General features: G+C 37.9%; 4 protein-coding genes and 1 pseudogene across 4 annotated transcripts; 4 read left to right on the forward strand and 1 right to left on the reverse strand.

Moving 5' to 3' along the window:
- Nucleotides 1-7,705: 7,705 nt before the first annotated feature.
- Nucleotides 7,706-10,135, forward strand: LOC106327507 (actin-12-like). The gene is made up of 5 exons (XM_013765670.1): nucleotides 7,706-7,895; nucleotides 8,323-8,398; nucleotides 8,480-8,873; nucleotides 9,185-9,798; nucleotides 9,895-10,135. The coding sequence occupies exons 2-5, from the start codon at nucleotides 8,339-8,341 to the stop codon at nucleotides 9,958-9,960; spliced, it is 1,134 nt and encodes a 377-aa protein (XP_013621124.1). The 5' UTR covers nucleotides 7,706-7,895; nucleotides 8,323-8,338; the 3' UTR covers nucleotides 9,961-10,135.
- Nucleotides 10,136-15,453: 5,318 nt separating this feature from the next.
- LOC106296533 lies at nucleotides 15,454-17,313 on the reverse strand (annotated as a pseudogene).
- Nucleotides 17,314-24,436: 7,123 nt separating this feature from the next.
- LOC106334574 lies at nucleotides 24,437-25,310 on the forward strand. The gene is made up of 3 exons (XM_013772876.1): nucleotides 24,437-24,600; nucleotides 24,731-24,884; nucleotides 24,966-25,310. The coding sequence occupies exons 1-3, from the start codon at nucleotides 24,437-24,439 to the stop codon at nucleotides 25,308-25,310; spliced, it is 663 nt and encodes a 220-aa protein (XP_013628330.1).
- An 801-nt stretch (nucleotides 25,311-26,111) lies between these two features.
- LOC106334583 lies at nucleotides 26,112-28,001 on the forward strand. Its single transcript, XM_013772886.1, has 4 exons — nucleotides 26,112-26,293; nucleotides 26,567-27,148; nucleotides 27,215-27,698; nucleotides 27,804-28,001. Exons 1-4 carry the CDS (start codon nucleotides 26,112-26,114, stop codon nucleotides 27,999-28,001), a joined length of 1,446 nt encoding a protein of 481 aa, XP_013628340.1.
- Nucleotides 28,002-35,098: 7,097 nt separating this feature from the next.
- Nucleotides 35,099-36,408, forward strand: LOC106343787 (methyl-CpG-binding domain-containing protein 5). The gene is made up of 3 exons (XM_013783095.1): nucleotides 35,099-35,373; nucleotides 35,691-35,816; nucleotides 35,902-36,408. Exons 1-3 carry the CDS (start codon nucleotides 35,203-35,205, stop codon nucleotides 36,166-36,168), a joined length of 564 nt encoding a protein of 187 aa, XP_013638549.1. The 5' UTR covers nucleotides 35,099-35,202; the 3' UTR covers nucleotides 36,169-36,408.
- Nucleotides 36,409-54,140: the final 17,732 nt, after the last annotated feature.

Consider the following 54,140-nt stretch of genomic DNA (forward strand, 5'->3'; position numbering starts at 1 on the left):
TTTTTATTTGTGAAAGTTGAAAACCAACCCAATTTATTTTTGTACTTTATAAAATTATGATATTATTTACAATAAATATTTTTTTACAAACTATTATGTAAACAAAAAATATAATTTAATTTATATAAATATTATATTTCACTAAAAAAATATTTTCGGTTATAATTGTTTAAGTAAAAAGTAAAAGGATCATTTTGTAAAAACAAATAGAGGAGGTGACATGACAAAAATATAGTTTCTCATTGGTCACCTATGTGTACACTCTATCTAAGGCTTATATCCTTTTTTTATTACTTGTTTGATATTTAATATTTAATTTTTAATATATTTTTGAACCATCGCGATAAATAAAAAACTTTTGAATTCTTAACTGGTTTCAAGATCCAATGATAATTAAATAACTCTATATACATAAATGATTTTATTTGGTAACAATCGCACAAAGAACAACAACTCCAAGCTTGTAAGACTTTGACATTACAGAATGTTAATAAAGCAGATTAACCGAGACCTCAGGTTTCATCTTGGAGAGGAGCGTCGTCTTTGATGCGCGGTGGTCTAACAATGATAGGTCCGTACTCTATAGCTTCTTCTGAGTTGAACCTTTTCAATCTGCTCAAATCTTTGAAGATCTGTATCATCATCATTGTTTAATTATTTTCATCATCAGCAGCATATGCACTCAGAGGTGTCAATTGTTATTATGACAACAAAACTAACCCTTTTCCGCAGGCTGTCCTGTATTTTTTGCTAGTTAGTTGAAGAGGTAATCTCTTATCCTTGAAAGCTCCTTTGCTTCATTTTGAATATCATCAGCCTGAAGGAATTTTGCAAGTGTATATATATAGCTTTACCATGTTACTATAAGAGAGGAAAAATATTTTTTATAGTCCATAGAGATAAGCGGCTTATAGCTGCACCAGCTGACCACGAGCTGCACCAGCAGGTGACTGGAGAGCGATCCTTAACAATGGCATCGCAAACCGTTGACCCTTTCACAGAAAACAATAATTCAACTTCAAGTTCCGCAGAGTCTAGCTAGCATATAAGATCAATTTGGTTTTCACATGCTTCAAAAGAAAGTGAAATTAAGAGTACCTTTTCAGCGGCAGCAGGAAGAAAACCTGCAAGGTTTTAGGCAAGCCCATTATGTAGGTGTACCTATAGGCACCATCTTCACCTGTGACCAACTCGCTTTCTCTGTACTGCAATAACACAAACCACAAAGTTAATGAACCCAGCACATTCAAAGGCAAGCCTATTCCAAAAGAAGAACATTGAGAAATACCTGGATTGCAAACTCTTGTGGATCCTGCCACAGAACTCCTATTCAAATTCTGATGCCCATTTGTCAAAAAGCCTGAACACAATTCCGACAAACAGTTGTAGTAACATTAAATAAATCACTTCACTCGTAAGGGACTAACCATATTCGATATAAAGACAGAAACTTTCAAAAAGATTCAGAAGAAAAAGGAAAATACTTGCAGATTGAGGCTTCGATTTAAAGACAGAAACTTTCGAAAAGATTCAGAAGAAAAAGAAACATACTTGCAGCTTGAGGCTTCAAGCCAGAGTAAAGCTTGATGCTACAGCTATAAAAAAACATATAAACAATCAGAATCATGTTATTTGCAGAGAGAGAGAAAGTGATTCCCATGAATTCACTACACTTCTTGATGTTTTTGGAGTCCAAAAACGTAGCAGGCGAGCAACAATGAACTGTGAAGATCTACCCAGTCAGAGAACATCGAAGGCGGATTGCGCAACAACATCAGAGGAAGACATTTTCGAAGGATCAATTAATTGAGAGTGATTGTGAAGATTCATCCCACTCGCAATCCTCTCCAATCATATATAAAAGGAAGGAAACGGAGAGGTCGAGAATGTTATTGGGTTGAATGAGAATCACATTAATTAAGAGAATTTAGTAGGATACGTTGAGCCTCGTTGAGCATTAAGGAAGGTAAAGAGTTTGAAAGAAAAAACTTCGGACTAAGTAGAGAGACAGTGAGGTTGAAGAACAGTCGAAGAACAGAGAAAAAAAAAACGTAAACGGTATGAGTGGTTTATTGATTACGTTTTGTAAATTATTATAACTTTTGGTGAAATCTTTTAATAACAAAAAAACTTGTTGGAGGAGAAAGAAGCGTTATCGGAGAAGGTAACTATTAGTGAATATACTGGGCCATTGTCCATTGACATCAACATTTGGACTCACAAAAAAAACGAAGCCCACCTTTTTTCAGACAATAGTGACGTGTGAAAATAAAATGTTCTGATTGGACGATTTTTTGTGCATACGTAGACATTCTAAGAGGAGCTTATATCTCCCTTTTAGTATAGTATATTCTAATATTTTATGAAAGTTTAAATTATATAGAGAAAAAGGAAGGTTACATAATCATGTGTTTAATTTTTGTTCATATAAACAAAGTATTTGATGTTAAAAAAAAATATTTGAAATGGCCCAAACGAAAATATTGTGGAAATATAACAAATATTATTGTTAGCCCCAATGCCCCAAAGAAATAGATTTGTACCGACGCAATATGTGTGTTCTATGACCAACCATTAAAAAAATCAGAAAAGGAAGAAAAATTATGTTCCGATGTTTCTTTTTCAAATGACAATTTCCATGGCAATTTGAAGCTCAAAAATCAAAAACTAAACCACTGCATTTGTTAGGAAAGTGGGCTTATTTTTCAGCCCAAATATTAACTTGTTACTGGAGCCAAATTAATTAAGAGCCGCGAAAATAGGGGAGAAATCGTGTGTTTAATAATTTATGGAAATAACCTTGATGAAAGAGAAAATCTTTGAAAAATCAGTGGCATATATAGTAAATAAAAGGGTACTGCGGGGGTTAAAAATAGGTGGGATTCTGCTTTAATAGTATAGATCTAACTGATTTATCTGTTTTCTGATTACAAAGGTAACGTGGTTTTTATTTACATTGGATCAAAATTTACAAAATCCATTTTTAATTGCATGAAAAATTATTATGTGTAATATTATGTGTAATAATAACATTATTATCATTATATATGAAATCAAATCATGAAAATTTAATGAAAAACATATAGCTTTATCAATTTAATTACTATTTGATCACTATACAAAATTGTAATTATACTCTGTTATTGAAAAAAATAACTGTTTAGGAATAAAGTACAAAATTAATGTGTGAAATGGCTATAACACAAGTGTATAGTTATGCAACATCACAAATTCAATACAATTAACAAAAATTTCTTACTAACCATTTAAAAAAAATATTTTACGCAAATATGATTACAAAAAAAATCACAAATATGATTACAAAAAAAACATAAATATGAAAAACTAAATTTATAAAAAAATGTAAAACAAAAAATATACTCACCCTTTGAAGGGGAGGTCGAAATCTAATCTAATCTATTAAAATTGAAGTACAAATTGGAATTGACTCTTACTTCACCTTAAATATTACAAGTCTATGCCACTGATCTAAACCATGTTAACACTTAAATCAAACCATCTAATTTTAATTTAAATTGCACTTCAACTAAACTACCGGCAATTTTAATTTAAATTGCACTTCAATAGTTCGGTCAATTTAAATTAATTTACCAAACAAATATATGATGTTTAACCTATACCATAAAATAATCATTAAGCAAGACAACTCACCTTTCACAAATAGATTTGTCCCATTCTCCTCTGGTTAAACAGTCCGTTAATTTTCAAAAGTCTTATATATATATATGATATACTAGGGCTGGCCCGCCCTACGGGCGGGATGATAATTTAAAAATAATGTAAGCCAGATTTTGATCCGCGTTTTGCAAGCGCTGAATATTTTATGATTACAAATTCTACATCTTAATAAATATTTTATTAATTTTTAAGAATTTTTTGTATTTAAAATATTTTTGCATTTAAATCAGTGTTTTTAAATTTGATCCGAACCCATGGTCAAACCGATTAATCCGGTGGTTCGATAATTCAATTTAGGTTTTTAAAATATCCATATATAAAAAATCACGAAAACCCGAAACTAAATCGATTGAACCGATAGATGGCCAATATGTAATATAATTTGATTTAAATTGTTATAGTTTCATAATTTGTCATCTTTTAATCCAAAAGATTATATGTATTTTCGTTATTTATAGGTTATGCTTTGACGTTTACTTTAATTTCTTTTAATATATTGTTTCTTTTCTTTCATTGATCATACATCCTTTGCTTTTAAATCCAATAGTTGCATTAACTTATGAGATCTTTGACTTCTTTTCTTCCCAACACACTCATTTTCTTGTCTTGGCCTTTTTTCTATCCTTGAGTTATTTTTTCCTTTTCATTTGCATGTTTCAGATCTGACTTCTTAGAGAAGAACGTAGAGAACCATTTACACATCACCACCGACGCTGTTTACATTTACCATATTTGCAACTGAGCACTGTCATTTATTCCGGACACCACCGTTGTCATTTCTTCCACCATCGCCATTATTGTCATATCTTCTTCTACCGACATAAGTATTCTATATTTAGATTTATTATAATTTCTGTTTATTTTCGTCTGTAATATTTTAATGATTTAAAATCATTTTATATTTTCTACTTTATTATTTTGTTAAGATTAGAATTTGGCCCAATTTAACAAAGTAGCTCAATTTATATTTGGAGTTAATTCTTAGTGGACTGGACTTTATAAAATAAAATAATGACAACAGAAAAAACGAAAACCCAGACAGAACACAAACAAAAATAAATGAAACGCATCATTTTTGTGAAAGGGGACAGGTGTAGCTTCTAGGATGCACGACTTTCCACGTGGCATCACAGGAGGGTCACTAACATCTTTATATATATGATATATTTTTAAGATTATATATACTGACATGATAACTAACATGGAACTCTTGATTTGTATAAAAAGTTTTTATATGTATACAACCAATCAATTGTCATATCGGTATGCATAGATTAGATAAGTGGAATATGAATCATATTTTCTGTATAAAAATAGCAGAACAAACTACACAATTAAACTTGGTTTGCCATTAAATCACGAATATAATGAAATTAACCAAAGTGATCTCACAAATATTTTTATTTATAACCTTAGCAAAATCTTGCGGAAAGATGAAATTTTGAATGTTATACTAAACAGGTATTCTTATACCTACATTCAAGGACATTCGAAATTCAATTCCTATTAACCAAAATAATATCATATTTACTAACACAATCTCCATATTCCTTTAGTATATTCCATATAACTTAACTAATATTCGATTAAGTAATCATATATAATTATTGCATGCTATTTTTTATTTAAAAAAAAATTGTCATCTTTTTAGTAACAAATCTAAATATTTTATCTTAAATAACCATATATTATCTATTCAAAACACAAAGAATAATAATTTTATGTTTTTAAAATAGTACTAGGTGTTTTCTTGCACCATGTGCAAGAAGGAATTTTTTAAATTTAACTTATATTTAAAAATACATTTTATTAAATATTATAGATTTTACTATTTTCTTACGAATATTTAATATAGATTTGATATATATTCAATTTGTATCAAACTAATAAAAATGATATAAAATTGTATAATTATCAAAAATGTAACCTACACAATATTTATAAAATTTGTAGATATATAAGAAACTAATAATCTTACGATTAGATATTTAATTTTTTTTTAAATTGTATAAATTTTGAAAGCTTTAGTAATACAAATTTTATAATTATACAAAAATAATAATATTTCGAAATTTGAAATTTTATTTATGAATATATATGTTTTATAGATGATGTATGAGCTATTACCATATTTAAAAAAAAAGTTTAACAAAAAGAAATATCAATATTAAATGTAATATATGAATAATTACCAAATTTTAATAAGTTTTCCAAAAATATTAATCAACATTAAATGAAATTATCCATGTCATATTTTTCTGGAAGCCATGTCATCAATTTCAGTAGCCATGTCATATTTGTTTTGTGAAATTGATTGTGAAAAGGACATGTGGCAAAATCATTTCGTAAATATAGTCTAGGGGATATTCTCGGTATAGAACGTGTAACTCAAGTTTTATATTCTCAATTAATCTTTGAAATTATAACTCTTTATCACGATTATCTAAATCACTCAATTCAATAGCTTAAAATATTAGCTAATTAAAATTTTCAAAAAGCTATACTTATTTTTTAATGTTTCTTTCAAAACATGTAGTTGTTTAAAAAAAATTCCAATATCAAAATTTTGCTGAATTAAATAATTTTAAATCAAAATATAATTTAATTTAATAAAAACCATAAGTATTCTTATTACTCTGATGTTACGTTTTAATTTTGTTAAAATAAAATGAATAAACATTGTAACACAAACTCTTCACTTATAAAAAATGTTTTGAAAACCGAACCGGACATTGATTCGGAATTGTAGTTGGGTCAATGGTCGGACGGGTCCAACCGAGTTTTAAATTTTAATTTAATTTTAAATTAGAACTATATATATATATATATATATAAGTATAATTATAAAATTATTTTGATAAAACTTATATCAATGTTATAATCTAAAAATGATAAGAAAATAAAATGAAACTTCAAAATAATATAAAAATATGATAAAACTAATTTATTTAGATATGTATTAAAATATGTGCATTTTATGATATCTTTTTTAAAGTTGAATTTTCTTAAACTTGAATTTGAAAAAAATGGATTTTAAAATCAAACTGAGTCACTAGTTTTAGCGAGTTTAACCAGTTTTTGACTAGATGTACCGATTAAACTCAAATATGGTTTTAACACAACCTAGAATCAGTTAGAATAGCGAATCATGGTCCGATCGGCCAGTTCGATTTTCAAAACACTGCTTATAAAGCTCAAAACGCTAAAAACACATCGAACAAGAAAAACAAATGTCAGAACTGAATAGCATATAAATCTATAAAATGAACTTAAACAATTAGATTGATTAATACGAAAAGGCTAAAAATATATTATAAAAACAAACACCCGTGCGTCCGCACGGATCAAAATCTAGTAATAGTTTTAAAACTTGATCCTGGTTAATTCACCGCATAATAAGAAAGCTCACGCATTACGCCTAGCATGGTTCCAAACAAGAAAATAAAGAAGGGTTGAGTGACAACTAGGGAAGTTTATATAATAAAATTTCATGCTTTCATTATTTTAGCTCCACCCATATCCCCATCATAATTACCACAGTTCTCCAGTGCGGCAGCGCCTACATCAGTACTCTCATTCACTCCTAGCCTTTTCAGTAATTTACTGTATCTTTTTTTTTTGACAACATTTACTGTATCTTGTCCCCTAATATCTTTCATTTGGATCGCTATCTTTATACAAACACTTGAATTTTGAAAAAAAAAAATATATATATATATATATATATATATTTCATTAAAAATATAAAGAAAATGAAATATAACATTTTCAGTATATCATTTTCTTTATATTAGCTTTAAAAGATAATCATGAAAAGAACATAAGGGAAAAAAAAGTTAATAATTAGGTTGAAGAATGACAAATTTCAAAGCGATGGTTTTTATTTAGTGAATGGCCTAAAATTATAAAAGGCCCAAAGCTTTCCTCTGACCCTATTCTTCCGGTAAACAGAGCCTGGAACCGTATTTTTCGGTCAGACGGGCGTTTCTCGACCCAAAAATAGGTGAGACGTGGCATTACAGGCTGAGATATCGTGCTCAGGTACAAAACTAACGGCTTAGGTCCGTTTTTTGTCAAACGATATTAAGGGCCAAAAGTTCCTTCCGTTTTCTAGACATTTTGAAAAACCCAATTCATAGGCACCCTTTTCAGAGAGCCTCTTTGTCCTCTTCTTCGTCTATACGTAAATTCATCAGGTAAATGTTATTTTTTATTTTGTTTATTAGTTTGGAAAATATATGTATTGTGAGAGAATTCGAAAATTCTTTTCGTGGATCATTTGGATTCGATGACCGGTCGAAGAATTTTTTTTTTTTCCAGTAATCGTAATGTTAGTGTGTTGATTATTAGAGAACTTTGGCGAACATGTTGGTATCTTTCTCTTTTTGCATCTCAAAAATCGAAGAAGTTTAAATATTTATATATGTAACTGGGCATAACTCTGGTCTGTAGATTTGGGCCAATGTGTTTGATTTTTTAATAGTGTTGGTTATGCGAATTAGGCTTTAACCCATTGGTGCTTTTTTAGAAAAAAAATCTGACCCCTTTTCTTGATTACGCGATGTTTAATATTTTCATATTTTAGATGTATAATTCTTTTTTCTCTTCTGCTCATGCGATCAGCTAAATATATTTGAAAATGGCGGATGGTGAAGATATTCAGCCCCTCGTTTGCGATAACGGGACCGGAATGGTCAAGGTAACTAAAACAAGATTTAAATGTTTTACCATATGTGATTAAGTTGAAAGTGAATCAATTAAACTTTCAACTTGCGTGTAGGCCGGTTTTGCTGGTGATGATGCTCCAAGAGCTGTATTCCCAAGTATCGTTGGCCGTCCACGTCACACGGGAGTGATGGTTGGAATGGGACAAAAGGATGCTTACGTTGGAGACGAGGCTCAGTCCAAACGTGGTATCTTAACTCTCAAATATCCAATCGAGCATGGTATTGTCAACAACTGGGATGACATGGAGAAGATTTGGCATCACACTTTCTACAATGAGCTCCGTGTCGCTCCTGAAGAACACCCGGTTCTGCTTACCGAAGCCCCGCTTAATCCAAAGGCAAATCGTGAGAAGATGACTCAGATCATGTTTGAGACGTTCAACGCTCCTGCTATGTATGTTGCGATTCAAGCCGTTCTATCCCTCTATGCCAGTGGCCGTACTACTGGTTAGTACACTCATAAGTCATAAACTCTTATGTTTCTTTCTTGAACAAGACTCTGTCTAAGTTGTTTTGCGTACAACACATCACAAATATTTTGCGTTGTTCTCAATGATACATCAAGAGATAGCTTGCTGGTTTGCGATAACTAGGCCTCGTGCATTCTGTTTTCTGTGAGTTCGGTTCGGTTTATTGAGTACAGAAAGATTGTTATAGTTTGGATTTAAATAAATCTCTATTTGGTTAGATTTATTATTTCTATAACTAGCTATAATTCTTCTATTGACTGGTCCTCTTTTGCATTTTCTTTTGCTTAGGTATTGTTTTGGACTCTGGAGATGGTGTGAGCCACACGGTTCCAATCTACGAGGGTTATGCTCTGCCACATGCAATCCTGCGTCTGGACCTTGCGGGTCGTGATCTGACTGACTACCTCATGAAAATTCTGACAGAGCGTGGTTACTCCTTCACCACAACTGCTGAGCGTGAAATCGTTAGAGACATGAAGGAGAAGCTCTCTTACATTGCCTTGGACTACGAGCAAGAGCTCGAAACTTCCAACACCAGTTCCTCGGTCGAGAAGAGCTTTGAGCTGCCAGACGGTCAAGTGATAACCATTGGGGCAGAGCGTTTCCGGTGCCCTGAAGTCCTGTTCCAGCCATCGATGATCGGAATGGAAAATCCGGGAATCCATGAAACTACTTACAACTCAATCATGAAATGTGATGTGGATATCAGGAAGGATCTTTACGGTAACATTGTGCTTAGTGGTGGAACCACAATGTTCGGTGGGATTGGTGATAGGATGAGTAAAGAGATCACCGCCTTGGCTCCGAGTAGTATGAAGATCAAAGTGGTGGCTCCACCTGAAAGGAAGTACAGTGTCTGGATTGGTGGCTCTATCTTGGCTTCACTCAGCACTTTCCAGCAGGTAATTCACATACAAATCTTACATCATAGTCCATTGTTTGTGTTTATGTGTATAATTTGTGATAAATTGTTACACAAATATGTTTTAAATTTGCAGATGTGGATTGCAAAGGCTGAGTATGACGAATCTGGACCGTCCATTGTCCACAGAAAGTGCTTCTGATCACAGCCACCAAGTGATACAAATGCGATAAAAAGTTTGATATCATTCTTTTCACGCTGAAGCCAGTTGTCATCATTCCTAACCTCTGAGTTTTTGTTATTCTTCTTCCTCATTGTTTATTACTATATAATCTTGCTTTTGAAGTAAATAAAGTCAAAAACAGATCAGCCATTCACAGAGTGTTTATTATTATTTATATTTTATACATATTGGTATACACACATTATCATCTTCTCAGTTTTCTCTCTCTCAGCTGTGTTATACCGACCGCGACTTCATATCAAGTGTATTTAGTTTGTGCTCTCACCAAGCAATGAGACGTTATGCTTACTTTTGCCTCTCATCTTCTTTTTTGCTAGATCTTGACCCTTCCTTTTATCACAACACAAAGGTGGGTTTATATCTGTGTTCTCATCATCTTCAGGACCTATATTTTCTTTCATACGACTCCCAGATTCCTCGTTTGAGTCGATCTTTAACGGCTGAGGAAAGTGGCCAGTTTCATTAGAAGGAAACCAGTGTTTTGATCTCTTTCTTATTCTCAATGTACTTGGTGAAGCTGGAATTGGATTTCCTATAGACTGAGGATTCATTCTCTGACTTAGAAAGAGATAGAGACTTGCGTCTAAAGCTACCGAAACCTCATATTTTCAATGTGGCACATTAATTTTTTTTTTTCATTTTATGCTTTATAACCACTTTGTAACTCCATTTTTATTCAATCGGATTTTAACACATGAAAACACTATCTCATAGTGCTCATGTTGGAACTCGTTTTTGACAAAGTGGTGTGGACCATTTTTCCGATGGGTTTTTCGACAGAGACGTCTGTCGGAAGAACCGGAATTTGGGCACGATGTAATCGTCACCGTGAACACTATGAGTTAGTGTATTTGTTGGTCAAAATCGGAGTTGTTTTGAATGAGAAATAGAGATCCAAAGTAGATGATTTACAAAGCTTGTAAAGCTTTAGAGTTGGCTAAGTATAAAAATTAACAAATGTTTCACTTTGAGTATTTGAATTTTGATTTGAGCTTGGATTTGTTAATGAGACATTGTCTATTAACATATCATTATAAACTTTATTTAAGATGATCTTTTGTGTTTGTTTAGACACAAGAAAGCAAATTCATTTAAATAAATATATTATTGTTTCTAAACAAAATATATTTATATTGCCGTTAGTTGCTATCAAAAGAGTCAATGGAGAATCATATCTTCATTATGACATTGATATCTGAATTAACTCTCCATAAAAATAACTCACAAAACTAATTTATACATCATGAGTTTCTTTTGTTTTTTTTTTTTGATAATCCAGGGTTCCCCGCTTCGCGGATCATTCCTCTGGGCCCGGTTAGACAGCGGTCCACTTCACCCGGGAGGGCTTAAACCTGGGCTGGGGACAAGACCCAACACCCAGTACCGCATTTGATGACAGGATGGGCAGTTCCCTTCCGTCTGGCATCGAACCCGGGAGCATGACAATTGGCCTCCAAGGCCCTTACAAAACGAGCTACCACATCACGAACGTCAGTTTCTTTTGTTGAAACTATAAAGGTGACAATGTTAATACTCATTCAGTACAGGTTCATAGAACAAGTATAGTAAAAAGAATTCTCCCACTTGAATATTTGATTCTTTATTTATTTATTTCTTTTTTGTGTCTTCTCTTCATTTTTTGTGTCTTCTCTTAATTTCTTTTTTCGAGTATGAGAGTATACACAAAACTAGTTTCGCCAGGTTTCTGATAGAGTGACGCAAATCTGAAGATTTTTTGCAGTTGTATCTTGGGACTCATTAAGTTATCGAACCGTCGCACTACATGACATATTTTGAGTTAAAGAAAGATATAATATCTCGCCTCTGCAGTTGAATCATCTTTTTCTTAATTTTTGGTATAATTTTATCAAATTTATTATTTACAATATTCAGTTCTCCGTAGTTTATATAATACGGTCCCATCAGTCTTAACTCAAAATACCTGTTTATTGTTTTGCACTGACCGGACTGATTATTGTAAAAGTTTTTTTTTTAAGAACAGGTTGATTGATATTTTCTAAAAAGGTGTTGGAATCGGATTGGGCCTCGATTGCTCTCGGTGTCAGCGTTAAAGTCATATTCTTGCTCTTACGTTTTTATTTTGCAGGATCTATTGGTTTATTTTTATATATTTCTGCAATTTACGTTTCTGTATTGATATTTCTAAACGGGATTTCAATCAGATTCGGTTAAAAGTCTTTAAAAATATATAAATCGTTTTCTTTAACCTCGTCGTTTTCTTTTGTTTAACGTCAAGCGTAAAAAGAAATTTTTTTTTTACTGCTGTCTTTTATTTGTCAAAGGTTGATTTGCGTAGTGGTTCAATTATTTGGTTTACCCGGTTTACGTTCCTGGTTTAATTTAATTTCCAACCAGCAATCAATCGTTTCTTTGTTATTGATATTATCATTTGCATATCGTTACTAGTGGTAAAGTAAGTAATATTATTTTATAAGTTGACCTTTTAATATCTTGTGTCTGTGTGTTTGATTTGACGTTCAATCGATTTGTTATTACGTAAAATTTGATCGTTTGCGTAACGTTACGGTCTCAGAATTTATTTTTCTGATTTTTTTATTGAATTAATCGGATATTTTTTAAAAAAAATTGTTGAACTTATTTGTGAGTGTTATTGAAATAAACTAATTTGTATCTTAGTCTTTGTGAGCAGATTTGAAAATCAACGATGAGTTACAACACAAATATATTGATCATTGATAGATCAAGTGGTGTGATCATCAATGGATTAAATGAGTCGACGCCTCAAATTAAGTTTGAGAGTGGTCTGCCATTTATGATTTCATTTGCTATGAAAACTGAGATGTCTGCTGAAAATAATCAGAGCATTCAGATTGAAAATGACATGTGTGCTATGGTCACAGAAGTTAATACGATTGAGAATAATTTAAAAGACTGGTGGTATGACACAGGTGCCACCACTCACATATGCATTGATAAGAACATGTTTAGTACCTATCAAAAATGCAATGATGAGGAGCGGTTGTTAATGAGTAACACCGGCTCGTCCGTTATTGAAGGTTGTGGCAAAGTGAAACTTGCGCTAACTTTTGGACAAGAGATAATTCTCAAAAATGTGAAATATGTCCCAGATATGCGAAAGAATCTTATTTCCGGTTCGCTACTAAGCAAAGCTGGATTTGTAGTAACTTTCGAGTCTGATAAACTTGTGCTAAAGAAAAATGATATTTTCTTGGGCAAAGGATTTGTTGAGGATGGACTGGTCAAAATGTGTATTAAGACAGTCTTATTCACAAATGAACCAAATGCTTATTTGGTTGAACCGTTCAAAGTTTGGCATGAAAGATTAGGGCATGTAAATTATAAATCAAGCTTTGCTTATCATATAAAGTTGTTGGCAAGAAGCCAAATGTATTTAGTGATAGTTATCACAATGTGATTTTTTTTAACTAAAAAAAAAAAAACCTAGTGTCATACACTTATTTTTTTTTGTACAATGATTAATTGTATGTTGAATAAAGATGACAAAAATCATTAGACAATTGATCTCGACTAATCTCAAGAGATTATGTTTATTATGATGACAACCTAGGATCCTTATATTAAAGGTGTGTCATGAGATCATATTGTATATCATCAAGAGGAATGAGTTAGCCTGTGAATTAAGATAAGGTTTGGCGGTAACTCTACCTAACTGACTGGAGATCCCAAGAAATAGGTTCAAGGAGACAACTAAGTCAAACTAAATCTGCCCAAAGCACTGTAAGACTTCGGTCTATACCCAGTTCCCAGAATGAGTAAACAATGCTACATGTAAGGAACAGAGGATAAGCATTTGCTTTTAATGATTTGTCCATAGCTTTGACATATGAATGGAGTAGTACATGATATTCCTCTAAACAAAGCAATGGCAAATCATCTTGTGAGTGTGAAATGGGGCCGTTTCTAGGAGAATGAAGGAAATGCTATATTCTCCAAGTTCACTCATGATTACCAAGAATGTTCAGGGCCAAAATGAACACAATAGAGAAATTAGTTTTGTGAGAGAATGAAGCTGTGTTATAGCTATTGTCTCGGTTTACACCAAAGTTCGGGGGGTTCAAGACATCATGGCCACCTCCTGAGACACAAGAAAGCAAATTCATTTAAATAAATATATTATTGTTTCTAAACAAAATATATTTATATTGCCGTTAGTTGCTATCAAAAGAGTCAATGGAGAATCATATCTTCATTATGACATTGATATCTGAATTAACTCTCCATAAAAACACCACGTCGGTTTCTTTTGTTGAAACTATAAATGTGACAATGTTAATACTCATTCAGTACAGGTTCATAGAACAAGTATAGTAAAAAGAATTCTCCCACTTGAATATTTGATTCTTTATTTATTTATTTCTTTTTTGTGTCTTCTCTTCATTTTTTTTCAAGTAGAGTATACGCAAAACTAGTTTCGCCTGGCTTCTGATATAGTGACGCAAATCAGAAGATTTTTTGCAGTTGTATCTTGGGACTCATTAAGTTATCGAACCGTCGCACTACATGACATATTTTGAGTTAAAGAAAGATATAATATCTCGCCTCTGCAGTTGAATCATCTTTTTCTCAATCTTTGATATAATTTTATCAAATTTATTATTTACAATATTCAGTTCTCCGTAATTTATATAATACGGTCCCATCAGCTCACACTAAGGAATCTATTGTTTCCAAAATCATTCATTCCCACAATCGACTTACCCGGAAAAGACACTGAAATATTGGCCATAGTCATTTATCCAAACAATTCCAACGGTTGTGAGACGAATAGTATGAACGTTTTATTTGTGCTTGATTTACATGATTAGTTTTATATCTAACGTTGGCAATGATCAAATGGTTTCTTAATGTAACTTACTGTAATCAAAAGTATATTAAAACAGATTCATAGACAAAGAGCTATGCGGTAAATCACTAGAAGACGATTCTTGAATGGAGCAAGCAAGCCATCTGTTTCCTCAATAATTTTCATTAGATTCAATATAACTTTTTCTACTCAAAGAAGTTAATAAGAGAAGAAGAGAAAATGAGATTCTCACGAATCAAAAATAATATAGAATCAAGAATAATATAGACATCTCATTTGCTAGTGTTAATCACTTGTTTGATCGTTGATTACACAACTTGCTTAAATAATAAATTTTTTGAGGACTAACAACAGATTATCTGACGTGTTTTCGGATTTTAGATCAATGTTAGTTTAACTTCAAAGTTCTTCCACCTTCTATAAACATATTGAAGAGTCTGCTATTATTATACTAGTAACTGGAAACCAAACTATATTCACCATTTTAGTGATAAATGGTTATTGCAAACCAGAGAGTGAAAAAAATATTATGTTTCGACAGAACCATGATAAATTCCAATAGCCTCTGTTTCTAGTTATAGTCTTTGAGAGTCACTTAGAATAATTAAACAAACTTTTTATTTAATAAAAAGTTATTGACTTATTAATCAATTATGTGAAAAGTAAAGATGGAGATAATAATCGAAGCAAAAAACAACAATTGCGGATTCAAATGGCCATAAGTAACAAGAGCCATGCTTTAAAAGAGAATTTTCAGATTTTTGGAATCTTCGATGTTGACTGAGCTGCTTCTTGTGGCTTCATCTTTGAGAGGAAGTTGGAGAGACCATTGGTTAATGCAGAAGTTGTGATCAAGGAAGCTCTCAGCAAACCAACTGCCTGCAACAAAGGTATATTCAATAGAAGAACCAAAAATAAAATTATTAAGTAAAGAAAATAGGATATAAAAAGAAGATGTAAAAGCATACCTCTGCCTTGCTAATGTTAATCACTTGCTCATCGATATCACTGATGTTCATCTGCAACTTGCTTGGTAATGAGATTGTTGATGATGTGCTCATCGGTGTGATAAACAGATCATCTGACACTATGAAATTTGTTTCTCCCTTAACAAATCCAACCCCAGCGTAACTACTTGTGTTTGAATGCATTGGGGTGAACTTCACAATCCGTTCACCATTAAAAAGCACATCTTTCTTAATCTCTCTGGAGAACTTGCAATTTGAACTCGGATATCCGTTGCGGGGGACCAAACATTCATATTCTGAATCTTCTTCCTGAATGACAATATCAAGCAGTTGAGCCCTGAACTTATAATAGTAAGGAAGCACACATTCGGAAACTGTGGCTTCTTTCTGCTTCTCAAAGCTCAAATTATTCACGCTTCTGCTCAGATTTCCAACGCAGCCGATATTCACAATGCCAACAGAAAGGTCCCAGGCAAACTCAAGCGGTACAGCAAGAAAAGTGAATAGAAGATCAATGAAATCTTCTCTGCACTCCGCATAAAGAATCATCTTGTCGGTCTTTCTTATATAAACTTTAATAGCTACAAATTTGTCTGCATCTCCTGCAACAGCATTTTCTTGCACCAGTGGTGTCAGCGCTTTACGTTTCCTTGTCGTACAATGTTTCCTAAGGAATGTGTCAGTCAAAGGAGCTTCTGAAGTGAATAAACAACCCAGCAAAGTTAGCACCTGCATTCAGATAAATAAACAGGTTAGAAAAAAGACATACAGAAACGGTAAAATTAAAGATATTCAAGTACCTCTTCAGAACCAACATCAATGACCATTTCTTGCAGCTTATCAAAACAAGCATAACCAAGATCGTTGAGGATATTCAGGACAAGACCAATCGAGTTCAATGACACTTTCAGATCATCGGTGATAATAAATGACGTTCTGCAACTAGGGAATACTCTATCAGCTTGCACTCCTTCTTGAACCGGAATGGAACGATTCATCGAGGTTCCACAATAACGACAACTTGAGGTACTAATGTTGCTGTATACCTTACAGCAAGAATCATTGGACATAAAATACGGGCAGATAAAGAACCCTGTCGCCGCGGTGTCATCTATGTTCAGCTTTAGATTTCCGCCATAACTCTCCCTGACACTCCGTGGATACAGCAACTGATTCTTGCAAGCCTGTGTCTCGAAATGATCAACGCTCATGTCTGAAACACTTTTGTAAAGCTTGTGGAAACAGCCAACAATGGGAGATTGAGGAGTTTGATGCTTCTCCAGCAACCTAACAATGGTAACCATAGGAAGTGTAAGAATACTACAAAGTACATCGACAAAATCTTTCCCAACTTCAGCAATACAACTTTGTTTTTCTCCTCGACAATGAGAAGTCTCAGACTAAACTTGGGTTTCGCAGCAGAATTTGCCATCAGAAGAAAAGTGAAAGTTAAAAGAGAAATAAAAGGGAAAAGTAGACTAGTAGTTGTGTATATTAAGTATCAAATTTGAATGTTACAGGAACTTAGGGTTACACCTCTATGTATATAACCATGAAGAGTCAGTGAAACCACACAACGGTAGAAACGTTTGCGTGTTCCCATGAATGTATGAATGTGAATACATGTCCCAAGGACAAGTGTGTGTATATTTCCTAGAAAAGGTCAAATCCCTGTTCGAAAACGCGGCCGCCTAGGCGTTGCTCGGAGTCCAACCGCCGCGATTATGACCTGATCGGTCACACTAGGCGCTGGACCGCGTTAACACGCTTTGACCGCGTATTATCTGCGTTGACCGCGTAATATTACCAGTCTTAAACGCTTAAAACTTAAAAAAAATTGAAACAACAGGTTTATGGAAACCCAATTGCAAGTTATAATGATGGCAACTCTAAATGAGTATTTATAGGCGTCTTTAGCATCACCCCCTCCTTGTGTTTAACCGATGTGGGACTTTGTTTCATAGGTGTTTTTTTTAAAAAAAAATTTAATTAAAAACACTTTATTGGTGGATCGATCCCTGTACCTCATAAGAGGTTGACAGCATCAAACACCAATAGACCACAACGTCTTTTGACATATGTACATATACTGACACATATATAAACATTATTGTAATAAAAATATGACATTAACAATAACTTTTGTTAAACCAATAAATTAAAACTTCAATAATATACAAAAAACTATTACATTCTAATATATTTATATTATATATTTAATTTAAATATTATTATAAATATAATAATAATAATAAAAACTAGTCCCCGCGTATACCCCGATTAATCCCCGATTTTTCGATAACTCGCTAGGCCCGGGGTCACCGCCCGACTAGCGCCTAGCGTAGTTTCGAACAGGGGGTCAAATGTATATATAGTTACAGATTCCCGAGAAAATGCACCTCGTTTCGAAGAGTGGTGTTGTGATTGATAGAATTAAATTAAGTATTGTCCAGCGAAAATTCTGTGAATCAATACTTAATTTAATTTTATCAATCACAACAAACCTCTTCCAAAAAATATTCAAGCTTAAAGAAATGTAATGTAAGCTATAAAATAATTTCGAAGGTCTTATGCCAGAGATTAAAGAAAGTGCTACCAGGCTTGATTTCAGAGATCCAGTCAGCCTTTGTTGCTGGAAGACAGATTTCAGACAATATTATGATTGCCCAAGAAATGTTTCACGCGCTGCGGACTAAACCAAGTGGTCGCAGTAAAAGGATGGCTATTAAGACGGACATGAGCAAAGCATATGACAGAATGGAGTGGTCATTCATTGAAGCCGTCATGCGCAAAATGGGATTCTCAGAGACGTGGATAACCTGGATAATGCGATGCATTACGTCGGTAAAATATAAGGTGCTTATGAATGGTCAACCAAGAGGAAATATCGTTCCTGGTAGAGGCTTAAGACAAGGAGATCCTTTGTCTCCTTTCATTTTTATTCTATGCACGGAAGCGCTCGCTAGCCTTCTTAATCATGCAGAGAATCAAGGGAAGATAACGGGGATGCGTGTCACACGCGCGTGCCCCTCGGTATCTCACCTTCTCTTTGCTGATGATAGCCTTTTCTTCTGTAAGGCGGAGCCCCGTGAATGTGAAGAAGTAATGAAAGTAGTCAGGAAATATGGTAAAGCTTCTGGCCAATGTATCAACTTCGAGAAGTCGTCCTTACTCTTTGGTAAGCGGATTAATTTTCCCTGGATAATTTGGTATATCTGGAAAGCTAGGAATGATAAACTATTCAAGGGGATAGATAGAGATCCTTTGGAGTTAGTCCGCTATGAAGAGAGTGAATGTCAGGCTTGGTTTGCTGCGAACGATCACAACCTATGGTACAAGAGACTAATATAGGGAACCCTCAAGTCATAAGCTTGGGTAATATTTGCTTGCTGGATGGATCTTGGACAACATCTGCCAACTTCAGTGGACTTGGATGGGTTTGGATGGACAATACGGGAAATACTCAGCTCATGGGGATGAAGAATCTTCCTCGACGTGAATCAGCCTTGCATTCGGAAGTAGAAGCGCTACGGTGGGCAATGGAGAATATGCTACAGCACTCAACATGCCAGCGCTTTGGGACGGATTGTAAGGAGCTGATCGCAATGTTAGATGATCCTCATGCGTGGCCTAGCTTTGCGACGGAATTGGAGAGGATAGAGACGCTACGTATATGCTTCCCGGAGTTTAGCATCACTCATGTTCCACGAGCGAGAAATCAATTTTCAGACTTTTTAGCTAAGAATGCTAGATCCTTCCATAGGGAGTTACTTTTCATTGGTTGTTCTATTCCGGTCTGGTTACCCAGACCACCTCAAGCCTGAGTAATAGAATGGCCGTTCGATGTCAAAAAAAAAAAAATATTTAAGCTTTCTTTACATCTTTATCAGACTACAAAAATAAAAGATATCTATTAATTTTTAAATTTTTTACTTATTTAACATGACTTTTAAATATCAAATCCCAAATTGATATTTATTTTAAATAATTTAAATAATTTTCAAAAAGAAATTTTTTGAGCAAGATAATATATATTAGAAAAGGAAACTAAAAACACTTCTTTATTATAAACCAATTTTGATCAAATAATTACAAAAAAAAATTTAACTAGAATAACTCTAAATAATTTTAATAAACTAGAAGTATTATACTTTACCATATTGAAAAATATTTGTTTTTTCTTAATATTTTACTTTGGTTTTAATTAAACTAGGATTCAAACCCATAGTAAATTTAAAATATAATTTATAATGATATGTTTGTAAATTATCTTTGAAAATTAGGTTAAAATCAATGTATTATATAATACATAATCATTGAATAAGACGAAATAAGTTATTTCGAATGCTATGTTTGAAATGATCGTTGAGTTTGTTACAGATTTGATCACTGAAATTAAAATATTTTGCTGGAATTTTATGATTCCAGTATAAACTCAAGAAGTTTAGTGGATTTGTAACCTTGTAATGAACTAATATTTATAGAAAAATTTACACATCTAATATGGTGTATCCCAAATGATTTTATTCTATTGATTCTTGCCACTAGTTATCTCTTTGCCGCTAAATATATATTTGCATCTCTAATTAAACTATAAATTTTACCAACAACCCTAACAATATTCTCATAATATTCAAGGAAATTAACATTTAAAGTTATATAACTGGCCAACGAAAGGGTGAGTATCCTAATTTAATGAGTATTCAATATTGTTATAAAACATTAATTAGGTAGTGACCCGTGCGCAGAGTGAGATCCTTATTTTAAACTTATAAAAAAAATTTTATGTTACATAAAATATTTTTATTAGAATTTAATTTTTTTTCTATTACATAATAGTGATTCACAAATTTTACTTTGTGTTAGACAATATTGTTGTTGTACATTTATTTATTCGGCCAAAGGGGACATAAATTAATGAAATGGGCTATTGTGTTCATCTTCCTTTTAGAGCTATATGTCAAACATGCATCCATCGGTTCATAGACGTTGATATTTGAATAGATTGATTTATAATTCAGTTATATTTGCGGTGTGTAGTGGATGAGAAGCATACTGAATTTATATTGTTTTATGTCAAAATGAAAACTCAAGTTAGAATCAATGAGAACCATTCTAATGGTTATATAGACCACCAGCAACAAAAAAAACTATTATTTCCAAAGGCATATGATTTTCACCTTATCTTCCATATTATTTTTTGAATGGTTTCATATCGGCAACGAAGATGAAGCCCGCCATTAGTGAATCTAGAATGAACTTGGATATTGATATGTCTATGAGTGTGAATTATGATGAGGAGATGTTTTTCACAACACATATATACATATACATATATATATATATATATTGAGCAAAGAGTATATAAGGTTTTGATGTGAGAAAATAGTTTTAATGTCAAAGATATGTATCCTCATATAAACTTTTACTTACATAAATCGGAAAGCTAAGTCAGTTATTTCTAAAATTAATATGCCTAAATTAGTGTAGACGAAATGTTAGGAAGAAAAAAGTTTAGAGAAGCGAAATTGAATACTTTTAAAATATTTTTTTTTTTTTTTTTGACAGCACTTTTAAAACATATTATTGACGAATTGTTCATGAGTAGGCTAGGCTTACTCGAATAAAGAAGATTTGTTTTCTCACATGTGTTACGAAGCATTTGAATACTTGTTGATGAAAATTTAGAACGATAAAATTTTAGAGAAACTATTTTTTTTTTTTTTTAATTTTCATTTTGTAAACAATAACTATACTTGAAAGTTTGTTTATCTATGAATTGTTATATTTGTTCATTAGTAGCCTGTCTATGGCTCGTATGTGATTCTTCTATGTGTTAGTCATGAGTAAGAGGTCGACATTTGAAGAGCTTTTCATGTTCGAGTATATGTTTGGGGACAAACCAATAGACGAAAAAGTATATGTTAATGGGGACTCTTTGAGTGGTTTGAATTTCTATATTAAAAAAAAATAAAGGTTTATGACAGTGTACATACCAACCAATAACTAAGTTGTATGATTTTTATTATGGTTACACAAAGTTGGATGGTAATGGCATTTTATATAATTAATCTGGTGAAAAAAGGGTATTTTATCAGTTACAAAAAAAAAAAAGTATTTTATTTAAGGCTATGAGAAGGGTTCTAGGGATGACACTTAAGTAATTGCATTTTGGTTAATGACACATGAAGGTAAGATTATTTAATAAAAGTTTTCCTCAAATAATATAAAAGTATATGAATAAATACTGATTTGTGCATGAATGTTTTTTTTAAATAATATAACATTTTCAAATTTTGATTATACAAATCTCTTTAGAGAATGAGACAGCAAAAAAATTATCCTATTAATAATAATAATAATAAATATAAGATTAATACAAATAAAATTTTTCGTTTTTATGTGTTCGATCTCCAAATACAGTTTTAATAATTTAGAGTTATGAACTTACTATTTCTTTCTTTTAGTATATGTTTCATTGTATCTTAATGTTGATTTTTGTCAATGTTTAATGGGATTTCAATGATTGTTCATTAAGCGTTTGTGGAAACCGAGATTCACACCATCGATTTTCGTAATCGGAGAAAAGTCAAGAAATTCTAACTTTTCCTGAAGTCCCGAATTATGTGCGATAGCAAACGACAACTGGCCAAATAAATGCAGAAAATATGAAAAGACAACCAAACAAATTTATAGAGAAATTAGATCTTTATTTCGAATCCGCGTAAGAGCGATGCAATCTCTCTGGATGTTGGGGAAAAATACTCAGGTATAAAATTCCTCCAGACCCCAGGCAGGACACCGGTCTCTAGGTCCTCGCTAGGAGACGCCCGGGTCCCCGCTGAGAAGTATTCCATGTCCGGTCACAGGGACCTCCCTCTTCCTCCGGAAAAAAAAAAACTTCTGATAAGGAGAACCTTCCATATTTTCGAATATTGAAGAGTTTAACCTATTCCAACCGATTAAAGGCCAACTTAAAAAGCCTATATAAGGGGAGCCTAAATCCTAGAGCAAAGGATCGACACTTCGAGACTTAGAGATTAGAGCTAGACGGTTAGAACTAGGGTTCTTACTCAAAACTATTGTAGTCACAGCTCAAACGATCAATAAAACATCTCTTTTAGTCTCAATTCCTGCATACTCTAAATACAATTCACGAATTCTCTAGCTTATCCATCGTTCTGTGGTACTCACAAAGATCCTACACAAAAATCCCATAACAGTTTTGCGCTAGAAGGAGGGGAGAAATCTAAACTATGTGATAATGGTGGTGGATGAGCAGAACGACCTACCCGAAGCTACTCCAAGAGAAGCAGAGCTCTAAAGGCAACTCGGCGGTATACAAAGCCAAGTGACCAAGCTAAACAGAGCTCAAATAGAGGTTAAGGAGAATCCCGAGCTCTCCTAGGAAGTCCAGAGCTTGAAGGAGAAGCTCGAAGAACACTCCAAGCATCTGGAGCAAAGCGGCGAAAAGCTCATCCAGCTCGAATCGGAGAATCTAAACCTCCTAGACGAGAAGTAACAAAAAGCGTCGATTTCGGGCCTAGATCCGACCCATGCCAACTCTGGAAACACCTAACTCTGGGACAGGCACGACTCCCCCGCCTACGACGTCGTAAGGAGACGCAGCAACGCGCGAAAAGGCTAAGGGTGCTCAGACCTACGACGTAGAAGACAGCGAATCTGAGCCGGAACCTGATAAGGAAGCACCCGACGGAACAGAAAAAAAACGGAGTCTCCTATGGTTGCTTACCTGGAGCAGATGTTCTCCAAGAGGCTCGACGCCATGCAGTCCATGGTAGAAAGGCTCCCAGGGGTAGCTCCCCCCATCCGGAAGAGCAACCCCGATTCTTATGCTGACACTCCTTTCACGGATGAGATCACCCTGATCAAGATGCCCAGGAAGTTCTCCTTTCCCAATATAAAGGCGTATGACGGCACCAGCGATCCGAACGATCATGTCGCCCAATACAAACAAAGGATGCTCGCTGTAGCACTCCCAAAGGAGTCGCGCGAAGCTACCATGTGCAAAGGGTTCGGCTCAACCCCAACCGGACCCGCTTTGCAATGGTACATCAACCTACCCTACAGGTCCATAGCCTCCTTTGCTATTCTCAGCGACAAGTTTGTAGAACAATTCGCCAGCAGCAAGGACCTGGAGAAAACCTCTGATGGTCTCTACGAAATCCTCAAGCATCGGGCGGAACCCCTGTGAAGCTATATAGCCCGCTTCAATCAAGAGAAGGTGGCCATTCCTAAATGAACCATCCCCACTGCCATATCTGCCTTCATGAGAGGTTTGCTCTCCGATGGGGACCTCTATAAGGAACTAACCAAATATCAGTGCAAGACCATGGAAGACGTTCTGTCCCGAGCCTGGGCACATGTAAAATGGGAGGAAGATGTCGCCAGTCGCGCTAAGGCGCAGCTAAAGGAAGACCCCAAGGCGGTCAAGTTGGACCGAACCGAACGAGACGAGAAACCCTTTCCAAGACCAACCAGGGATTTCGGGAACAGAAACTGGGGCAGATACCAGAACCTGTCAATCGAGAAGACAAAAGGGATGGAAGTGTCTACGTGGCCAGACATCTCTCACCTCTCCGTCTCAAGGCCGGAGCTGATCAATGTTCTGCGGCAGATGGGCCAACAGGTCAAGTGGCTTCAGAAGATGAAAGCGTATGATTCTTTCCGGAACCCTGGCCTCTGGTGCGGCTTCCACCGAGACCACGGTCACAAAATGGAGGACTGCGTCGCACTGAAGATTGCGGTCAACAAATTTCTTAAGAAAGGACACCTCAGAGAGTTCCTTTCCGAAAAAGACCAAGAGCCATCTAAGCAAGGAGACAACGGCAAAGCCCACTGAAGCTGCTCCCGTCTCACCACCTCGACAGGACCGAGTGATCCATATCATATCGGGCTGTTCGGAAACCAGCGGTATAAGCCACGCGGCTGCAAATAAGAGCACTTGGAACGCCAAGCACGGCCTAGAGGCAGCCAAGCGGAAACGCCTACTCCTGGGTACGGACGAAATAAACTTCACGGCCAAGGAGCAGGAAAGGGTTCTCACCCCACATCACGACGCCCTGGTCATATCGCTCACTGTAGTGAATTGCTTGGTGAAAAAGATACTGGTAGATAATGTAAACTCCGACAACATCATCTTCTAGGCCGCATACAAGGATCTGGGGCTGAAGGAAAGCGCTCTAACTCGGAGGATAACCCCACTCATTGGGTTCAGCGGAGAAGTCAAGCAGACTGCCGGAGAGGTGACCCTCCCGGTATATGCTGAAGGGTTCAACATGTCAACCAAGTTCCTTGTTGTTAACTGCGATTCATCCTACAACATGATCCTGGGACGGTCCTGGATTCACGACATGGGAGCCGTCCCTTCGACTCTTCACCAGATGGTGAAATTCCCTACACCCTGGGGCAAAAGAGCAATCAGAGGGGATCAAGAATATTCCCGCTCCTACTACCAGACTACTTTGAAGGGAAAGACCAAGGTCTTATAGCAATTACAGAGCAACCCTCCGGCTCATCACACCGAGGAACCGGAGGTCGAAGAAATGGACGACGTGTCATTGATCGAAGGGGACCAGTCCCGACATCTCAAGGTCGGCTCCAAGCTGACCGAAGGATTAAGGAGGAGGTTAATAGACTTCCTCAGGTCTAACTCTCACTGCTTCGCTTGATCCCACGCAGACATGCCCGGGATCGATCCAAAGATCATCATGCACAAGCTGCAGGTAGATCCCCTACATCAACCCGTCAGACAAAAGAGGAGGAAGTTTGCCCCCGAAAGGGATGCAATCATCAACGATGAAGTCAAAAGCCTACTCGGCGCGGGGTTCATTCGCAAGGTACAATACCCGGAATGGCTAGCTAACGTGGTCGTAGTCAAAAAGAAAAACTGGAAGTGGAGAGTCTGCATAGACTTCACAGACCTCAACAAGTCCTGCCCAAAGGACCCCTTCCCTCAGCCTCATATCGACAAGCTGGTCGATGCCACAACCGGGCATCAACTGATGAGTTTCATGGACGCGTTCTCCGGCTATAATCAAATACTCATGCATCTGGAAGACCAGGAGAAGATGTCCTTCATGACATCTAGAGGGATCTATTGCTACAAAGTTATGCTCTTTGGTCTAAAGAACGCGGGATCAACCTACCAATGGCTGGTGAACATGATGTTTGCGGACCATATAGGGCGAACCACGGAGGTCTACATCGACGACATGCTGGTCAAATCCCTAGAGGCTGAAGATCACATATCTCACCTGCAGCAAGCCTTCTCCACTCTCCGGAAGTACAACATGAAGCTCAACCCAGCTAAGTGCTCATTTGGGGTCAGTTCCGGCAAGTTCTTCGGGTACATTATAACCCTCCGGGGCATTGAAGCCAACCCGGAGCAAATCAGGGCCATTCATTCGATCCTTTCCCCGAAGAAAGTCAAGGAGGTCCAAAAGCTAATGGGAAGAATGGCAGCCCTGAGCAGGTTCATCTCCAGACTCTCTGAAAAAATCTCTAGCCTTCTTTGGAACCCTCAAAAACCCAAAGGTTTTTGGGTGGACGGAAGAGTGCGAGTCCGCCCTCCATGAGCTAAAGGCGTATCTCACCACTCCTCCTCTCCTATACAAGCCACTGGTCGCTGAGGTCCTGCTGCTATATCTAGCAGTCTCGGAGCACGCCGTAAGCGCCGTCCCAGTACGCGAGGAAGGAAGCAAGCAACTACCAATCTACTACGTAAGTAAGGCTCTCCTGGATGCAGAAACCCGCTACAGCGATCTAGCGAAGCTGGCCTTAGCCCTGATAGTCGCCACTGCAAGTTGCGGCCGTACTTTCAGGCTCACCCAATCGTGGTCGTCACCTCCTTCCCCGTAAAACTGGTCCTCCACAAGCCTGAAGTCTTTGGACGCCTAGCGAAATGGGTTGTGGAACTAGGGGAATACGATGTGATTTTTCGACCAGCCACAGCTATAAAGTCACAGGTCCTGGCAGACTTTGTGGCCGAATTCTCTCCTATCTTGCTCCCAGCTTTGGAGCAAGAAGAACGCCTCCGAAGCGAAACAAAGGAAGAAGGAGAATGGGTCCTGCATGTCGATGGATCCAGCAACATCAGAGGAGCCCATGTAGGAATATTGCTTACCTCGCCGACAGGGAACACGACCTCAAGGGCCGTAAGATGCAACTTCAAAGCGACCAACAACGAAAGCGAGTACGAGGCCTTAATCGCAGGACTAACACTCGCCCATCAAATGGGGGCAGAAAACATTCAGGTCTTCGGTGACTCCCAGCTGATAATCAACCAAGTGCACGGAGAGTACCAAGAAAAGGACGACAGCATGATCCAGTATTTGGCGGTCGCCTAGCGACTAATCAGGGAATTCAAGAGTTGCAAGCTCATTCAAATCCCCAGGGAACAGAACTCGCAAGCCGATGCCCTGGCTAATCTAGGGTCCGCCCTCGAAACAAACAGTCATATGAGCATACCCTTGCATGTGCTTCAATGGCCAGCCACCCTTGAGGAACCCCAATCCGAAGAGGTCTCCGCTATCGTAGAGGGCAAAACCTGGATGACTCCCCTAGTCTGGTACCTAGAGAATGACATTCTTCTAGAAGATCGCAAAGAGTCCAGAAAAATCAAGAAGCAAGCCGCAAGATATTGTATCTCCCAGGAGAAGCTATACCGGAGATCCTTCTCAGGGCCGTACTTGAGATGTGTCACACCTCGAGAAGCCGCTAGAATCCTTGTAGAACTACATGAAGGAGATTGTGAGTCCCATTCTAGCAGCAGGAGCCTGGTGCTCAGGGCCAAAAGAGCAGGCTACTATTGGCCCACGATGGCCGCATACGCCAACCAGCAAGCCAAACACTGCGACCAGTGTCAGAGGCACGCTCCAGTATTTAAACTCCCTCCGGAAAACCTCAAGTCCATAAGCTCACCGTGGCCCTTCAGAAAGTGGGGCATGGACATAATGAGAAAATTCCCTATGGCGCCGGGGCAGAAGGTCTTCCTTCTGGTAGTCACTGATTACTTCTCCAAATTGGTCAAAGCAGAAGCACTCAGCCGGATCACAGACCTCCAGATCCGCAAATTCCTATGGACAAACGTAATCACTCGCTTCCGGGTCCCCCATGAGATCATCGTCGATAATGGGCCGCAGTTCACGAGCCACAATTTCAAGGAGCATTGCAAGGACTAGGGCATAAAGCTTACCTTCGCCACACCCTGACACCCCAGTCTAACAGACAAGCCAAATCCACGAACAATACCGTGGTCAACATGCTTAAAAAGCGATTGGAGGGTTCTCACGGGAAGTGGACGGAAGAACTGCACAGAGTCCTTTGGGCCTACCGGACCACTCCGAAGACGACGACGCAGGAAACTCCTTACTCGCTAGTCTACGGCTCTGAAACCATAATACCCACAGAGATGCACGTGAGAACAACAGTCTCAGGGTCTACCTCTCAAGAAGAGAACGATGAGCTGATGACGCTGAGCCTCGACCTACTCGACGAAAAGAGAGAGGCCATTCGGCTAAGAAACTGGTCATAACAGCAAGACGTCGCCAGGACGTACAACAAGAAAGTCAGAACCAGAACCTTCCAGCAAGGGGACTGGGTTCTACGACGAGCAGAAAAATGACAGGAAAACTCACCCCCGGGTGGGAAGGACCCTATAAGGTAATCGAGGTGCGGAGAACAGGAGCCTACAGGCTACATGATTGCAAAGGTAAAATACAACCCAACTGCTGGAACGCCCTGCACCTCAAAGCCTATCATTTTTAATACGGTCTCCGAACCATGATTTCTACTATCTTACTATATACTATTTAAGCATTATGATTTCCTACTCCTATGTATGTTAAACGTCTCCAGACAAAGCTTATAATAAAAAATAGTTCCGACTATAAAGGCAGTAGGAAAATCACTATACTTAAAGGGGCATACGAGCTGGATCAGGTCTCCGGATACCTCCGTTCCTGAGCAACCCTTGTCAAAAAGTGGCACGCCCACATAAAATCAAAATGGGTATGAGACATAAAGCAGGAATGGGTATGCGCAAGCCTGAGTATGCTGTCAAAACTACCTAAAATCCCTGTGCAGCCTAAGGCGCATCGGGGTCCTAGAGTACCACATGTGAAAGTACCTGTATTAAAACACTATGTGCTATACAATACAGGGAACACTGGGTTTACTTGCAAAAGTACTGTGAAATACAGAGAGAAAAAGTGCAAAAGTCCAGGAGCACCTCATAATCTCTGCTTATCCAGACGTGGAAAGCAGCAAAGCCCGGCACTTGGGTCATAACACCCACACCAGCACCCTCTAAGCCTGTCAGTGACTTCCTGCAGAAGTAAAATACATCATAGGAACTCGATAGTAGCCAGCTTCTGAGCGGCAGAATGCAAAATCCGAACAGGTACCAGTAGTAGTCTTGCCTAGGGAGGTGGAGTACGGTCCCTGCGAAAATAAATATTTTGGGTTCTCAAGGGAACTCCAGGCCCATATACAAACCCGCGATCTAAAGAGGAAACCCACGGTTCCCCATACAATCTCGGGTCCTATGTATAAAAACTAAAGACAAACCTCAGGGTTCCCATATAGCCTCCAGGTTCCAAGCAAAGATCTGAGGAAGAACCTCCAGGTTCCTATCTGGCATCAGGGTTCCTAATTAGCCTAAGGCGCATCGGGGTCATTACATCTCTAAGAACCTCCGGGTTCCCATATGACCTCAAGGTCCAAACACAAACACCAGGGTCCCGATACGATCTCAGGATCTAAGGGAAAACCCTAGGTTCTCACACGACCTCAGGGTCCAATCACGATCTCAAGAACCTCCGGGTTCCAAGTACGGTCTCCAGATCTAACGAAGAATCTTTGGGTCCTCATACAGCCTCCGGGCTCCAATCATGATTTCAGGATCTAAAGGAAAACCTACGGGTTCCCAGGCGACCTCCGGGTCCTTACGCGACCTTCAGGTTACGAAAATAACCTCCAGACTCCAAGAGTCCATATTCTAGAAAGCTTGAAACCTCCAGGTTCAGAGCCCATCTCTCAGGTCCTAGCTGCAACCTCCGGGTTCTTAGGCTACCTTCTGGTCCCTGCGTAATCTTCAAGTCCGGGGCAACCCCAACATCCATAGATGACCTCCGAATTTTCATGACGTTTCCCAAGAAAAGCGGTTCACTCCAGGGTCCAGTTATCTAACCTACAAAGAGGATAAGGAGCGATCATATACTACGAGTCTCGCCCCAACCGAGAAACAGGCGGGGAAGATCCTCTTAAAAATTTGAAGTACTATCATCAGAGCATGCAAGACAATAGGAAAGAGTGCATAGAAAGAAAGTTATAAAGAGCCGATTATTCCAAAAACCAAAGGGGGCTACGGAGAGCCATTATTCAAAACAAGGAGATTCAACAAAAAGCCAGAGTTTCAGAAGCAAAAAAAGAAAAGAAAAATCATTCAGAAAGAAGGCTCCTCCGAGAATCGCGACCCCACGACGGATCTCGGGGTGGCGACCCGGGAGAAACTCCCCGACTGCTGGTCGATCCCTCCAGACAGGAGCAGATGTCGATGGTACTCTTCTTCAAGATCCCAATGTTCTTCCCGCTTCTCCAGCCATTCCTTCATGAGCTCCCATCTGGTCGATGCCTTCACCTGCTGAATCAACAGATCCCGGCAGGCCATCATGTTCTGCACCTGACTACGGAGAAAGAACACCTCGCCAATTAACCTCCGGTGAGCATCCCCCAATGGGTCATGATTGAGTACGACTTCAACACCTGTTGACGAGGTGGAAGATAAGCCATTAACCAACGAAGTGGCCCTCGCCAATCTTGGGGGAGGGGTATAAAAAGGACGCCTCTTCCACGTTTTGGCCTTCTGGTGCTCGTCATAAATGGCCGACACCGAGAGCCTCACCACGTTCCCTGGAAAATGCAATGCAGGAAGTAAGAAAACAGAGTCCTATCAGGTGAAAACTAAAAGGGAAGGCTTACCCCAAACGCGGCTATGCCGCAAGGACTCCTTGCTCACCAGGAAAGTCACCCATCGAAATCACCAAGGAACTCCCATTATAAGCTTCGCTACTGCTTCTCCAGCAAAGGAAACCAGACGAGACACATCTTATAGCAAGAACCAGGCGTCAATAAAAAATGAAACCCAAAAGGAACGGTAAGACTCAAAGTTCGAACCCAAAATGAAACCCAAAAGGAACTTACCGATTGTACGCCAGGACGTAGGATAGTCAAAAGGCTCATGGATCTTCACGAATACATACCGATTGTTCCAGCCATCTCCGAAGGGATAGTTGCCCCTAATACCCCTCGAAGGTTCCTCGACTAAAGGAGTGCCATCACGGGATCAGAGATGGTAGAACCCTGCTTTGTTCACCAGAGGGGCAAAGCAGTACGAGTATAGAATCTCATGCACCCCTATGGAAAACCCATGAAGTTCCCCAAGTACTTGGATAACCATTAAAGTCCTCCAAGTAAGGGGAGTAAGTTGAGAAAGACAGAAACCAAAGAAAGAGGATACTTCGCCTATAAGGGAAGGGATAACACCCCGGAAGACTGCTTCCAGATATGCTTCATAAATAGCTATCTCATTCGCCCCTCCATCTGGAGCACGCTCGAACTCAGACGGGCTCCTCATCCCCACTGAAGGATGAATCGCATATTTCCTCCGCATGTCAGCAAGGTCTCCCTCTCGGATCTCGGTACGGGGACCATCATCAAAGAAACAGGAATGGCGCCGCCTCAGGGGTGCCATCGGGACCGCCTTGCTGTCAGCCTCTGGAACATCTCCCCAAGAAGGGATGGGAGATGAGAAAGGATCGGTGAAAAGATGACGTGGCCTTGGACGGCCACCCACGAGTGAGGACGGAAACACAAGCAGTTCGGGATTTACCTTTCTCAACCGGAAGTCAGCGCTGGAATTGGGTTGAGGCCGATTAGAGGATATCGCGAGCCCTTATATACATCCGGATCACTCATCCTTGCAGAGCCGGAAAAGGAAATAGGGATGTTTCCAAATATCTCAATGAATCTCTGGCATAAACGACAAAACATTAAAAAAGGAAACTCGGTCTTTGCAAAATAAAGGGAAAATCCTCCCTAAAAAGGAAGTTTTGCAAAAAGATACATACCTCCAAAAGAAGAGTCGACCATAGTATCCTTCGAAGCATCCAGACATGCCTTTATGCATCATGCTCAAGTACTCAGACCTCTTCTTTGGAAATCGCCATCTCCAAGACACCGCCAAAAGCCCTGAGCTTCTCCATCTTCAACAAGCAATCAGCTGTTCAAGAAGATAGCGCCAGACCCCGGTCTGTTATCAGGGAACCGGTCCTCCCCGGATTCAGAGTGTGGCTCCAGCCTGAGAGGAACCCGGGATATCAGGATTACTGGAGCGATGTCCTGCCTAGGGAAAGCCTGCTGAGAATGAGCAACTTCCGTTGACTTGAGTGCACAGGTTATTCCCCGAGTTCGATGACGAAATCGAGCAATAAGGGGCAAACTGTTGGGGAAAAAACCTCAGGTATAGAATTCCTCCAGACCCCAGGCAGGACACCGGCCTCTGAGTCCCCGCTGGGAGACGCCCCAGGTCCCAGCTGTGAAGTATTCTGGGTCCAGTCCCAGGGACCGCCCCCTTCCTCCGGGAAAAAGAAAACTTCCGCTAAGGAGAACCTTCCATATTTCCGAATATGGAAGAATTTAACCTACTCCAACCGACTATATGCCGACCTAAAACAATTATATAAAGGGAGCCTAAACCCTAGAGCAAGGGATCGATACTTCAAGACTTAGAGATTAGAGCTAGGCGGCTAGAACTAGGGTTCTTACTCAAAACTGTTGTAGTCCCAGCTCAAACGATCAATAAAACATCTCTTTTAGTCTCAATTCCTGCATACTCTCAATACAATTCACGAATTCTCAAGCTTATCCATCGTTTCGTGGTACTCACAAAGATCTTACACAAAAAATCCCCTAACACTCGATATGTACGAATAGGTGTGATGCTTGGGTTATGGTGTTGCAGACCATGGCTTAGGCCGGTTCCACCCAAATCGCAATCCATGGCCATGGGTCGGATGCAAGTACGGTCCGATCGTCCGCATGTTAGATCGATTGGACTAGTCGGTTAAAAGGCTACACAGTTGTGTCATGTCTCTACACGGTTTCTTGGACCAATGCCTTGGCCGGTCCAGGTAAGACAGTCCTAGGCACATTGGCCGGACTTATGACTGAACCGATCGATCCTAGATCCTTGCCGTGTGGTCGGATTGGATCATTGGCGATCCAGTTATGGGTTTGTTTGGCTTGCGATTATACTTGGAGTAACTCTAACTTAGGGTCGATTGATTTTGAGTAGAATTATAGTAGATACTTGGTAGTAACTAAGGGAACCGAACCATGCATGGCTAGACTCGATTGTTAGGATATCGGTTTATGATTGATATGTTATTGTATGTGGTTTCAAGATCTGAAGTTAATCGTGGTAAGACCAAGGAGCCGTGAAGACTCGATCAATGTGAAGTTGTGTACTGTGTGGGTAGATCAGATTAGGAATGAACTTATGATAACCTATAGTCCAACTTAAACCTATGTATTGAATCTCATTTTATGGTTAATATAGAAACCGATTTACCTTATGTTTGTACTTGTCTTGTTCGACTGATATAAACCTCAAATGATTGGAAATGACTTAGAAAATAATGGAGTTAAAATGAATCATGGGTAAGGCCGCGGGTCTGGTTGGGTCGAGGAACCCAAGATCGAGTCTTACAACAGTAGTCAACATAGGTTCCATCTTTGCATGTATGTGTCCTCCGCAGTAGCTCAATGTAAGGTGGAGAACCAGAGGAAACCATCTGGAAAACAAAGGCAAAAACAGTAGTTAAATTGTTGATAGGTGAAAAATAAAGACAAAAAGTTCCATGTTATATTCAATCCTTAAATACTACCGGTCCTGCATTATGCTTGACATGATCAGATTTGCGGCAAGCAACAGCTGTTTTGCTCTTCTTTCGAGCAGGTTCTGCGGCCTAATACGCCAAGAGAGTGTCCCAGTTCTCACCACTAATGTAGCCAGGTTTCTTGTTCTTCCTCTTCTTAGTGCTGATGCGTCCATATATTGTTATCCTAATCTCTTTTTTCCAGTGGAAGTAGACTAGATCATTAAATTGTGTTTCCCAATAGTACTGTTGCTACAAAGGAAGAGACACAGACACTAACCACAAAGGTTTGCCACCACATTAAATTGTGTTTCCCAATAGTATTAGTATTGATGAATGGATTTGCTAAATGATATTGGAAATGTAAAATAATTACAATCAGAGATACAAACACTAACCACAAAGGTTTGTCACCACATTTGCTTCTTCTCTTCAGGCACTTTACTCCAATTCCTCCAAGGTCCCATGAAATACCCCTGCCATGTTGAGCGAACAAATATATTGACAGAAGGGCCAATATCGAACCTAATAACATGATAAAGAGACCACAACAATTAGTAAATACAAACAGAGAAGCATAATGAGAAAGAAAACATATAACAAAGGTAAACAACTTACCATAAAGGTCCATTCACTTTGTCTGGATGCAGACTTTGCTGGGATAGCCTTGAAGGAGCGTTGAGCATTGCATTTAAACTGATATTTGCATAGTTGGTAGAGCGTGAACATGGCAACCTAGCCACGAAAATCTAGTGACTAAACCGTGCCTGCGGTAGCCACTGATTATTTGTGGCTATATCGTGGTTGGTTTTGCTACGGATTAACCACGGATTCGATAAAGTCATGGTTTCTTCGGGTTCGTGATTTTATCGTGGCTAGTACGTGGCTATTTCAGATATTTTTACTAGTGAAATTTTGTAAATATTTTAAACCAAAATTCATTATTAAATAAAAAATATTTTCTGTTAAAATGTTTAGTAACTTAATAATTAATTTAGAAAAAATATATATTTTTAAACATGTAGAATAAAAATAATTATACAATTAATATATGGTTCTTTTTTTTGTCAGCAATATATGGTTCTTTATATACTCGTATATATATTGGATATTTATTTAAAAATAAGTAATTTTAATTTGCTTTTTTTTAATGGATTCATAGAATTATATATACCTAGTTTTTTGGATTGGTAAACTAATCGAATAAAATTTTATTATATTCTACACATTCAATATGTGGAACTTTTCTTAACTTTGTCTTAGAGATAATGAATAGATTAAGTTGGGCATCAGATTGGGCTTGCCCCAACGTCTCTATTACCCTTTTGGGTTCTCATTAATAAAAAAAATGGAAAGCGTCGACATAAAGAATATTCATTCCTCTCGACACCGTTCGATTCGATCGACCTGCTGCTAACGGAAACCTAGAGTGGATTGCTCCGGGATGTCGAACGGCACAGATCACGCCCAACCACCGTCGGAAAAGTTGAGTCTTCCGATGGAATCGAGGCCGAAGAAGCGTGCGTCACCGGGGGATAACTGGGCGCCTCCTCCAGGTTGGACGACCGAAGAAAAGGTTCGAACCTCCGGTACCAAAGCTGGTTTGGTGGACAAGGTACTTGATCGAAATTTGCAGATTAGCCCCCTCAATTTGTTTTTTTTTTTGGTTTATTTGTTGATTAGAATTGGAATAGAAACTGATGACCGAGATTCGTCAAGTAAAATTGGAAAATTTGGTCTTCGGTTTTCAGATTATCGTCATCTTATTGGAGACTTATCATAAATAATCTTGCTTTACCTTTTTTAGTTAAAGGATAGGTTTTGTGAATCCTTTTCTAAATGGATGTTAATTTGATGGTAATGTTGTTTCCCATCTTTAGAAGAAAGAAAGATAATGCAAATGCTTTTAATTTCCCTTTTTATGTAATGTAGTTCTACTACGAACCTGTTACAAATCGCAAGTTCCGGTCAAGGACCGAGGTGATGTACTACTTGGAACACGGAACGCCTAAAAAGAAAAACAAGAAATCGGTTAACAACAGTGACACCAAATCACAAGTGAGTTCAGAGATTTTTCTCTATTTTCTTATGAGACTTCAGCGTTTCTGTCTTTTATATTACCTCACCTTTTTTTTTTTTGTAGCGTTCTGAAGACCGAGGAAGCTATAAGCGGCTGACCCAATCCAACAAAAAGGCTAACGAGCAGCCACCCCCACCCCCACCCCCACCCCCAATGCCGCTGGACTTTGATTTTCTGAATGTCCCCGAGAAGGTCATTTGGACAGGGACAAACGGCTTACAGGAAGCTTGGTGTCCTTTCATTGGGGACTACAAGATTCAAGAATCTGTCAGCCAAGATTGGGACAGAGCCTTCACTCTTCTCACCGCAAATGCAAATATGTCGGTTTAGAAGATTGGTTCACCAAATGTAATAACTCGCTCTAGAGATTTATATCTACTTAGTATTTACTGATCCTAGCGTGGATTTTCCATTCATTTGTCTAAAGCGTGCAATGCAGGTTAATTTAATACTCAGGTGATTGTTTAGTAACCCTTTAATTTCGGTTGTAATCTTAGTATTTTCCTAAGACAATAAATATATTAGATGTATTGCCTTTGCGTTGTTGAACGATCTATATAGCCTTTTGAGAGAATCCTTGAGTAACTAGTTGGGTATGAATTCTAACGGTTGATGCATGGCGTTGGCCCAGGCTTGTTACTTCTCTTCTCAGTTGTCTCTGCTTTCAAACATGTAAATTGGACGACGATTAGTGATGCGACAGTGTGATACAGAGAAAGAATATTCGGGCATAAAAATTCCAAGCAATAGACTTGGTTCGACTCCCGCAGACGCAACTCTTTACTGCTAGAAATTTTGGTGTTTCAAAGTGACCCCAAAGGGTGAGCCACTAAGTCATTCAAGATAATGCTCTTGTAGTCTCGTTCATTTGTGATGAACTGATAAAATAATAAGCTCACGATATTCTGCCTTCGAGTTAAGGAAACAATCAAAATCGAAATTTCTTTAAAAAATTTTGGATACTTGCAAATATAGTATTAAAGCGTGGCTGGTCACTGTATTGTACTGCCTCCCCAGATTTTGGCAGAAAACACAATTAATTTGGTAGCTTATCTAAGATTTGTGCGTATGCCCCTCTATATTCAAACAATTGAAATAGGTGAAGTGGATCTGTGTCATGGTTGGGTATGAAGTTTAAACATCTTATTAATCTGTGGTTCAAATTTTGTGATTATAGGAGTTAGAAGCTCCTTGAATGCATTCAAGACATTCAGAGAAATGATACATACGGAGTTGGAGAAATCAGGTATAGGCAAAGTGGCGAGTTTAGAAGTGTGCCAGGATTTTAGAAGTGTGCCAGGAAGGTACATGGTTTTAGTTTTAGATTAGAGTTATTTGATCGAGTAAGAGAAGTAGTAGTTGTGAGATTATCAATTAAACCGTAAATCTTAGGCATGGGGTGTTATCCCAAAGTAGAAGATGCAAATCAATCTTACGTCATTAATACATTTGCACTATAGTCTTGAATTAATCACATATAAGTGAAACAAATATCTTATCAACTCATTTTTGGTTTATATGGTTGTATTCATTTTAATCCTAAACAAATCCCAACTTCCTGAGAGATTGATATGCCATTAAGGGTTTACGTATCGAAGAGGAAGAAGCAGAACGTGAATAAGAAGAGTGAAGGAAGTGATGAGCTGGCAAGGGGGAATTAATAATAAATAGAAATTGTATACGAGTCTTGATATAAAAGATCGGTTAGTTAGTTACAGAGATTCATTCTGTTATGAATCAAGAGGCTGGATCTCAGATTGTGAGATTCGAGAATAGGCTTAGCTCTCTGGTTTATAGAGACTAAGAGTGGGAGGTTGGGTGGTACTTGATCAATAAATACTTCAGTTCTTATCAAATTGGTGCGGGTGAGCATTCTGGATCGAACGATCGTGACAATGACGAGAGCGACGACGTTGGAGTCGTTATCGCAGACGGTGGCGACGAACTACGCGGAACAACAGGAATCGACGGTGCAGCTACGAGCGTCGATGACGAGTTTGGAGGAAAAGTTTACCGATCTTTACAATCTCCTGACGATAGCTCCTCCGGTGATGGAGGATTTGCATCGGAGTCCGGCGAACGGTCAGAATCAGGTACGCGATTCCGAATTGGAACCTGGCTGTAGTCTCAGATCTGATGCGAATAGGGATAGACCGAGATTGGTTGATGATCGTGATAGCTTGATTCGTCGGATTGAGCTACCGTTGTTCAACGGAGAGGATGCATATGGTTGGATTGCTTTGGCAGAAAGATACTTCAGGAATGGCGGTTACGGTGAAGCGACGAAGCTCGACTTGGTATCCGTAAGTTTGAGTGGCGACGTGTTGAGCTGGTTCAACAGTGAGATTTTGTGACAACCGTTTGAAAATTGGATGGATTTCAAGAATCGATTGCTTGCGAGGTTCAGTAGGGTGAAGTTAAGAGATCCAAGCCAACATTTCTTCAATGTTCAACAAACGGGGAACGTGGCGGAGTATATACATACGTTCGAGGATCTTTCTACTCAAGTTTCTGGCTTATCTGATACTCAGAAGAAGGGTATATTCATGAATGGTTTGTCTCCAGAGATGAGAGAAGTAGTGACTATGTGTAAGCCAGTGGATTTGCCTGTTATGATATCAACTGCATATCAGATGGAATCGAGTTCTCTTTTCAGCGTGGTGCAGAAGGAGATGCAAACGCGAAACAAGGATAAAGCAGGAGGCTCTTCATCGGTGTCAAAGTCTTACTCTAGTTTCAATCCTCATTCAGGGTGGAAACAGAAACAAGTCCAGCAAGAGAAGACTCAACAAGATAAAAATCAGCCAGCAAAGCAGCAGGGGAATATAAGACCAGCCATGCGCTTGACGGAGACACAAATTGCGGAAAAAAGAAGATTGGGGCTTTGTTACACTTGTGACGCGAAGTGGAATAGGCAGCATGTTTGTCCGAATGCGTCGCTGAGAGTGTTGACTGTGATAAATGGGTTAGAAATGGAGCTGATTGGTAATGAGAGTATGGAGATTGATGAAGATGACATTGTATGGGAACCTCAACTAAAGACGATAACATTGCAGTCTTTTTATGGGATTTCCTCACCAACAACAACGAAATTAAAAGGAGTCATCAAGAAACATACAATGGTAGTTATGTTGGATAGTGGGGCGACTCATAATTTCATATCACCAGTAATGGCTGCTCAGTTGAAATTGGAGATGGAGATGGTAAAAGGCTTGGAAGTGTTGTTAGTACTGGCGTTTCTGTGAATGGTACCGGAGTTTGTAGAAAAGTCCAGATCAATCTTCAAGGAGTGGTTTTTGAAACAGACTTTATCGTTTTGGATTTGGGCAACGTTGATGTGATACTCGGTATGCTGTGGTTGAGAACATTGGGGAAGTGCCAGATCGATTGGGAGAAACATGAATATGTATTCTGGTACAACGGGAGATTGGTGACGTTATTGGGTGATTCGGTGTTACATCAACCGGTTAAATCCTTGAAAATGGCACAGGCAAGTGAAGATGTTCCTAAAGAGTTGTGGGAGGTGTTAGCGAGGTTTGATCACATATTTCAAGAGCCAACGCAGCTTCCTCCGGTACGTGGTCACGAACATGGGATTGTTTTGCAGCCTGGTCTCGGGCCAGTGAGTGTAAGACCCTATAGATACCCGCAGGTGCACAAAGAGATTATGGAGAAAAGTGTGACTGAGATGCTTGCAACGGGTATCATAAGACCAAGTCACAGTCCCTACTCAAGTCCAGTTCTTTTAGTCAGGAAGAAGGATAAAAGTTGGAGGTTCTGTGTTGATTACAGGATGTTGAATAGAGCAACAATTCCTTACAAGTATCCTATCCCGATGATAGACCAACTCTTGGATGAGTTGAATGGAGCCAAGCATTTTTCAAAGCTAGATTTGAGGTCAGGTTACCATCAAATTCGAATGAAAGAGGAAGATGTGGAGAAGACAGCATTCAGAACTCATGAAGGTCATTATGAATTCAGAGTAATGCCGTTTGGGTTGATGAATGCGCCAGAAACATTCCAGTCATTGATGAATGATGTGTTCAAAAGTTTTTTGAGGAAGTTTGTGCTGGTGTTTTTTGATGATATTCTGATCTTTAGTTCAACGATGGCGGAGCATGTCATTCATGTGGCAGAAGTTCTTAAACGTTTTGAGAAACACAAGTTGTTTGCTAACAGAAAAAAATGTGCTTTTGGACAAGTACAGGTGGAGTACCTTGGTCATATTATATCGGCACAGGGTGTGTCAACGGATCCACAAAAGATTGAAGTCGTCGTTAAGTGGCCAACTCCAAGAACAGTAAAGGATGTGCGTGGGTTTCTTGGTTTGACCGGTTATTATAGAAAGTTTGTGCAAGCGTATGGGATGATAGCACGACCTCTTACGGAGTTGTTAAAAAAAGAGCAGTTCTTGTGGTCTCAGGTAGCACAAGCGGCGTTTGAAAGTTTGAAGATAGCAATGACGACAACACCGGTACTAGCACTTCCTGATTTCACACAGGTCTTCATTGTAGAGTCAGATGCCTCTGGGTATGGCCTGGGCGCGGTGTTGATGCAGGGGAAACACCCAATCGCTTACTTCAGTCATGCGTTGTCTGATAAAGAACAACTCAAGCCCATCTATGAGAGAGAGCTGATGGCAATAGTACTCTCAATTCAAAAATGGAGGCAATATTTGTTGGGTAGAAGATTCGTTGTAAGAACAGATCAACAGAGTCTTAAGTACCTTTTGGAGCAGAGAGAGGTCACCTTAGATTACCAAAGATGGTTGACAAGGATAATGGGATATGATTTTGATATCGAGTATAAAGTGGGGACTGAGAATAAGGTTGCGGATGGTTTGTCTCGCATTGTTCAGTACGCGTCAGTGGAAGTGCAGGCGCGTTGTTTTGCTTTGACATTGCCTTCATCGTTACAGGCTCAAGACATTTATGAAGAGTTGGATAAGAGTGAAAAGATTCAAGGCTTAATAGCTAAAGTCTGTCATGGTGAGTCGGTTAAAAAGGGGTATACAGTGATTCAAGGCAGATTATACTATAAAGGCCGGTGTCCTTCCTTCAGACTCTGTTTTCATTCCGTTGCTTTTGAAAGAATATCATGATAGCTTGCTAGGGGGCCACTCTGGAATATTAAAGACGATGAAGCGTATACGTGCGGTGTTCTACTGGCAGAATATGAGGAAACACATCCAAGAGTATGTGACTACTTGTGAAGTATGTCAAACCCACAAGTACAGTACACTCTCACCTGCTGGATTGTTGCAACCAATAGACATTCCGCAACAAATATGGGAAGATATATCGATGGACTTCATCGAAGGACTTCCATCGTCTCGAGGAGCTAATGTAATCTTTGTAGTGGTGGATAGGCTGAGTAAGTATAGTCATTTCATCATGTTGAAGCATCCATTTACAGCTTCTGATGTGGCTCAGAAGTTCCTTCTCGAGGCTGTTAGATTACATGGGTATCCTCGTTCGATCATTTCGGATAGGGATAAAGTGTTTCTCAGTGGGTTTTGGAGAGATTGTTTTAAAGCTTCAGGAACTCGTCTGCGGTTCAGTACAGCTTTTCATCCTCAATCAGACGGACAGACGGAAGTGCTTACCCGATGTTTAGAGACTTACTTACGTTGCTTTGCGTCTGCTCACCCGAAGACTTGGGAAAAATACTTAATGTGGGCTGAATTGTGGTATAATACTTCTTTTCATACTGCGACTCACTGCACGCCTTTCAAGATGGTATATGGGCGGGACCCTCCATCATTGTTACGTTTTGAAGAAGGGTCCACTAGCAACTTTGAATTGGAGAAGATGTTAAAGGAGAGGGATGAGTTGTTAGCTGATGTTAAACAGCATTTGTTGCGTGCGCAAGAAGTGATGAAAAACAATGCGGATAAGAAGAGGAGGGATTTGGTTTTGGAAGTGGGTCAGATGGTGTATTTGAAATTACGACCCTACAGACAGCAAAGTGTGAGTAGACGTATGTGTCAGAAGTTGGCGGCTCGTTATTACGGTCCATATGAGGTGTTAGAAAGGATCGGTCAAGTGGCTTACCGACTGCGTTTGTCAGATGATTCGAAAGTGCATCCAGTTTTTCATGTTTCTCAGTTGAAACCGGTGGTTGGTCGGGGGAAAATGGTATTGCCGCTGCCTCCGATCTTATCTCAGGAAGATGAATTGGTCGTGGAACCTCAGGAGCTGTTGGGAACTCTTTATAACGAGGAAGGCCATTTAGAGGTGTTGGTGGCTTGGAAGAATCTACCTTCCCACGACAATTCTTGGATGTTGTTGCGCGAGTTAAAAAGGCAGTTTTTTCGAGTTATGCGCTTGAGGACAAGCTCGTTCTCCACCCCGGGGGTATTGATATGCCATTAAGGGTTTACGTATCGAAGAGGAAGAAGCAGAACGTGAATAAGAAGAGTGAAGGAAGTGATGAGCTGGCAAGTGGGAATTTATAATAAATAGAAATTGTATACGAGTCTTGATATAAAAGATCGGTTAGTTAGTTACAGAGATTCATTCTGTTAGGAATCAAGAGGCTTGATCTCAGATTGTGAGATTCAAGAATAGGCTTAGCTCTCTGGTTTGTAGAGACTAAGAGTGGGAGGTTGGGTGGTACGTGATCAATAAATACTTCAGTTCTAGGTGGTACTTGATCAATAAATACTTCAGTTCTTATCAGAGATCTAGAGAATTTAGACATATCAATTTTGATAGGTGGGAGTCAACATCACTCTCATATAGACAATTTTAGTTAAAGATATTATGTTCAATCTTTCTGCTAGAAGAGATACTTAACAAAAATAAAGATAAATTGATAAATGAATAGGAACGTAGCAATTAACACAAATCTGTAATTAAAACATGTACTTGCCGTTGTCAAAATTATAACACGTCACTTCTCTCTGTTTGCTCTGTTCCACTTCTCTCTATCTCTTCGGTCTCTTTTGTCTCTCTTTCACAGCCTGTCTAAGCCGTCACTTTTGCAAAACCTACTGTGAAGCTTTCCGTAACATCTCCGTTGGTGGCAGTTTTGCAAGAAAGCAAAACAATTGGGAATAGTAAACTTTAGAGGTTGTTATCATAACATCTCCATCGGCGGTGGTTTTAAATGTATCATAATCATTCAAACTAAGTCGCTCTTGAAAAGTCACTCTTGAAAAGATGTTGTTGCACTCTCTGTAGCGTCACCGTTGTTGGTGGTTTAAAATGTATCATAATCATTAAACTAGGAACAACACCAAACATAAATAACACCAAAGTCAAGCGGTAAATCGAACTTTTAACACAAAACCTAGACGAGAAACTTCCAATAATGAAAAATAAACTAGGCCAAAGCAATAACATCGCATGAGACTAACTATTTCAAAAATTCACCTCAGAGATTCAGAAGTTAATTATGTAAAACATTTTAAAAACTAACAACGCTCAAAATGGCATGAACATACGAAATAGTTTAATAATTAAACAAGAAAATTTTTCCTATTCTTCATCGTTGACTTCCGGTAGCATCTGCCAACATATTAGGAGCTATTGTGTCTCTCCAATTATTAGCATATTTTCTTTGCTGATTGGAGAGTTTCTACATCTCCATTTTCTTCATAGAAACTTTCTACATTTCCGTTTACCGAACTATTTTCTCCTATGTTTTCCTTTTTCTTTTCAGGAGAAAAAATCATCCACTACAAGAAAACACGGGCTTAACGACTACAAAATTAGTTGTTAAGTCGTCATAATACATAGATTACGGCGAACTAACTACGAATAGCGGCTCGTCGTAATAGACGATTCGTCGTAAAGAAGACGTAATCCTCACGACTGACACATGTCGTCGTAATATAGACGTAAAATAATTCGTTATAGAAGTCGTTTATTGGACGTAACAGTTTGACGTTATGTCGTCATAAATATTACGACGAATAAACATCGACAACTGTTGTTAAAAGGTCGTAATATTTACGACTATATTATATCGCATTTCGATGTTAATTGGTCGTAATATTTACGACCAGATTACGTCGTATGTTATAATATAATATAATATAAAATATAATTATTTGTAATATTAATTATAAATTTAAAATATCAAAAAATTGAGATGAAATTTTAGAATATTTTAAAATTTGGAAAATTCTAAAGAAAAATATAATATATATCATAAAACATCCAAAATGTTATAATATCAAAAATAGAAAACATTAATACATAACTGAAAGAAAATCTAATTGTTAAGGTTGATGTCGTCAAAGACCTCAGCACTGTGGTGAACAGACCGTTGCTCCAAATCAGCCTGCTCTTACGGAGTGGGATCGGGATTAATGGTCGGACGTACATTTTGCCACATCGCTGCAAGAGCCGGGTTTGTCTCTGCAAGAACATCGAACATCCCCGCGATGGACCTAATGTGGGTTCTGTTGGTCTGGTTGTCTCCCCGGACCTCCGAAATGACTCGGTTGGCAGCTGTCAAATCTGTTCGACGCTGCGAATTGTCCCGCATTCTCGCCGCATATTCAGCTCTTGCCCTCGGGACATCGTTAACCGTACCGATCCCGACCATCCGTCCCCTTTTCTTCGGGACAATCTCAATTAATGAAATGAATATTAGTACATATATAAAACTGAAAAATTAAAATGTATATAAAGTATATTAAAAAAATTGAAAATTATACCTGTTCAAAATTTTTGTCTTGTTCGACGGTAGACAACTGAACCGGTTCAGCTTCGGGATTTTGTTGGGACAGTTGTGTATGGACCTCCTGTATCCGAGTCTCGACATCGTTGTAGATCCTTTCTGCTTCAGGATGCACAAACATCCCATCAGAATGCTGGTGTGTCGTCTTGTAAAGATGAGAAAGAGATGGTGGTGCTCCTTCTTGAGCCGCCTACAAAAAAAATTAAATTAATTAATTTCATGAATTCAAAAAAAAAAATTAGTTAATTATTTTTTAAAATTGAAGAATAAAAGAAGACTTACAATTTGAAGGGCTTTCCCGGCGTGTGGGATCTGTCCGGAAGTATGGGGTATGGGCAAATTGCCCTGAGCGTAACGAGTCATCCTAGACGCGGAGCACTTGAGAGACTTCCGAACAGACTTAGGCAAATTCCAATAAGCCTTTATGCCCTTCCAAACGTCATTGCTGATGTAGAGGGGTTGCGACCTATCCCCTAAAACCCTCCACTTCTCCTTCCAATCGGCAACATTGTTTTGTAAGCGAACCATCGCCTTCTCGTTGAACGCTTCCTTCACCGTCTCATTAACAGCAATAGACCAATTATATTGTTAAGAATTTATGAGACTGATATATGTATAATTAAAAATAATTAAATTTTTAATAATTAAAAATATATTTAAAATTACCATAAAGTGTTAGGAGGTCGATTTGGGTCGATGATGGGAAGACCTTCTCGTCCAGGCATCTGGAGGAGATCTTCCACCGTATATCGAGCATATGGAGCATTCAGTGGCACCATCAAATCCGGATGGAGAGCTGGAGGAGCCGGAGGAGCTTCGGGAGCAGGGGCAGGTGGAGGAGGTGGAGGCTGCTGTGGTGCAGACTGCTGTGGAGGAGGCTGCTGTGGAGAAGGCTAGTCATACTGAGGCTGGTAATCCGCCTCATATTGAGGATAGTATGGTGGAAGCTCATACGCAGGAGGCACATACTCCTGTGTGGATGATCTTCCCTGAGATTGGCTCTCAGGGACATGCTCCTGTGCAAATTCAGTGCCGGAGCTCGAAGCTGATGGGTCCGTCCGATCAAGAAATGTTTCCCCATACGTGGGGTGAATCGCAGTTGCTAGGTTCCTAAGTCTCTTTTTACTGGGAGTCATATCGTCGATCTGTTAAAAAAACATTATACTTAGAAATTAATATAATTTAAATAAGTTATTAAAAATATTCTAAAACTAATTCCAAACTAAATCTAATTCAATCCAAAACTAATTCCAAGCTTAATCTAATTCCTTTCTAAACTAACCACCTAAAAACTATATTAAAAAAAATTACCTTATGGAGAAGCGAGGTCGTTGTTAGAGAGAGAGGAGTGAGCATCAAAATAGCATCCACGCCCCAGGTTTATATAAGGATTTAGGTTTCGTCTTTAGTGGGTCGTAACTTCGCCGTAACTTACGTCTCACTTACGACCACATAAAATTTACGACGAATAAAAAACGACATCTACTTTGCATTTACGACGAATTAAAGACGCCCACATGAAGAATTACGACGAATTAAAGACGACTGTGTTTAGCTTACGACGAATTAAAGATGAAATTGGCACAACCCAAATTAACAACTTGGTTACGACGACCGGTTTTATAGGAAGGCTTTTGCGACCTATCCCCTAAAACCCTCCACTTCTCCTTCCAATCGGCAACATTGTTTTGTAGGCGAACCATCGCCTTCTCGTTGAACGCTTCCTTCATCGTCTCATTAACAGCAATAGACCAATTATATTGTTGCTACAAAAAAGTTTAAATTGAAAATAATTAAATAAATTTCAAAATAAATATACTTAATTAAATATTGAAAAATTTAATTAGAATTAAAATTTTAATTACCGCAAAGCACTTGAACCACATCCTCCGTACGTGGTCCGGTGTAAGAGTCCAATTCGGATGCGCTTCCCGAAAGGTTGCCTTGATGATTCCCGAAACGCTCCGTCCAAGACAATAGTCCGTCTTAAACCTACAAAATTTACAAGAATTTATGAGACTGATATATGTATAATTAAAAATAATTAAATTTTTAATAATTAAAAATATATTTAAAATTACCATAAAGTGTTAGGAGGTCGATTTGGGTCGATGATGGGAAGACCTTCTCGTCCAGGCATCTGGAGGAGATCTTCCACCGTATATCGAGCATATGGAGCATTAAGTGGCACCATCAAATCCGGATGGGGAGCTGGAGGAGCCGGAGGAGCTTCGGGAGGAGGCTGCTGTGGAGGAGGCTGCTGTGGAGAAGGCTAGTCATACTGAGGCTGGTAATCCGCCTCATATTGAGGATAGTATGGTGGAAGCTCATACGCAGGAGGCGCATACTGAGCAGGAGGCACATACTCCTGTGCGGATGATCTTCCCTGAGATTGGCTCTTAGGGACATGCTCCAGTGCAAATTCAGTGCCGGAGCTCGAAGCTGATGGGTCCGTCCGATCAAGAAATGTTTCCCCATACGTGGGGTGAGTCGCAGTTGCTAGGTTCCAAAGTCTCTTTCTACCGGGAGCCATATCGTCGATCTGTTAAAAAAAATATTATACTTAGAAATTAATATAATTTAAATAAGTTATTAAAAATATTCTAAAACTAATTCTAAACTAAATCTAATTCAGTCCTAAACTAATTCCAAGCTTAATCTAATTCCTTTCTAAACTAACCACCTAAAAACTATATTAAAAAAAATTACCTTATGGAGAAGCGAGGTCGTTGTTAGAGAGAGAGGAGTGAGCATCGAAATAGCATCCACGCCCCGGGTTTATATAAGGATTTAGGTTTCGTCTTTAGTGGGTCGTAACTTCGCCGTAATTTACGTCTCACTTACGACCACAGAAAATTTACGACGAATTAAAAACGACATGTACTTTGCATTTACGACGAATTAAAGACGCCCACATGAAGAAATACGACGAAATAAAGACGACTGTGTTTAGCTTACGATGAATTAAAGATGAAATTGGCAAAACCCAAATTAACAACTTGGTTACGACGACCGGTTTTATAGGAAGACTTTAAGGACCCCCCCCCCCCAATTTTTTTATATTAGTTTCTTGGGAGGAATCCTCAGGCGTTTGAAAAATCTCTCGAAGAGATTTAGAATCTGTTTTAAGAATGGAAGATTGAACTTGTACATTTTGAAATGAGGTAGTGAAGTCCATATTTATAAGCTTGAATCTAAGCATTCGTCCTAATGTCCAAGTAAATTTACGACGACATAGATACGAATATATTGTGCTAGTGTCTAAGTCATCGTAAAATCACTACCAAGTTACAACGAATGGTAATATCTCGTAAAATCATTAGTCGTGACTTCGTTGTAAAATAGGCTGTGTCTTTAATTCGTCATTATTTACTTCGTGTCTACGATGACTTTATTGTTTACGACGAAATAGAGACGCCACTTGGTAATACCCTAAAACCGAAACTCCAAATCCCAAACATCATAAGTTATACTCAAAACCCCCAAACAACAAAAGGTCATAACTTATCCAAACGTTTTTTTTTTACATTAAGTTCATACTTTAACAAAATAATGAAAACGACAAACAACAAATTAAAATTTCATAAATTCAAGTTACAATAAGTTCATACTTAAACAAGATAATGAAAACCACAAACAACAAAGTTACATAACTTAAAGTTCACTCGTCATCAGAACCATCATCCGGATCATCACTTTCTTCAAATTCATCTTCGATGGCTTCATCCGCTACTTCGTAGGGCAGATCTTCATATCCCGGGTTTTGCGGATCAACAAGTAAGATTTCATTTGTAGCTTGTTCTGCTATGTCCACTTCATTTACGGCATCTTCTTGTAAAGGTGGTTGTTCATCACTCAATACTCGGCCCCGAGGTGTAACTTTTATAGCGGCTAACCAAGATATTCCAGATTGTCTGATCCTCGGATATGGAATAAAACATACTTGATCTGCTTGAGATGCCAAAACATAGGGTTCAAATTTGTTGTACCTCCGTGTAGCATTGATATCCACAACTCCAAACTTGATATACCGAACACCTCTATTCTCGGTGGGGTCGAACCAATCACATTTGAAGAGGACACATTTCATCTTCACTAAACCAGGGAATCCACTTCGATGATCTCTTGTAAGATCCCATAGAAATATGTTTCACCTTTTACACATATTCCATAGATAACTGTTGCTCGATGACTTTCATACTCGTAGGTGTGAAAAGTGTAACCTCGTGTGAAGTACATAGGTGATGTGGTGACCTTAGCGATGAGACCTTGTATCAATTCATGAACCCACAGACTGTAATGTGGATCATCATAATCAACTTGTAATTTATATCATTAATATGTCATAATATAACTAACATATTAACTTATTAATTATATTTATAATTAATGTGATTTATACAGGCATTTTTAAACACTTTACAAAGTGTTGGTCTTTTCGTTTATTGAGATCATTAGTTGATATTCCGGGTATAGCTTCTTTAACTTGAGCCACAAAATCGCTGTTTTAACAATTGATCAATAGTATAATATTACAATAAGTATATATATAGAGTGAAAACAATTTTAATTTGTACCTTTCGAATAACTGCATCTCCTCGCAGTTAAGTAGTAGATATGTGTGGGCACTGTGAGCGTCTTCTGTACTCGACCACCAAACTTCTTTTAGTTTCCCACCTATACGTCCAATCTGACAGAATATGTCTGGAACATCTTCAACAATATATTTCGGCATAACATCACCATCATCATTTCTGGTTGGAGCTCTTTTTCGTGTACGGACTTGTGACCCAAAGTAGTATGAGGTGAAGTGAGATGTTTCCTCATTCAAACTCCCAGCAACAATTGAACCTTCCACCCTTGCAAGATTTTTTGCTTTTTCTTTCAAATGTTTCATGAATCGCTCGTAAGGATACATCAATCCATTATGCACAGGTCAACGAAGCAATGCCTCATACGGGAGGTGGACAACTAGATGTTCCATGACGTCAAAAAATTATGGAGGAAAATTTTTCTCCATATTGCACATTAAGATCGGGATATTCTCATCAAGTTGTCTGATGACATCTTCAGTTAAGGTACGTGAGCTTAGATCTCTATAAAATAAATCTCCAATACCTGCAAATAACATGTGCAACCATAATTAATAAGATAAATTATGTATTTATGTTTTCTACATTAATTAAGACTAGATTTGAACCCGCGCAACCGCGCGGATGTTAATTTTCTTTTTATTTACATAATATATAGATTTTACTTCAAGAATGGTATTTTTATTATAATTTTCAAGATACGTTTTCCCATCAAATCAATTATATAAAAATGTAACATGTTTATGTATCTTTGTTTCTATATTGTTGAATAAGTGTTTCATTTTTATAAATATTTAAAATATGTAGTTTGGTAAAATAGAAAATAATTTTCATTACTAAAAACATGGTAACTGAGTTCAAAATTATAAAGTTAACAAAAATTTAACTTATATCTTCTTTGACTATAATTAAAAATTAATTGATTAAACAATTAGTATTTTTTTATTTTTAAAAGTGAACTATCTAATACCAAACAAATAACATTGACATATATTTAAATAAATTACATACAATGTATACTATTAAACATATATTAAAAGTCTAGATTTAATCTAAAGATTAAAAATAAAATGTATTTGCAAAAAAGTTAAATCATAGATATTTTAAATATAGTATATATTATTTCGTATTAATAGATTTTACCATTTAATGTGACAATTTTTAAATCAAAGTAATATACTTAGCCCAAAGAAACTATGCATTCTAAATTATCTTTAACCAAATATATGAAAATTGTAAGCCCAAATAAATAACCTAACTGATTTGTAGGAGTTGGTTTAACATTTAAACGAATTAAGGATTAAAAATGGTGACATTTCTTAAATAATAAATAAATGAGTTGTGATTTCTAGTTATGGTCCATTTTTTTAAATATCACACATAAATGAGAAGTCATGACTTCACTTTTAATATATAAGAAGTAACGCGTTTGTTACCTGCAAGTGCTTCGTGAACATTTTTTTGGAAGCAACTCCGCAGATGCAAATGGTAGAAGTCGTTGCATAAACACATGACAGTCATGACTCTTCATCCCTAAAAATTTCTGCCCATGTTCAACACATCTTGATAGATTTGATACGTATCCATCTGAAAACTTCACATCTGCGGTCACCCAATTGAACAACACCGCTTTTGCTTCTGTTGACAATCTGAAAATGGGAACCGGAATTTTCCCATCGTCTTTAATATGCAGTTCACTCCTAGAACATAATGCATGCAAATCCAACCTTGAGTTCTTGTTACCTTTTGTCTTCCCGGGGACGTTCAATAATGTATTGATGATGTTGTCAAAAAAGTTCTTCTCTATATGCAGCACATCAAGATTGTGTCGTAGAAGCAGATCTTTCCAGTATGGAAGTTCCCAAAATATACTCTTTTTGTGCCAATTATGATGTGTCAACCATATTTGCAGTAGTATGCCAATTACCTCCTTTGCTGACTGTTTCTGTTGCACCATAGTAATCAATATCTTTCTCGATTTCCTCTCCAGATAAATAAGGTGGTGCAGTATCCCGTACAACCACTTTTGACTTGAACAATGTCTTGTTTCGTCGGCACGAATGGTTAATGGGAAGAAATCTACGAATACAATCAAACCAAGACGTCTTCCTACCATGCTTCAGCTGAAATGCACATGTGCTTCCCATACAATAAGGACAAGCTAGTCTCTCATGCGTAGTCCAACCTGATAACATCCCATATGCAGGAAAGTCACTGATTGTCCATAGAAGAACTACTCACATTGTAAAATTTGTTTTCGTTGAACAATCATATGTTTGCGCCCCAGTTGACCACAATTCCTTCAATTCTTCTATCAGAGGTTGTAAGAAAACATTGAGAGACCGCTTCAGATGCTTAGGCCCAGGTATCAATATACTCATGAAATTCTCTTTCCATACACATCTCTGGTGGAAGGTTGTATGGCGTCAGGATGACTGGCCAAAGCGATTATTGTCTTCCAAACATTCCAAAAGGACTAAATCCATATGTGCGTAATCCAAGATAAACATTGCTAATGTTTCTTGCAAAATCTTTGTGAATTGAATTCAAGTGTTTCCACGCTTTTGCATCTGACGGGTGATTGATCTCGCCTTCCTTATGAGTATGTTCGGCATGCCATCTCATCGCTGATGCAGTCTTTTCAGATTGATATAATCTCTTCACTCTATCCGTAATAGGTAAGTACCACATCCGCTGGTACGGTACCCTATTCCCCCCCCCCACGCCCTTCTGGTGTATATCGGCTTCTTGCAAAATTTACACTCCAACAATTCTGCATCTTTCCTCCATTAGATCATACAGTTGTCTATACAGACATCTATCACCTCCGAAGGTAAGCCAAGACTATGAACCAGTTTCTCAATCTCATAATAAGATTCAGCACACAAATTATCTTCTGGCAAATACTCTTTAAACAACTCAGCCCACGCATCCATACAAATTTCAGGTAAGTTATGATCAGTTTTGATATTCATCATCCTAGCTATCAATGATAACTTAGAAAGACTTTCTCTCCAATCTTCGTAAATTGGCTGATTAGCTGCAGCTAGCATTTCATAAAATCTTTTTGCCTCCAAGTTAGGCCCTTCTACATTTTCTACTTCCTCTATTATTGATGTAGTTTCACGAAATTCATCTGTAACCATATAATGCATCCTATCATGATCTACCATCTGATCCTCCAGAGGGATTTCAGAATGCAAATGACTCGGTTCATCTCTATTACCAAAATTTTAAATCTGATTACTACTACTAGCTTTATTCCTACTATCACCCTCTCCATGGTGAAACCAGATGTAGTAATGTGGAGTAAATCCTCTATTTACTATATGTTTCCAAACTGTTTCACTTTGAACAAACTTGGTATTCTTGCATTTACGGCAAGGACATAACATTTTACCCGTTTCTTGCGTGAGAGATGTATTTCCGGCCTGGTACATGAATGTCTCTGCTCCGTTGAGAAATTTGCTTGTCACTCTTCCCGCATAATCTTTGTGTGCATTCATCCAACTCCGAAGCTCATAGATATCTCGAGACATTTTTAACTTTTTTTTTGTGCATTTGAGAATGAGAGAAGAGATCATATTTATAAGAAAATTTCGATTTTGGTAGGTGGGAATGTTACGACCAATTTATGTCACCATAAACTTTACTACTAATTTACAACTTTATTCCTCGTAATAAGGTCGTTAATTAGATGGAAAATATTAGATGTAAAATGAACGTAATTTACCGACGAAACCAAAGGTTGTTGTAATCTAGTCGTATAATTATGACTAATTTACGACAAAGACTTTTCGTAGCAATTCTACGACTAGGTCGTCGTTAATTTACAACAAAAAGTTTTGGTAGCAAATTAACGTCTACTTTACAATGACATCATATTTCATCATAACGTCAACGTAAACATGATGTTACATTACGACGACACTATTGTAGTCGTAATTCATGGTGGTTATGACCATGTTTTCTTGTAGTGAGCAGACCGACAATGTGTACGAAGAAAGTTATGTAATCCAGCACAAGTTAATACAAGTTATGCGTACTTTAAAAGGAAATGTTGGTGCAGATTTAATCCAACACAAGCTAATACTATTAATCTTTCAATCGGTTTCAGATATTTTAAATTTATAAGATTCAAATATACAGTTTTCGTCTTTTATTCTTTTTCAATTTTTGGTGTTTTATATTGGATAATTTCCTAAATAGCAACAAAATAAGTTTTCATCCCCAAATTAGCATTTGAGGAAAAATCATTAAAATAACAACATTCCTTAAAGAGTAAAAACAATTATATTCTTAGTTATTATTTATTTAATTAAATAATTATTAAAATATTAAAATAAAAATGAAAAACTGGATTTGTTAACTGTTTACTCTGGTTTGTTCGTGTTGCTTCGATGAATGACTGTGTGTCTCTTTCATGTATGGTCTTCTGCTGGATTGTAGTTTTAATATGTTTTTTTACAAAAAATCTTTTAGTTTTTTGATGGTATGCTCTAAATGAGTTAAGTGTGTTCTCCAAATATTTGTTTAGCTCAAATGCTTAAGCATCAACCTCCATCTAAGTCAAATTCGGTTTGTATGTCTCCTTGTGTTTTCTCATCTCTATGAGTCCTGACTCCATATATTTAGTTGATGATGATTTGATGTCTTCATCAACAACTAATACAATTTAAATGTTTTAACATAGATCCTATCTTCAGTTTGATAAAGATCCATTGGTATTGGTATATACAGGTTCTGGCTTTGACCAACAAAAAATACAGGTGCTGGCTTAGTGATCATTGCTTAGCGCATACCATACAATCCCTTTAAGATTACATTAGTCGTGCGTAGGATTCAGTTATTTTAATCTGGATAAATTTTCACGGTTTTTTGTGGGCCAACCAAAAGGAAGAAATATTAGGATTAGGATCACCTGGACTATATTTGAGAAGTGATTTTGTCACATGTCATCTCTACAATCAATTTAACAAAACAAATATGACATGACTACTGAAATTGATGACATGGCTT

This window comes from Brassica oleracea, chromosome C1 (genome assembly GCF_000695525.1).
Source record: "Brassica oleracea var. oleracea cultivar TO1000 chromosome C1, BOL, whole genome shotgun sequence".
NCBI classification, from domain to species: Eukaryota; Viridiplantae; Streptophyta; class Magnoliopsida; order Brassicales; family Brassicaceae; genus Brassica; species Brassica oleracea.

Bases quoted from the DNA above. Each gene is read 5' to 3' on its own strand.
- LOC106334574 (XM_013772876.1), top strand. From the start codon at position 24,437: ATGGGCCAACAGGTCAAGTGGCTTCAGAAGATGAAAGCGTATGATTCT. The intron at 24,601-24,730 runs GTTCCTTTCCGA...TTCGGAAACCAG, and splicing joins AAGAAAGGACACCTCAGAGA to CGGTATAAGCCACGCGGCTG. The intron at 24,885-24,965 runs GTCATATCGCTC...ATCATCTTCTAG, and splicing joins CCCCACATCACGACGCCCTG to GCCGCATACAAGGATCTGGG.
- LOC106327507 (XM_013765670.1), top strand. From the start codon at position 8,339: ATGGCGGATGGTGAAGATATTCAGCCCCTCGTTTGCGATAACGGGACC. The intron at 8,399-8,479 runs GTAACTAAAACA...ACTTGCGTGTAG, and splicing joins ACGGGACCGGAATGGTCAAG to GCCGGTTTTGCTGGTGATGA. The intron at 9,799-9,894 runs GTAATTCACATA...TTAAATTTGCAG, and splicing joins CACTCAGCACTTTCCAGCAG to ATGTGGATTGCAAAGGCTGA.
- LOC106334583 (XM_013772886.1), top strand. From the start codon at position 26,112: ATGAAGCTCAACCCAGCTAAGTGCTCATTTGGGGTCAGTTCCGGCAAG. The intron at 26,294-26,566 runs GTTCATCTCCAG...TCCTGGATGCAG, and splicing joins AGAATGGCAGCCCTGAGCAG to AAACCCGCTACAGCGATCTA. The intron at 27,699-27,803 runs GTATTTAAACTC...GCGCCGGGGCAG, and splicing joins AGTGTCAGAGGCACGCTCCA to AAGGTCTTCCTTCTGGTAGT.
- LOC106343787 (XM_013783095.1), top strand. From the start codon at position 35,203: ATGTCGAACGGCACAGATCACGCCCAACCACCGTCGGAAAAGTTGAGT. The intron at 35,374-35,690 runs GTACTTGATCGA...TATGTAATGTAG, and splicing joins AAGCTGGTTTGGTGGACAAG to TTCTACTACGAACCTGTTAC. The intron at 35,817-35,901 runs GTGAGTTCAGAG...TTTTTTTTGTAG, and splicing joins ACAGTGACACCAAATCACAA to CGTTCTGAAGACCGAGGAAG.